Source organism: Telopea speciosissima, chromosome 6 (assembly GCF_018873765.1).
Source record: "Telopea speciosissima isolate NSW1024214 ecotype Mountain lineage chromosome 6, Tspe_v1, whole genome shotgun sequence".
NCBI classification, from domain to species: domain Eukaryota; kingdom Viridiplantae; phylum Streptophyta; class Magnoliopsida; order Proteales; family Proteaceae; genus Telopea; species Telopea speciosissima.
In genome coordinates, this window is record NC_057921.1 from 47,626,679 (window position 1) to 47,698,767 (window position 72,089).

General features: G+C 39.3%; 5 protein-coding genes across 6 annotated transcripts; 4 read left to right on the plus strand and 1 right to left on the minus strand.

The window, feature by feature from the left end:
• The first annotated feature begins 1,238 nt into the window (after positions 1 to 1,238).
• LOC122663752 (pentatricopeptide repeat-containing protein At1g50270) lies at positions 1,239 to 3,121 on the plus strand. Its single transcript, XM_043859394.1, has one exon. The coding sequence runs from the start codon at positions 1,274 to 1,276 to the stop codon at positions 3,095 to 3,097; it is 1,824 nt and encodes a 607-aa protein (XP_043715329.1). The 5' UTR covers positions 1,239 to 1,273; the 3' UTR covers positions 3,098 to 3,121.
• A 2,048-nt stretch (positions 3,122 to 5,169) lies between these two features.
• Positions 5,170 to 5,908, plus strand: LOC122665853 (ubiquitin-like protein 5). The gene is made up of 2 exons (XM_043861987.1): positions 5,170 to 5,222; positions 5,515 to 5,908. The coding sequence occupies exons 1-2, from the start codon at positions 5,170 to 5,172 to the stop codon at positions 5,756 to 5,758; spliced, it is 297 nt and encodes a 98-aa protein (XP_043717922.1). The 3' UTR covers positions 5,759 to 5,908.
• Positions 5,909 to 14,106: 8,198 nt separating this feature from the next.
• On the plus strand, positions 14,107 to 32,254 carry LOC122666181 (V-type proton ATPase subunit C). The gene is made up of 11 exons (XM_043862321.1): positions 14,107 to 14,280; positions 14,374 to 14,442; positions 14,541 to 14,668; positions 14,767 to 14,866; positions 15,327 to 15,394; positions 15,574 to 15,715; positions 15,962 to 16,078; positions 16,293 to 16,418; positions 23,644 to 23,727; positions 23,822 to 23,901; positions 32,008 to 32,254. The coding sequence occupies exons 1-11, from the start codon at positions 14,167 to 14,169 to the stop codon at positions 32,105 to 32,107; spliced, it is 1,128 nt and encodes a 375-aa protein (XP_043718256.1). The 5' UTR covers positions 14,107 to 14,166; the 3' UTR covers positions 32,108 to 32,254.
• Positions 32,255 to 34,677: 2,423 nt separating this feature from the next.
• LOC122665854 lies at positions 34,678 to 35,649 on the plus strand (the record flags this gene model as incomplete). The annotated part of the gene is made up of 1 exon (XM_043861988.1): positions 34,678 to 35,649. A coding segment is annotated over one exon (735 nt), but the record flags the coding sequence as incomplete, so codon positions are not given.
• Positions 35,650 to 54,084: 18,435 nt separating this feature from the next.
• LOC122663678 (type I inositol polyphosphate 5-phosphatase 12-like) lies at positions 54,085 to 71,773 on the minus strand. 2 transcript variants are annotated; one of them, XM_043859296.1, is made up of 11 exons: positions 70,773 to 71,772; positions 67,853 to 68,105; positions 66,035 to 66,842; positions 60,431 to 60,555; positions 60,132 to 60,216; positions 59,404 to 59,557; positions 59,261 to 59,301; positions 58,885 to 59,152; positions 58,545 to 58,668; positions 58,110 to 58,467; positions 54,085 to 54,661 (listed from the first exon to the last, which is right to left on the minus strand). In XM_043859296.1, the coding sequence occupies exons 1-11, from the start codon at positions 71,590 to 71,592 to the stop codon at positions 54,305 to 54,307; spliced, it is 3,393 nt and encodes a 1,130-aa protein (XP_043715231.1). In that variant the 5' UTR covers positions 71,593 to 71,772; the 3' UTR covers positions 54,085 to 54,304. The 2 variants fall into 2 exon arrangements, with proteins under 2 accessions (XP_043715231.1, XP_043715230.1); XM_043859295.1 differs by having other exon boundaries at positions 59,261 to 59,557; positions 70,773 to 71,773.
• Between the last annotated feature and the right edge of the window lie 316 nt (positions 71,774 to 72,089).

Genomic DNA, 72,089 nt, shown 5'->3' on the forward strand with positions numbered 1-72,089 from the left:
GGGGTCCATAGTCATGTTCCTGCGAAACAAATTCCTCTTCACAGCCAAAATGTTAGAGCAAGCACGCCACAAGAAGTGACGAAGTTTAGGCAGAAGAGGTAGTGACCATAAACAGGACCAAAATTTATCAAAAGGAGAACAAGAGGCTATAGCACAACCAGAAGCAATAGATCGAGCTAAAAAGTAAGTAGTTTTAACTGTGAAGATACCATTTTTTGACGAAGTCCAAAACCAGGAATCCCCCCTAGATAGATTAGAAATTGAGAGGATAAAAATCCATTATGAATCGTAAGACCCAATCCAATTTTTCAAAAAGAAAATTAAAAAAACGGAGAGAAAACGCCACCCGATCGTGTGTTTGGGTGTGTACCTGCACGGCTGCACCCATACGCGACTGGGCATGAAATGATCGCTCCACCCCCATGGAAAGGCGAGGGTGTGCTAGTCAATCAGGTATTCTTGATTGACCCACCATTTGCGGGGAGCTGATCTGATATCGAACATTGATTACTGAATCACGATGTAGAAGTTCACACATGTGAGAAAATCTATAAGAAAATTTATAAAAAGGGTGCAGAGAAGGGGAAGGGGAGGACGATTGGATTAACAAATGTAATTAAGTATGGGTCGGATCGAAAAACTTTCTATAAATTTGCACTCAACCCGAATGGCGACAGTTGGAATCTTATTATTTAAAAGAAAATTTTCCTTCACCGCATGGTGAAGATTCACCACACTATTCTAGGGTTCAACAACCTCTATAGGATTTTAGTACAGAGAAAATGTTTCGTACAACACCAGTTCAAAAATGAAATTGCACACCCTCTCACATATTATTGTTCATGTGAGGATTTTATCCTCCCAAGTGTGGAGCATTGCTCAGTGCTCCACACTTGAGAATCCAACAATAAAAACATGGGCAGTGGCATCTTTTTATCTTCTCAAGTATTGGGTGACCGATTGAATTCTCAAGTGTACCATTCTCAAGTGTGGTGCATTGGCCGCACTTGAAAAGATATATATCCTTCATGAGAGGGGGTTATATGTCATTAATGCCCCTGCTCGTTTTGCCAGATTCCAATGGAGGTTCTTTTATTGCCTACAAGGCTACAACTTCACTCAGGCAGTGTAGGGAACCGTCTTCCGTAAACATATTTCTCAAAATACCCTCTCCAAACTCTCCTGCGCGCATCCGAAGCTTTCCATTAACCGTGGGAAGGAAAACTCGGTCTATTTATAACCAGTGCCTCGTTCTCCATGCATTCCCAGCTAAATGCTTCCAACTGCAGCCAGCAGGCTCACCGTCTTACTATCAAATTGTCAAACCGTAGAGCATCTCAAGCAGATTCACTCTCTCTTCATTACCAAAGGCCTCTCACAAGACAACTTCTTCAGAAGCAAGCTCCTCCATTTTATTGCAACCTCTCTATCAGGTTCAGGCGACCATCTCGTCTCCTACGCTCTTTCCCTGTTCAATCAAATCGAAGCCCGCAATACCTTCCTATGGAATACCATGATCAGAGGGTTCTCTGCAAGTTCCAAACCCGAAATGTCGTCCGTTTTCTTCGTTAAAATGCGAGGAGAAGGTGTACTTCCGGACAGACACACATACCCTCTACTTCTCAAAGCCTTTTCTAAGTCAAAAATCGGAAACCAAAATCAGATTCATGGTCAAGTTGTGAAATTTGGATTGGACTGTGATCGTTTTGTGCAGAATTCACTGATTTCTTGTTATGCAAATGGTGGGTTCTTGGATTTGGCATGCCAGATTTTTGGTGAAGTTCCTGAGAGAGATTCGATTGCTTGGACGGCAATGATTGACGGGTTTGTTAAGAACAATCGAGCTAAGGAAGGGATTGAATTTTTCATGAAGATGAGATCTGAGGGTGTAAGGGTTGATGAGGTGACTATTGTTAGCGTTCTCTGTGCTGTTAGAATGGTGGGAGATGTTTGGCTTGGGAGATGGATTCATGGGTTTTACGTAGAATCCGGGAGAGTGAATTGGGATGTTTATGTTGGTAGTGCACTCGTAGATATGTATGCGAAATGTGGTTGTTGCGATGATGCCCGCAAAGTGTTTGATGAGATGCCTAGGAAAAATGTGGTTTCTTGGAGTTCTCTGATTGCCGGTTATGTGCAATGCAATAGATTTAAGGATGCTCTGTTTGCCTTTCAAGATATGCTTCTAGAGCATGTTGAGCCTAACCAAGCTACACTTCCGAGTGTTCTCACCGCTTGCGCACAATTGGGAGCATTGGATCAAGGCAGATGGGTCCATTCATATATTGATAAGAATAAGATTGAAATGAATATTAACCTGGGGACATCACTAGTAGACATGTATTCAAAGTGTGGATGTATAGATGAGGCATTTGTCATTTTTGAGAAGCTACCTCATAAGGATGTGTACCCTTGGACTGCTATGATTAATGGGTTGGCAATGCATGGGCATGCCTTGAGCTCCTTGAATCTGTTCTCTCGTATGTTAATGGATGGTGTTCAACCCAATGCTGTCACCTTTATAGGCATCCTCTGTGCATGTTCTCATGGAGGTCTTGTAGATGAAGGCCATAGGCACTTCCGTTCGATGAGTCGAGTTTATGGTATTGAGCCTAATGTCGATCACTATGGTTGTATGGTTGATCTCTTGGGTCGTGCAGGCCATTTGGAAGAAGCATTGAAATTTATTAATAACATGCCAATGCAACCAAGCCCTGGTGTATGGGGAGCTCTCTTTGGTGCCTGTATGATCCATAAGGGTTACGATCTTGGTGAATGCATAGGAAAACATCTAATTGAGCTGCAGCCTGATCGTTCTGGTAGGTATGCACTTCTAGCTAACTTATACTCCATATGTCACAAGTGGGATGAAGCAGCTTATGTTAGGATGCTAATGAAAGGGAAAGGAGTGGAGAAGAAACCCGGATGTAGTTGGATTGAAGTGAATGGTGAAATACATGAGTTCATAGCATTTGACAAGTTGCATTCTCGGTCTAAGGATTTATACGGGATGTTAGATGAGATCACTATACAAATGAAACTTGTAGGATATGTGCCGAATGCTGCATTGTTGATACTTGAAGCCATTATAGATTGAAATAAATCACTATATGCTTCCTCACTCTTTCCTTAGAGTTTGATTTGGGTCTTTAAATTCTTATCAAGTTTGCAGGCTAACCTACTTTGCTTCTCCCATATGTTTATATCTCATTCCATGGGCAAGTAAATTGCCCTCCTAGTTCTTGTAAGATGGATCAATTTTCCTTCTAGTTTTACCTTTTTTATGGGATGATGATCAAACATTCTTAATTTCTCAGTGCCAACCTTAATTCCTTTCTAGAGAGATAATCTAAGCCATTGCCTAGGCTTAATTATAACCAATTTCCCATCTTTTGTGAGTGTTACTCAACTGACCTCAATACATTTTGTCTTGGGGTAACCAGCCCACAATCATTGCAAGGTCTTAATTATGAGACAATTGGTTCGATGGGAAAAATATTTTCAAAAGGGTTTTCTTCCCATCACAATGCATAGTGAAGTATAATGCTTCACTATTTGTCACATGGCAGTACATGGGTTAGTCCAAGAGGACCAAGCATGCATCATATTGGTACAATTTCAGTTTAAAACGAGTATAGGAAGTAGTTAAAATAAGATATTATTTTTTATTTTATATTCATCTCCATTTGATGGCATTTTGGTAATTTACTAAAACTTTGAATCAGAGTTTGAGCAGCTTTCCTTGCTTACATTGGACTAAAAATTGGCCATTAAGATGCATGTGGGGGTTCTCTATCACATGGACTAACCTATGTACGGCCAAGTGGCAAATGAAGAAGAGTTAACTTTACTAGGCAATATGTCAAATTTTAAAAGGAGATTGAGATAGATTTTCATTTGTTTCGATCTTGTACTTTTACTAAACATCTCTATGGATGCACGATAGGCGTTGTTATTTCATAACTCTAGTTTTCTTGGTATCGTAGGATTCACACTGGAATCATAGGCAAGGGGTCTCTATCAAGGACTACAAAACACCAAAGAGCAAGAATGGAAAAAAGTAGAAGTTTGGTCTCACTATGATAGTTTTATTTCTTGGTTTGAGGAGGGAGAGCAATTAGCCCCTTGGTATATTTTTACTACTGTGAGTGCCCAATGGCTGGGCTGCCTGGGCGCGTTGATTGGGCACATTCCGGGATGTGTGCGCGAAAGTCCAACTGTTGGATGCCTCATTGGGTAGGATGCTCATTGGAGAGGATTTTGATCCAGTCATTTTAGTGGCTGATAGGTTAGTCAAGACCGCTAGAACTGAAAAATGTTGTACGTTTTAAAACTTTACATTAGTTAATATTTTTTTTCTTTGCTTCCTAGAAAAAAAAAGACCGAGTTTCCCTCCACCCACGGATCCCATTCATTACAGATCAGGAGAGGGCAGGAAAGGGTATCAGGAGGATATTTTTGAATATACTAAAACTCTAATAGGGGTTTGTGAACCCTAGGATAGTGAGTGAACTGTCCTTTGTAGGTGGGGGCAAACTTAGTCCAAAAAAAATAATATCTAAGCTCTCTTAATAAACAAGAACATTTTACAAACAGAATCACTCAGAATCAATCATAATGATCACAAGATTCACAGCCAATTCTGATTCAAATAGACTGATTCACCCATAGTTTAAGTGTACGGTATAATTTTAGGTATTGGTCATTTTCAAACCCGATACAATACCAATACAAATCAGCCTATATCGAACAAGTTTACCCATGGTTTTCTTAAAAGTTTTTGATTATTTTACCCTTGGTCCGTTTTAATTTCAACATAATATTAAAATTACTGGCAAGCGATAGTGCGAGATTGATGCAGACCGATACCTCCAAGGATCTCACTCGTTTCCAACGCACTTGTGCGCCGCACAGCATTTAGCTCACATCGTGCGACTGGGGAGCTAACACACATCCCGATGTGCTTGCGTGTGGATCAAGACCTCCCGGGAGGAGCCCAATCCTACTTCAAACCATTCACTGATCTGATTCCCGATTCTTGCAATCATGTAAAATACGAGGCGGGATTCCATTCTCGTACGAGAATGGGTGTGAGCCGCCCAAATGGCATCCATCATGTGGTCCCACATGGTGGATGCCATCTGGGCGGCTCACACCCAACGTACGAGAATGGGATCCAAGGTCGTAACTCGTAAAACACTGGCAACATTTGCTGCTTCAAGGTGGAGGCCTACTTGTTTACCAAATTAAAAAGGGAAAATTTCTTAGATCTACGATCTTAAAAAAAGAATTACAAGATAAGTATATTTTAAATTTGTTTAACATCCATAAATTTATATTTTAAAAAGATTTACTTAATCCCCAAATTAGTTAGTTTTCGTCTGGCCCAACAAAAAAATATAACTAAACTTCCTAATATACCCTTTGACTCATTTTTTCCCCTAAAAAAAAGCTAAAGATAATGTTTGAAGTCTTTTGGTCTGAGTGAGTAATTCTCGATTGCTTGCTTCCCAGGGTGAAGGAAGAGCAGGGAAAGACGATTGAAGTGGTGTTGAATGATCGTCTGGGAAAGAAAGTTAGAGTGAAGTGTGAAGATGTTGACACCATCGGAGACTTGAAGAAGCTCGTTGCCGCTCAGATGGGAACGAGAGCTGAGAAGATCAAGACTCAGAAGTGGTACAACATCTATAAGGATCACATCACCCTAAAAGACTATGAGATTCATGGCGGCATGGGCCTCGAACTCTACTACAACTAAATTGTCTGTCCAATAAAGAAAACAGGTATGATGGTTAGGTGTGCTTGTTGGAAATTGTCTCTCGGTCCAGAGGAGAGGAAATACATGGTCTGAACTGAAAAGCAATGTCTACTTCTTTGAGTCTATGATATGTAATGTAATCCAGACATTGACACTTCTTACTTCCGAGTAGGAAAAGGAAAACTTAAAATGATTGCTAGATTGGTGAGACTTGTATTGTAATTTAGAATTTTTAAGACTCTTATCTGGAGTTCAAACAAAAAAAAAAAACAAATTCCAAAGAGAAACTCAGGAAATCCAGAAAGATAAACATAACCCTAAAGGAAATGCCACATTAGAGGCCATCTCAGACGTATCTCCAGAGGATCATCCACCTCCCTCTTCCCACTCATCTACAGCTACACATGGTCCCCATATTCTAGAAGGATCACTTAACAGAGAGCACTAGCACTCTGCCTCATTCTTTTGTAACTGATTTTATTCTTTATTCTTTATTGCTCTTCAATCTGTATAGATATATAAATAGTGAAATATGCCCTAGCTTTACTCACTTGAGAAAGCTAACCAATTCATCGTCTCCTCTGGTTTCCATTTAGTCTTTATGGTAGTAGAGCAGACCAAGGGAGAAAGCTCTCACGTCAAGGTAGCCATGGCCTATCCATACCCTTCAACCTTGAACGTTACTCCGTTCACCTCGCTCAAACTCACACCTTCGAATTTCCTTCTCTGGGAAACCCAGATCGTGTCTCTTCTTGAAAGCCAAGACTTATATGGCTTCATCACCGGTGAAACCAAATCACTTGAACCAGAAATCACTACTGCTGATGGGAAGAAAGCCGTGAATCCAGACTATATGTCATGGGTTCGAACTGACAGACTGGTTAAGGCTTGGATCACAACAACCCTCTTTGAAGAAGTCCTGGTTCATGCCGTTGGGATGAAGACCTCTTATGATCTCTGGTGTGCTCTGGTTGCAGCCTTTTCCCAAACATCTAAAGCACGAGAGTTTGAGCTTCTCTCCAAGTTGCAGTTCCTTAAGAGAGAAAACTCTTCATCACTCATTGATTATCTAAATTAGTTCAAATCTCTTTGCGATCAACTCAGTGCTATTGGGAAACCTATCCCCGATCAACGCAAGGTCTTCTCTCGTTAACCAACCTTGGCCCCGACTATGAGGCCTTTGCAACTACTATGTTGAAGCCTCCGTGCCTTCATACTCTAAAATCATTCCATACGCTCAGCCATGAGCTTCGCAACAAGGGAAATCAGCCTTCCCAGGAATCCAGCAATCCACACTTGGCCTTCTATGGTGCTCACACATCGGCGAACTCTGCTAATCATCGATTCTCAAAGCCAAAGAGCAGCGAAAGTGGCAATTTCACCTCTAAGGGTAGGGGATTTACCCAAACAACCAACAAAAGTCTTTCCTCTTCCCAAAATTCACCCAGATCTGACAAACGAAGCACTCAGAATCAAGGCAACTCATCTGGAGGAACTGGAGGATCTGCTCGATCTAATTACAACAACCGTGATAGACGAGGTCCTAGCCGCATCTCATGCCAAATCTGTGGACAGATGGGCCATCGAGCGTTGAAATGCTGGGAATGCTTCAATCACACTTATCAAGCAGAAGAGATCCCACGAGCTCTCGCTGTAGTTCACCTCTCTGATTCACAGGATCTTCGCTTAGTATCCGGATCTCGGAGTGAATGCTCACATCCGACAACACAGGTAATCTTCACGACTTCACTCCTTATAGTGGATCGATAGAGTAATGGTTGGGAATGGTTCTCTTCGCCCATCACTCACAAAGTGGAGAGAGTAGTATTGGGATCGGTTCCTCCTCCATTCCACGAGAAATGTGCTAGTAGTACCTTCTATTAAGAAAAATCTTCTTTCCATTTCCAAGTTGACATCTGATTATCCCTGCTCTGCCGAGTTTAATAATACTGGGTTTATGATCAAGGATCTGTCGACCAAGAAAGTCCTGGCATCGGGGAGTAAGCAAGATGATGGTTTATATGTCCTTGATGGGTGTTCATTTGCAGCAAACTTCTCCAATAGATGTGGCACTGCTACTGCCGATCTTTGGCATCACAGGTTGGGACATCCACAAGGAAGAATCTCTGATTTTTTTAGTTCTACAGGGACCATTTCAGTTTCTAATAAACGCAGACATTTCTGCTCTAGTTGTCAAATGAGTAAGAGCTCTAAATTGCCCTTTGTAAGTTCCTTTACTTGCAGTACAACACCACTTCAATGCATACATTGTGATCTCTGGGGACCAGCACCCATTACTTCAATACAGAAATTTCGTTTTTACATACTGTTTGTGGATGATTACTCTCGCTACTCTTGGATTTATCCTATCAAGCGCAAATCTGATTTTCTACTGACATTTTATTATTTTTCACAAGATGGTTGAAAAGCAATTTAATCGGCCTATTCAAATCTTTCAATCTGATGGAGGGGGTGAATTTGTGGATCACAAGTTCTTAGCTCATCTACAATCTCATGGTATTGTTCATCATATGTCATGCCCTGGAACACCCGAACAGAACAGCGTCGCAGAGCGCAAGCACCGTCACTTGGTCGAATTGGGGTTGGCTATGCTCTTTCATGCCTCTCTCCCACGATGCTACTAGGTTGAGGCCTTTGCCACTGCTGTTTTTCTCATAAATAGGCTTCCCTCCAGGATTCTCCTCATGGATACACCTCTGCATGCAATCTATGGAAAGCGTCCTGATTACTCCATGCTGAGAGCTTTTGGTTCTCAATGCTTTCCCTACATCAGGCACACCACTTCTCACAAATTGGAGCCAGGGTCATTGCCCTGTATATTCCTGGGCTACAACGATCATCATAAAGGGGTATCGTTGCTTGCATAGGCCCACTGGCCCTGTCTACATATCGCGCCACGTGGTCTTTAATGAAGAAGACTTCCCATTAAGCACAGCAGGTTCCACTCATCCCACTTCACCTTGCTTTAAAGGTGAACTTAGCACCTTTTCTGAATGGTTGGCACCACAGGACAGCTCACTGCAAGGCCCACCTTCACCGGCCCACTCAACAATTCCTACTCAACCCACTACTGCCCATTATGATTCTCCTCAGGCAGCTCCACCAACCGATGCTCCATCAAGCCCACTTCTTGAGCCCATGCCTAACCCACTACCTGCACCCATTGCAGATCCACCTGAACCACAACCTGATATTATTATTGACCCACCTGGCCCACTACTTGAAACTTTCACTGATTCTCATAGTGGTCCATCTTCTCCTGCACCACTTTCTAGCCCATCTTCTCTTAACACTTCCCAACCACAACCCACTTCACCTGCTTCTCCAACCGTGGCTTCCCCACCATCCAGCATCACTACCCGCAGTAAACATGGGATTTTTAAACCAAATCCTAAATATGCACTCATGGCACTAGCTGTTCCCATGGAACCCAAATCAATGAAGTCTGCACTTTCCCACCCAGGGTGGAAGCGTGCTATGGAGGAAGAGCTTTCTGCTCTATATTCGAACCATACTTGGGACTTGGTTCCTTCCCTCCTTGATCACAATCTGGTGGGTTGCCAATGGGTTTTTAAGACCAAAATTAAATCCGATGGTTCGTTGGAACACCTCAAGGCTTGGCTCGTTGCCAAAGGATATCACCAACAGCCCGGTCTGGATTTCTTGGAGACATACAACCCTGTCATTAAGCCAGGGTCCATTCGGTTGGTGCTCACTATTGCAACTATTAAGGGTTGGCCGCTCTGTCAATTAGACGTCAAGAACGCCTTTCTTCATGGCACTCTTAGCAGCCCTGTCTATATGGAGCAGCCCCCCGGGTTCGTCGATGCTTCTCGGCCTCACCATGTTTGTCTCCTTCGCAAAGCCCTTTACGGCCTTAAGCAGGCCCCTTGGGCCTGGTTCGATAAATTAAGCCATTTCTTGCTGGAGTTTGGTTTTCTCTGCAGCACCTACGACTCCTCCCTCTTTGTTTATCACCATAATGGCCACACCTTGGTCCTTCTCCTTTACGTGGACGACATCGTCCTCACCGGCAGCGACTCTACTATGCTACAGCTTCTTATTTCTCAGTTACATAGTTCTTTTTCTATGACTGACTTGGGGTCTCTTCACTACTTCTTGGGTATTGAGGTTTCCCACACCTCTCATGGTCTCCTCCTTACTCAATCCAAGTATGCGCGTGACCTGCTGGCCAAATGCCACATCACCGAGATCAAACCCTTGTCCACTCCTTTACCTGTTAAAGCCACTTCAGCTCCGGATGACTCGGATCCCTTTCCTGATTTCTCTTTGTTTCATGGTATCGTGGGCACCCTCCAATATCTCACTCTCACTCGCCCGGACCTTTCTTATTCTGTGAATTTGGTTTGTCAGCATATGCACTCTCCTACCCAGGCTCATTTTCGCATGGTTAAACGTATCCTTCGCTATGTTCGTGGCACTCTTGACCATAGCATTCATATCCTTTGTAATAGCAATCTCAATCTCTATGCCTTTGCTGACTCCGATTGGGCCCGTTGTCCTATCACTCGGCGATCCACCTCGGGCTTTTGCACCTTTTTGGGCTCCACTTGTATCTCTTGGAGTGCTAAGAAGCAGGCCACTGTTGCCCGTTCAAGTGCTGAGGCCGAATACCGGGCCATGGCCTCTGCCACAGTCGAACTAACTTGGCTCTCCTTCCTCCTTCGATACCTGGGCATTTCCCAACCTCATCCACCCACTCTCTTTTGTGATAACCTTAGTGCTCTATACCTTATCGTCAACCCGGTCTTCCATGCCAGAACCAAACACATTGAGTTAGATTACCATTTTGTACGTGAGAAGGTAGCCCTTGGTTTACTCATTACAAAATTTGTTCCCTCCTCGCGCCAAGTCGCAGACATTTTTACAAAGCCACTGCCTAAGTCTGCATTTCGCAGCCACTGTTCCAAACTGGGCCTGTACCCTCGGTCCCTGCTCAGTTTGAGGGGGAGTAAAGGAAATGCCACATCAGAGGCCATCTCAGACGTATCTCCAGAGGATCATCCACCTCCCTCTTCCCACTCATCTACAGCTACACATGGTCCCCATATTCTAGAAGGATCACTTAACAGAGAGCACTAGCACTCTGCCTCATTCTTTTGTAACCGATTTTATTCTTTATTCTTTATTACTCTTCAATCTGTACAGATATATAAATAGTGAAATATACCCTAGCTTTACTCACTTGAGAAAGCTAACCAATTCATCGTCTCCTCTGGTTTCCATTTAGTCTTTAAACCCACCACCAGACGTCTTTCAATTAACTAGTTCATAGACGCCCAATGCTAGCATTCCTCAAACCCATTGCTCAAACACAGAGGAACTAAAAAACTAAGCAAAAGAGCATCAACAAAGTGAAGCTTACATTAATATAATAGTATTCTCCTTTTGGCCAGGACCCATTTTTTATGATGAACAATGAAAGAAGAGGAATAAGAAAAGAAAACCAGGGATTGGCTTGAGATTGAAAGAGGATGAAACAACAAACACCTTCCCCCCTTCAACCAATTATACCACCAATAAAAACTTGATTCAACACACCACTCGCAACTCTAAACAGAGCCAGTCAAAATGGTAAAAAAAAAAAAGAAGCTACAATTGGCGTAGAGAAAGAGAGCCAATACTTACCGAGTTTGCATGTGATAACCTCCAGAGGATTAAAATAGGGAGTGAAAGAGGGATAACGAGAAGAGGGAAGCACCTAGCGAGCACCACTTTTGCTAGTTTTTATAAGTTTCCTGCCAAATAGAAATAAGAGATAACTCAATGAGTTGTGCGAAGTGCAAACTGTTATACTATTAAAGCATCATCTTTAGCTTTTTTTTTTTAAATTTTTTTTTGAGTCAAAGGGTATTTTAGAAAGTTTAGTTATATCTTTTCGTTGGGCGGGACGGACACTAACTAATTTAGGGATGAGATAAATCTTTTCAACATGTAAATTTATGGATGTCAAACAAATTTAAAATATACTTATTTTGTAATTCTGTTTTTAATCTAGTAGATCTAAGAAAATTTTCCAATTAAAAAAAGGTGGGTCCTACCTTATGACGTGTCGAAAGGTGAAAGGAATTACAGCGCTGTGCAGCCTGTGCCTCTCTCTGCTCCCTCTCCTTCCGCGCATATTGCAAGCGTTATTGAGTCTGAGTTAGATTCCAGTAACGAGTTAACGAGTAACGAGGGTGATCACAGCCCTTAGATCCGCCGGATAATCGAGAAAACAATCGTATCTTCGTTCCTCCGGCAGGTAAGATTCATTTCTTCGTTCTTCTTTCTCCACCACATCAAATTTCAAATCCCAATTTTCGTTTAAACCAACTAATCCACGGACCTTTCTACTCTACAACAAATCCGTCGGGCTCTAGAACCGATCTCACTAGATCCTCTCTGCATTCTGCATATCAAGCCACAGGCATTTCGACTGTCATCTTCTCTCTCTTTCTCTGAGTTTTTGTTTTCTGCTGAAATTATTTCTATAATGTCATGGTTTTTGTGGTTGAGTTTTTAGATTGGCCATTATTTTACTGACTCCAATTGGGATCGGATCTGTTATGCTGTGAGTATTGCTAACTTCTGGTTGTGTTATGCATGTTTTATGAAATATATGTTGATTTTCATTGTTGGAATCTCTGTTATAGAATAGTTGAAAGTTTCTGATTTGTAATTCTATAAGCGATCTGTAGGTGTTTATACGTTGTTTATACGTTGGACTTGAGATGCCTGAGTCTTTGTCATATCATACTTTCGCATGGTATCCATTAAATTTCAAATGTGTGCTCTCGGTCAAAAGTTAGTACTAGTGTGATTCTTCTCTGATGCAAAAAAGCTTAGCATTTGATTATCAACTATTTAGTTTCTCGAGTTTATTATCTTATTAATTTCATAAGATTAAACCCTTAAAGTACATAGATATATAGAGCTATTCCTCTTCTTTACACCAAATAAATACTAAATATTATCAGTGAAGCAAGGTGAAATTGAGTTTTCATTAGTTTTGCAGTATAATCTTATAAATATTAGACTATCTATGGGCTATGTAGGGAAGAGCATTCCAACTCCTAGACATTGCTCAACTCTGTTTTTTGTTTAGCTGTCTTTTTTTATTAGTCCATCATTTGCAGGAGTTCTATCTTAATTGAAGGCCTGGTCTATGGGGTGAACATCTGAGCCGAAGCATTCTGGGTTCACTTTGGATGAACTTAATTGACAAAGATTATCAAAAAAAAAAAAAAAAAGAGACAAAGTCTGACTTAGTTTGACCATGATGGTTGACTCCTGTGTGCCATTTCATGGAGATTTCTTCCTATACAGTCAATATCTTGAGCTTTTGCATAGTATACATGCTGGAATGACTATTCTTTTGCTATTAGTTATTTCAAAATCAAAATTTATTCTCATAGATATTATAAGTACAGTTAAGTTGAGTTCGATATTGAAGGCCAATTTTGTCCAACCTCGAATCCTAACAACATCTTCTATCCCAGTCTAGGTTGGGGTTTTCTTCCCCCCACTTATCTTTTTCCTTTTATTTTTTGTTTTCACCCTTTGGGTGGATGCTGAGTTCTTGTATTTCTCTATGCATTATTTGTTTTGTTATTTCCAAAGTGTATAAGGAATATTGGGAAGATTTTTAAGAAAAATTATAATATTTATTAGTTTTTTTTTCTTTGTTTTGGTGATTTGAAGAATCAAAGTTATTGAAATATCCTTTCTTTGGTTCATAACCCTGAATTTTAGCTACATCTTTCTGTAGTGTGTCTCATCGACTCATCAAGTGAATAATCGCATATTGGAAAACTTAAGGGACTTGGATGCCTTCATATACTACTTGGGTCTCTCCATCTAATACCTTAAGTTTAGAGCCATTAGGCCCACTAACTTAATAATACATTTGTGTACAATCACTCAGAAGAGGAGCCTCACATTCCAGTGTAGTACCACCCAAAAGATGGGCAATACGTGAGGGGGAGTGTTTGGAATTATCCCACATTGGGAAACTTTGGGACCTCAGATGCCTTCATTTACCAGTTGGGCCTCTCCACCTAAAGTTGCTTTTGGGTTGGACAATTGAACAAAATAACAGGAGCCAGCTCAAGAAAACATGAATAAAACAAATCTATATTTAGATTTTAGTATGAATATTTATTACCATTTTGAAACTGCTAGGTTCTGTATTAGTTGTCTTACATTGGTTTTTTCCCTCTGCAGTATTATTTGTGATTTTTTCCTTTATTCCTTTGTTGAAGTGCTAGAAAACGGACCTCTTTTTATTTTTTCTTCTGGTAGCAGTTTTTCACATGTTTTCTATTCTGTTTGTATTTTCTTTCTCATCCTTTAAACCACAAAAGCTGTTCTCGACATCCAAGGCAATGGCATCAAGGTATTGGGCGGTTTCTCTTCCTGTTCAGATGTCCGGTTCGTCTCTATGGAACCGTTTGCAAGAAGCAATCTCCAAGCACTCTTTTGATACTCCACTATACAGGGTAAACAAAACAGAGTTTCTACTGGGTTTTATTTTTAATCACTTGTACTAAACTTGATGTTTGGTTAATAATTATCTGTCATCCATACTACAGTTCAATATACCTAATCTGCGTGTTGGAACTCTAGATTCTCTTCTATCACTCAGTGATGATCTTTTGAAGGTATTATTTTCTCTATTTCCATGTCGGTTAAGTGATTAAATTTCGTTTCTTTCTTATACATTGAGATTTTGCTCTCTTTTGATCTGTGGAGCATGCAGTCTAATAGCTTTGTTGAAGGAGTGTCTCATAAGATAAGGCGCCAGATTGAGGAATTGGAGAGGGTTACTGGAACAGAAAATGGTGCTTTAACGGTGGATGGAGTTCCTGTTGATTCTTACCTAACAAGGTAGTGACTGTTGAGTAAATATGGTTTGACGTTGGATTAGTTACTGATCTTTTGTGGGTTTCCTGTTATTGAAACTGAACATGGTTTTATAATGGAAGATTTGTGTGGGATGAAGCAAAGTACCCCACAATGTCTCCTCTCAGGGAAATTGTGGATGGCATCCATCATCAAGTTGCCAAAATTGAGGATGACCTCAAGGTACGTGTTCTTTTGTGCATATGTGATTTTGATTGATATTTACATCCATTACCGTGTTTGATCAATACAATTTTTTTCCATAATCTGGACATTAAGAATCAATTTCTGACTACCATTGTATCTTCTTTTTGTCCGTGAAAGTATATTTTAATAGGAACTGCCAAAATAGTACAGCCTTATGCTGATTCTTATGATCAAGTCATGAATTTGGCACATTTACTCGTCTGTGTTAGAATGCATAAGTCCCTGAATTCTCCATTGACTGCTATTGGGTTGTGGAGTGCCAGATTTGTACTATTCATTTGCATCCTCATCCTTAAATTTTAGAATATAAGCATTGTATCTAGCTTTATATTTCAGCGGCTCTGTGCCTTTGGATTGAATGCATTTAAGACTCTTCAGTCATCCAGTGAACCCTAATATTTGGAATTTGTCTTTTAATCTACTTGATTTGTAACAGGTTCGTGTTGCTGAGTATAGTAATGTGCGGAGTCAGCTTAACGCAATAAATAGGAAGCAGAGTGGGAGGTATGAGTGCTAGGGTTTTCCAAATTTAAGCCCAATAATAATCTTTTTTTTTTTTGGTATGACAATACTTGGAAGTTTTAATGCAGTTGTCTCATTTGGGTTTGTAATATGGAATTTTGCATGTTTCGTTCTTGTGAAGATTTCATAACTGCTATATTTCTCTCTTCTTCTCTTGGCAGTTTAGCTGTCCGTGATCTTTCCAATTTGGTGAAGCCTGAGGATGTTATTACATCAGAGCATTTGGTGACACTTCTTGCAATTGTTCCCAAGTTTTCACAGAAGGACTGGTTGTCAAGCTATGAAACACTTGCTAACTATGTGGTAAGATTTGGCTATACTTTCTTTGGTGAGTGATATTTTGGTGGATCCCCCAAATAGGAGGCTTGTGGTTTTTTGCTGCTGATCAACGAGTATGATGTACCTCATTCCTATAAATTTTTTTTTTTTTTTGAGGGAAGGATGTTAGTGCATATGTGAATAGTTTACTGGCTATAAGGTTTTATATGTTTTTTTTTTTTTGATGTTCTATTATCATTTCTGCATAGTTATTAAGTCAGATTCTTTTAGGTTCCCAGGTCTTCCAAGAAGTTACATGAGGACAATGAATATGCCCTTTACACTGTAACCCTATTTAGACGGGTTGCTGATAATTTCAGAACAAGTGCACGGGAAAAAGGATTTCAGGTATGTTATTAGCTCTTGGGGTGTACATTAATTTCACAAAATAACAATTGTACCTCATGGATAGCACCCTTTAAAGCTCTACTTATTTTCTGGATGGAATATTTGCTAGTGTAGGTAACTGGGAATTATTTAGGAACACGTTAAATATGACACTGATTTTGATGCATGGTTTCTTCTTAATCAGAATTTGTATGGTTTTTTTCTTGTGATTCAGATTCGAGATTTTGAATATAGCCCAGAGGCACAAGAAGGTCGAAAGAAAGAGTTGGAAAAATTGATGCAAGATCAGGAAACTTTGAGAGGCTCTCTTCTGCGGTGGTGTTATACCAGTTATGGAGAGGTACATTGCTGTTTCACTGTTTCTGTTGTTTGACCCTAAGTGTCTTTTATAGTTTCTAAAAATCATAGTGTCTTCTTTCAAAGAGGTACTTGGTATCTAGATATGAAACAAGTGAAGGATATGCTTCACAGTGGGTGAATCTCTAAGGATTTGTAAGAACATATGATAGATTTTGGGATTTAATGCAAACAGTTTCAAGTATGATGGGCTTATCAGTGTCTTCATACAGAGCAAAGATTGACCAGAAGAATTGCAGCTGTTCATGATACCTAATTAGCTCCACTTTCCTTTGATATAGAAATTTTTATGACACATTCTGAAAAATTGATAATATCAGTGAAAATGTAAGGAAAGCGTTTTACTCTACTTGCAGTGACAAAGTTTCTGTCATGGGTGGCTATTTCTGTCACGTGGACAGAAGGGCCATTCTGGCCATTGGATGGATAGGGTATTTAGCTGGTAAGTTTAAAGCCCATTTCCAAAATTTCTGGATGACCATCCTAGGATTGAGATCAGTGTCATTCTGGAAGCCTTTGGGATTTAACTACAGGCGCTGGGGGTCTCTCTCCCTGTTTGAGCCTTTGAGTGGGCTTGCTTCTCGGCTGTCAAAATCACTTTCAACCCACCCTAGTAAGTAAGAATGAAACCCGCCTATATGCTGGCTGGCCCCTCCTATGGGAAAAGGGAGTGCTTTTCTTTGGATGGGCCACATATCAACTTCTTTGGTCCATCAGTATTGTATGGCGTATTATGTGTTGGAATCCCTATGAATTTTAATCAGTCCTTTTTTGTGGTTGGATCAGCAGAATTGATTTGGAATTCCATGGTTTGGAATTCACTGATTTGGAATCCACAGATTTGGTACTACTTGGGTTGTTGAAGTGTTCAAACTCCAGAACTAAACTCAAGTCATTGTTGACCCGTGAAGAGATCCAGACGAACCTTCCAACAAGCAGAATAGAAGTTGACTAAGGTGCCATCTCTGTGGGAGGCTGCTACCTATTGTGTCCCTACCCATGACGAACTACAAATTTGAATTTCTTTATTTTTGCCAGCCTAAAAGCTTAAGCTTTTGGGCGGCGAGGTCCAGCTGGTATTCGAAATCTTCCAAGGTTCCAGAGTTTTCTAATGTGGGATTATCCCCAACATTCCTCTCATGTTGCCCCTCTCTAGGTGGCATACTTATGGCATGTGTGGCCGTACATGGAATCATTAATCTTGGGCCTTGTGACTCTGATACCATGTTGAAGTGTCCAACCTCCAAAAGCTTAAGCTATTAGGTGTTGAGGTGCAATTGGTGTATGAGATCATCCAAGGTCCCAGAGTTTTCCAATGTGGGGTTTTTCCTAGTAGGGGTGTCAACCAGTAGGTTCTGGTCTGTTTTGGTCAGGCATTACTTGTTCTATACCACTTAAAGCCCCAAGATTGTGACCAAATCATAATCGGTTGGTCGATTATCGGTCCTATCATCAGTCTAATGCCAATCAGGCTATATCAGTCTAATTAATTTGGTTCATATTTGGGCCTTAGCAATATCTGCCTGCGTATGAGATGGAAATGAGGTATGATGATCGGAACTAACAAACAAGAGAGAAATTTTGTTTTACATCTCAGTTTTCATTGATGTTTTAGTCGGTCAGTATGGAGTTAGACCGTGAACTGATCGATTAATTTAAAAAAAAAAAAAACATAAGATAAAACCATGATCGGACCGTTTAGTAAACAGTTGGTCTGATTTCAGGCTTGTTGGGTCGGTCTCGGTCAGTTTAATCAGTGCAGAAGGGGGAAAAAAATCATTTGCGGGCTTCCATACTAAGTGGCTCCAATTGAATTGCTTCAATTCCATTGTTGCTCTTGCAAAGGTCATCCAAGCAGTGGAACTCGATGAATTCCTTCTGCACTACCCAATTCCAATGATCCAAATGAACCCTAATAGTAGGTGATGGGAAAAAATGTCCACAAACTTTGAGAGCCACCCGTGTAGGAACCTCTTCTAAATATTGATTAATACATCAATTGCTTGCATGAGGATTGTTGAAATCATACTTGTTACAGCACCTAGTTGACCAAAGGCATTGTAGGGGGCCTGGACACAAGGCAATACCAACAGGGTGACCAAGGCGCCCGCCTAGGTGACGCCTTGACAACTATGGTTTAAAACTTGGTTATCCTGGCCAGAATTTTTCTTTTGATTTAGCGATGAGGACTCTGGATGCTTGAATCTGTGGCCATTTAAGTATTCATTATTATCTTCTAAGCTTTCACTGACAGGATGAGATAATTATTAGATTGTATGATTGGGACAGTCTAATTGCTTGTAGGAGTTATTTTAGGTTGGATCATTTTTATGGTGATTAGTGATTACAACTGTTTCCGTATGCATTTTTGAAGTCCTCGATGAGGAGGATATGTCCCCACAATGTGTGCTTTCATTCATAATCTATGATTAGGGATCACCCCAAAAAAAATTATTGTGGAGAAATTGTGAAATATGGCTTGTGTCTAATTGATCACAACCCCTATTTATTTATAATGAATGAGAGAACATTCTAGAATAGGACAAGGACATAAATACCCCTAAGACATAAATACCCTTAAAGCCATTTTACAATAATTATAATAACAAAATCCACCATTGTCAACTTTCTTAGCTTATTATTGAGTCAAATTATGTTCTTAACTTACCAGGCTGTGATAATATTATACCAATGATACATCACATTGCCATAAGATCCCTGATCCTAATTTTGGAACCCATATATTATTGTATCTTTATTCTTTCCTAGGTAAATATGTATTGGCCTATTTTACCTTTACTGTTAACTTTTGTTACTTGTTTACTATTGGCATTGTTGTTCACAAACATCATTTTTATGGTTTTCTGATAATGAACTACATATATTTCATACCTTGTGTGGATGATTTTGTTAGCTTTTAGGGTGGAAGAAGGAGACGGTTTTGGTTTGGTGTGTTATGTCTCAAAACAAAAGACTAACATGTTTATATTGAAAAGAATAAGTAATTACACATAGGCCCTTGGCCTCATACAAATGACAAAAAGAATACACAACAGAGGGGTTATGTACATATATACCCCTGATACAACTATTCACTATTCTTAATACTCCCCCTCAAGCTGGGTGGTATATGTCATACATACCCAGCTTGTCTAACATAAAACTAAAGTGATTAGAGCCAAGTCCTTTGGTGAAATTAACTGCCACTTGTTCATTTGTCTTCACAAAAGGAGTACAAATAGCCTTAGAGTCTATCTTCTCCTTGATAAAGTGTCTGTCAACCTCAACATGCTTTGTCCTGTCATGTTGAACTGGGTTGTGAGCAATACTAATGGCTGCCTTGTTATCGCAATATAGACTCATAGGTTCAGTCGTCTCAAATCCTAATTCTTGGACAAGTTTCTTCAACCACAAAATTTCACACACACCATGAGCCATGGCTCTAAACTCTGTTTCAGCACTTGACCTAGCTACCACAGGTTGCTTCTTACTTCTCCAGGTGACTAAATTTCCCCCGACAAAGGTACAGTATCCAGAGGTGGATCTTCTATCAGAAATAGACCCGGCCCAATCAGCATCTGTATATATTTCAATTCTCAAGTGACCATTCCTAGAGAAGAGAAGACCTTTTCCAGGGCATGACTTCAAATACCTGAGGATCCTGTAAACTACATCAAGATATCCCATCTTGGGTGCATGGATAAACTGACTCACCACTCCAACAGCATAGGTGATGTCAGGCCGGGTGAGTGAGAGGTAGATTAGCTTACCTACTAACCTCTGATACTTTTCAGCATCCACAAGAGGTTCACCACAATCTTCCCCTAGTTTGTGGTTCTGCTCAATAGGGGAGGAGATTGGTTTGCATCCTAAGTAGCCTGTCTCTGTAAGTATATCAAGAACAAACTTCCTTTGTCAAACATTAATCCCTTGCTTGGATCGTGAAACCTCAATCCCCAAAAAATACTTCAATAGACCGAAATCTTTGATCTCAAACTGCCGAGCCAAATAAAGCTTAAGCTTTGAGATCTCAGCTTCACTGTTTCCTGTGACCACAATGTCATCAACATAAACAATGAGAGCAGTAATGGTGCTGTCCTTCCTTTGTATAAACAATGTGCGATTAGCTTGACTTTGAGTATATCCATTTTACAGGATAGCTTGTCTGAACCTCTCAAACCAAGCCTTAGGAGACTGTTTGAGTCCATAGAGAGCCTTAGGATCCAATTTAGTGGGGGCAGATTTGCTAATATATATATAGCAAATACACCCAAACACCTTTGGAGGGAGAGAAAAAGAAGAAGACCTTGAGGGGAGGACATCAAGAGGAACCTTGAAGTTCAAGGCACTAGAGGGCATGTGATTAATAAGAAAGACAACAGTGAGTAGGGCATCTGACCAAAAAGTTTTTGGAACATGCATGGTAAACCAAAGGGATCTAGCCACTTCAAGGAGATGGCGATTTTTCCTTTCAACCACCCCATTTTGTTGGGGGGGGGGGTATCAACACAGGCCACCTGATGAATAATGCCATGGTTAGAAAAAAAGGTTTCCAAACCACTATACATATACTCCCCACCTTTGTCAGAATGGACAATTTGGATCCGAGTGTAAAATTGGGTAGACACTAACTCATAAAACTGTTGAAATGCGACATAGACATCACTCTTATATTTCAAAAGGTAAAACCAAGTAACCTTTGAAAAATCATCAATGAAAGAAACAAAGTAGCGGAAGCCACGCAAAGAAGTAACAGGAAAAGGCCCCCAAACATCACTATGGATAAGATGAAAAGGTGAAGTAGATCTATTACCATTAGATGCATAAACTGTTTTACAACTTTTGGCAAATAGACAAGGTTCACAATGAAAAACATGAGTGACAGGAAAAGAAGTAAATAAATGTGGCAACAGTTTCCTCATAACAGAAAAGGAAGGGTGCCCCAAACGACGATGCCAGAGGAAAATATCCTCCTGAGTACGTCCACCTTCTTGCCCACAAACATAAGACTGAGCTTGCACAACAGAGGAAGCACCAGTCTCCAAAACATACAAGCCATTAGCTTCACGACCACTGCCAATCACCCTCCTCGTCACCAAATCCTGAAAAAGACAATGGGTAGGAAAGAAGGTGACAAAACAGTTCAAAGATTTAGTCAATTGGCTAACTGAAAGAAGATTAGTGGCAAAGTTGGGAACATGAAAAACAGACTTCAAAGGTAAAAGTGGGGGGACCTGGATATCTCCCTTACCAGCAATAGAAGAGAAGGAACCATCAACAATTTTTACCTTATCTTTCCCAGAACAAACAAAATATGAATTATATAGCTGAGACCTACCAGTCATATGATCCGTGGCACCTGAGTCAATGACCCAAGGTGTGGTACCGGAGGAGGAGGCCTGCAGTGCAGTGGAAGGAGGAGTAGCAGAGGAACCATCCAGATGAGCCACAATCCGGCGAAATGCAGCAATGTCTTCTTTGGAAAGAGAGGATTCATCAGATTCAACGACTCCAACATAAGCCTTAGGCCCCTTCTTCCGCTGCCCTCTTGGTCCTCCAGATGAACCAGCAGGGGGCTTCCCATGGAGATCCCAGCAAAAGTTCTTCGTATGCCCAGTCTTGCCACAATGGTCACATAAGAATCGGCCCTTCACAGCTCCTTTAGCAGCCCCCTTATCAGCTCCCTTAGTGGAGTCCTGAGGGGTGGAAGAAACAAGAGCAGAGTGCTCAACAACAGTGGGAGCCGTCCCCATGGCACCCCTACGGGTCTCCTCACTCTGTAGATATCCACACACCTCCTCCAGTGAGGGAAGACTTGGGCAGCCAAGGATTTGCACCCTAAGAGGCTCAAAGTCAGAATTAAGGCCTCCAAAGAGAAATAAGACCCTTTCTTTCTCAAACAACCGGTGCACTTTGACCTCATCATTAGGGCATAACTGAAGGTCTCTATAGTGATCATACTCCTCCCACAGACCCACAACAAGACTATAGTACTCAGAGATGCTTCTATCCCCCTGGCGCAGGCTAACAATCTGTTGGAGAAGTTGATTCACCTTTGTAGAGTCCCCAACTCGATCAAAAATACGAGCCACACTATCCCAAATGTCCTTGGCAGTTTCCTTGCCCATAAATCTTCTTCCAATCTCAGACTTCATGGAGAAAAGAAGCCAGGCCATCACAAGAGAGTTCTCAGTGTCCCATTTGGAGTATCCTTGCTCGGTAGGGAGGGGGGCCTTGATGCTACCATTGATGTAGCCCATCTTCCCCCTACACCGAAGAATCAATTTCATGGAGTGGGACCAATCCAAATAGTTTTGGCTCTCAAGTTTGGCAATAGGAAGTTGGATATGGGGCTCTCGAAGGAAGAGGAGTGAGGTGGAGCTGTTTCCATAAGGGGTAAGGATGTTTCAACATTTTTCTCACCCATAGTGAAGCTGAAATCAATCACTTAGGCTAGGGTAACAGCAGTACTTCAAGCAAACAGATATTGCGCAAAACAGTAGGCCCAAACAGGGCAGAAAAATGGCCAAAAACAGCTTAAAACACTTATAGATCTTCAGAAATTGTTCAAACAGTAGCGGAGTAAGGATGAGTATTGTTCCTTACCAAAAAACGATGCAAATAGACCATAAACAATGGTCAAACAAAGACCTATTGAAGACCACAGAGCCAAACCAGACTCTAGCTGGTGGAAATTCTGGGCAGAACAGCAACCACGAAATCTTTGTGGATTGAATGGAAGCTTGCAAACAGCTTAAGAGAAGTAAAGGGAATCAAAGAGGACTCCCAAACGAAACTAGAGCACTAAGAAGCACTCCATTTGGATTCCAAGCCAAAGAGAAACAGCTTGGAGAAGATAACCTAACCTGACCTTGGAACAGCAGCAGCAACTAAGTGAAAGAGGACCTTCTTCACACTCCAATCTTCCTTCAAACACTTGCAAACAGCAGAATCAGCTTTGATACCATGTTAGCTTTTAGGGTGGAAGAAGGAGAAGAGAAGAAAGAGATAGAGAGCGCTCCACGGTTTTGGTTTGGTGTGTTATGTCTCAAAACAAGAGACTAACATGTTTATATTGAAAAGAATAAGTAATTACACATAGGCGCTTGGCCTCATACAAATGACAAAAAGAATACACAACAGAGGGGTTATGTACATATATACCCTTGATACAACTATTCACTATTCTTAACAGATTTTCCTTGCAGGTTTTCAGTTCCTGGATGCACTTCTGTGCTGTCCGTGTTTTCACAGAGAGCATTCTGCGATATGGCTTGCCACCATCTTTCTTGGTACCCCCCGTCTCACTTCTTTTTAAGTTGTTTTTTGATCTTGAATCATGGATTGGCTTTTTGACAATGCATTGATATATTGAATTGATTTCAGGCAGCAGTTTTAGCTCCATCAGTGAAAAGTGAGAAGAAAGTGCGTTCTATAATTGAAGGGTTGTGTGACAGCACAAACAGGTCTGACTATTTGATTTGATAGGTTTATTTTATATTATTTCATTTAGCTGTTGTGTAACTTTTATGCGATAAATAGTCTAAGGGTCACAATTCAATCAGCACAGCATTATATTGATGTCATAAAGGGAACTCTCTTTGAAATAATCCTTGGAGGTGCTGAGCCATGATAACTAGAGGGAATATGAAAATTATTTAGACAGTAAGAAAGAAGTGCATCATGCTTGTGCACACTGGGAGGGTGTAACGTCCACTACCTGAAAAATAGATTCAACTGAAGGGCCTTAAACATATCTGTTACTTTTTTCCTTTTTAGTGTTGTTGATTATCTTTTCACATAATTTGTATGATTGCTTTACTTCACAGATTTACACGTGCTATGTGACCACATTTTATTCTATGGATGACAATTTTCTTAGAGAAGGTAGATACAGTCAAACAGTAGAGAAGGTTCAAATTAACTATGAATACCAAGCACGGAACAAGAACTCGCCGAGATCTCGATAATATCTCTGTTTTTTTGCAAAACCAAGACGAGACGCTAGGAGAAATAGAAGGCATGCATTATCTCGGCCGAGATCTCGGTCATCTTGGTGGGAAACCTTGGTATATAGACACTTATTTATGCCAGAAATCAAGATAGACACTCATGCTAGAAACCAGGACATACACTTATTTATGTCTAATATCATTTAAGTAAATGTTCATTTACTTGAGATATTATTCATAAATAAGCAAATACCCCCCTATTTGAATCCAATAAAACTAATTAAAAAATAAAGTTCCAAAAGGATAAAAAGTCAACCCCCCCAATTCAAGTACAAAAATTGGATTTTTGGCGAGAGGTGCAATTTTCAACTTTTAAATGCTGGGGTTTTTCTCAAATCTAAAAATTCCATAAATCTTAATATGGTAAAACATTGCTAAAACAAAGTACGGTAAAATATTCATTTGTTTTGATATCTGAAAGAATATTTTCATTCAGAGCGATTTTGACAGCATTCGCGCCAAATAAGGTTTGACCGAAACATAACTCCTTCAATATAAATCAGATCTAAGCAATATTGGATAAGGCTTTGATAGAAAAAACATCCCTCTCTCAGCCCTTTTGAAGGTGAACATTCTAAGATGGTTGGAGAACTCGGTTTCGGTACTAGTTTCGCCCAGCCAATAAGCGAGTTGGTGCTTCTTATTTTTTGAACTCGGTTGATGGTTTCAGTCGGTTTTTTACCTAGTTTGGTCATGAAATTTAGCATACAGTCTATTTTGGGCACTATAAGATTGTCCAAAATCAAAGTCCAAATAGGAGTTTGACTTTGGACCCTAATTTAGTAGGCTACTACGTACTAATAGACCCTATTCTACACATAATTTAGTAATAGAAAGCAATCAAAGCATACAATTAATGTAAAACAACTTAAATAAGCATTAGAAATGTAAAAGTGTAAAATACATTAATCTTAACATATATGATATACCTCTATCATTCCAAGCCATGTTTCCGAAGCTAGTAAGGCTCAGATTGTGCCACATAGGATTCCCATGTTATAGTGCTGCTGAAGAAATGCGTGTAGTCTACTACCCAAGTCATGTAAGTGTTGTCATCAGCTATCTGAAGGTAACCTATCCTAGGGTATAGAAGAGCTGTTTACGATGGGATCGATCCACTGCTACTGCCATCAGGCTGTTGAACTACCATTGGCATGTATGGATATGGCTGGGTTGGGACTATGAATATGTCCACAAAACCTGACCCAATGCTTTGATTGTCGAACTCATGTCCAGAGTGTACTAATTGTGGCTGCCCAAACTAACCATAGGCACTATATTCGGAACCAGCGCTCTCATGGCCATAATCATAGTCATACTGAGGCCGAGATGCATGCCACAACTAATGCTCACTAGTAGTATCTATACTCATGCATCCGAAACTTTCAATCATGGTCTTCATACTCATGTCCTCATCCTGAGCTTGTGACTATTTGCGATGCGGGCGTCTCTTGTATGTAGTGGGGGCACCATGGTCCTGATCTTGTGTGGCATGAGTAAACTGACTCTTACCTGTGTAACTCACAGGCTCCACCTCCATCCCTAGCCTGTACTGGTTCTGCTCACACATCCCCTCATGATGATCATCATAATAACCACCACTCGCCATGCCACCGCCACCACCATCACCATCACCATCACCATCACCACCACCACCACCATTGCTCCCATCACCATCAGATGGTGACCCATCTGACTCGTGTGCTCATCAACCTGGCTAGCCGGATTTTGAAAAGGTTGAGGCGACTCTGAATGCACACACCCCTTTTTGTCCTCTCACTACCTTGCACTGGCTCTGTTGTAGCTGAGCCAGATCCACCAGCTCCTCTCGCCTGCTCATATCCTCATATTTTCAAAATGCAAAGATTGTCGACTAGTTGCCACAGTTTGCTAGTACTATCTTCACTTACCCTTTGACTGGAAATCCCCTGGAGGCCTATAATCACTGTCAGAGTCATCTGCATTGACCTCTACTGCTACTCTCTCTAACACTGCTTCATCAAACTCTCGCTGTTGTCGTTCCCTTTCAACCTCTTTTAATCTTCCTCCTCTTAAGTGCTTTGGTATGGCCTGCTGCACCTCACAAGGAACTGATGTGCATTTTGCCACATTCGTATATCCGCTAGACAAATGCTGCTTCAATCTAGTGGCTCCTCTAGAATTAAGCAACTTCCCACAATATCGACACTTGGATTTCTTTATAACTGTCAACACTGGGTCTACATGTTGCCATGCTATCTTACCACAGTCCCCATTGCATGATTAAATCCCTTACTTTTTCACTGTTATATTAAAAAGTAATGTATTAAAGACTTAAACTAATGTATTAGTAACTATTAAACAGGCAATCAAGCTACTAAAACAATCAAATAGCTAAATCATATTTATCCCCTAATTCTAGTATTTATTTCTTACTTAAAAATAAAATTTATACTTTTGATTAAAAATAATTATACCTTAAAGTATAAAGCATTATAATGGAAAGATGCATTTGGCACCATTTTATTTTGGGAAAACTTCACGTACCTCTTCTGAGGTATGACTTATGTACACTTTCACCCGTTAGGTTTAGAAAATTTCACGTACCTCCTCTGCTTTCCAAACTAAGTAACAAAAACACCCAATCCGTTAATTGTAGACGTTAAACGTTAAAATTGTGTTTTAATTGACCAAAATGCCCTCGTCTTCCCCAAATCATTTAGGGTTTGAAAAAAAAAATTCAAATGGTTGGATGATAAAGCTTGAGTTTTTATCAATGGCAGAACAGGGAAGAGCACTTGCTTCTTCAATCTCCTTAAGCATCTTCTTCATTTCCTCCAGGTCCTGTAAACACATATAAGAGAATTATTTACCAAGCCTTGTCTCGTTCTATCCGTCATTAGAGAAACCAGAAAGTGAGAAACTAGGTCAAGAAATGGGAGAAAGAAACTAGAACAGAAAACATAAATCAGAGTTGCGAATTACGATATCAGAGAGAGAGAGAGAGAGAGAGAGAGGGAGAGACCTCTTTGGCATTTGGATCCTCTTCGTTGTCGGCACCGGACATGTCGACATCAGCTTCCATCTCTCCTTCGTCAGGTATTTCTCCACCGTAGACCTTATGCTCATGTTCTACTCGTTGTGCTCCTGCTCTTGTCGTTGATATTGCTGCTCCATCTCCTCTTTGCCTCCCTCTTCCACTCTCTCAATCTCTGATGCTTTCCTATAGAGATTTTATACTCTGTTACTACTTTCTCTAATCCATCCATGATTTCGTTTTAGACTTGCAGGCAGTGGAGGGCTGAGGGTAGGCTCCATCTCTCCTTCGTCAGGTGCTCTATACCCGATGAGGTCGACGTCGTCGTCTCCAAGCATTGTGAGGCCGTAATCGGTGAGAAAGGCCTCGAAGTTAGGGCCGAGAAGGACGTTGGAGGACTTGAGGTTGCCGTGGACCAGCCTAGCTCGATGCCTGGTGTATGTATTCCAATCCCTGTGCCACATCCTTTGCTATCTTCAAGCACGACGTCTAGTGCAGCGGCTTTGCCCTCGTTGATCTCGATCTTGCTCGCATGAATCCATTTGAATTTTCTCTCCTGAATCTGTATCCATGGAAGTGGATTTGCAGGTTTTGGGGAAAAGATTTGGTGAAGATGAGTTGCAGATTTGGGGAAGTTGAGGGCATTTTGGTCAATTAAAACGCAATTTTAACGTTTAACATCTATAGTTAACGGGCTGGGTGTTTTTTTTACTTAGTTTGAAAAGCAGGGGAGGTACGTGAAATTTCCAAACCTCACAGGTGAAAGTGTACATAAGTCATACCTCAGGGGAGGTTACATGAAATTTTCCCTTTTATTTTTGACATATAATACATGTGTTGCAAATAATTTTCCAACTAAAACAGATATTTTTTGAAACTTTTTTGTCATATTTTATATTTTCTGAACAATAAAATAAAATTATTTGTGGGTGAAAAAAAAAAGTGACTTTGTGAGGCCGTAGAGCATCCAAAGTTGTCCAACATGCATAAAAATCACTTCCAACCAATCACTATTGACCCCATTTTTTCAATTGTTTTTGTAAGAAATTCATTTTTTTCCAGAAAATAAAAAAATAATAACAGAAAAATAATTTTGACTCCATGAAGTCATAGATCGGCCAAATATGTGTAGCATATATTAATCTGACACCCAACTATAGTTTAAAAACTCGTATTTCAGTCTTGTTTTGATCAGACTGAACCTATTGATTTCCGTGAGTTTTGCTTGGCTATTTGGGAGACAAACTTCCAAAATGATCGAAATTTTCAACTAAACACCCAACCACCGAGATTTGAACACATTTTTTGGAAAAGAAAAAAAAACTTTGTAGAAAAATGGTTCACCTTGGACTTGGAATGTTCAAATTTCCTTCAAAATCACATGGTTCTTGATGTAGATCAACGTTTCCATGCGATTGATGAAGTTATGCCGTGAATTTCCGTCAAAAATTGCGAAGAAAGATGGAATTTTGAGGAGATTTGGCACAACAGAGGTGAAATAGCACCGAGACAATCGAGAGAGTGGAGATCTCGATTGTCTCGGTCGAGTTGGTGAAATATATACAAGGGAGTTAGGTGAGATCTTGAACCGATCTCACCAAGATCTCGGCTGAGATTTTGTAATGTGTTTCGCACTATTTGTCGTCTCAACATCTCAAAAAAACCAGTTTTAAGCGAGATCTTGCCGAGTTCTGGTTCCATGCTTTTAACTCCTTATGTTGGGATTTCATAGTTAATATCATGAACAAAGTATTGTTTCCACCTATCTTCACCCACTGGGTACCACTATATTTCTTATTCCCAATGTTTTGTCCTTGTCAATGGGAGCCCAGCTGGCTACTTTTCCTCCTCTACTGGTATCCGCCATGGCTGCCCCCTCTCACCTTACCTCTTCATCCTTGCCCTTGAGGTCCTTTCCAAAAGTATACAATCACTAAACCAACCAGCACCTCATCTCCCCTATACCCAAGTGTAAAGCCCTAAAGCTTACCCACTTGGCTTTGCGACCTTATGCTTTTCTTCAAAGCTGACCCTCTATCTGTCCAGTCCACTACTATCTGCTTGAACCATTTTGAAGCTATGTCAGGCCTCCGTGTCAATCTTAAGTCCCTAATTTTCTTATCAGGTATCTCTGAGGACCTTAAAGCTACCCTCCTGCAGATCTCGGGCTTTTCTCTTGGTTCCCTTCCCGTAAAGTATCTGGGCCTCCCCTTGATCCCTTCTCAGCTAACTGCTCACCATTGCACCCCGATGCTAGATTTTATGCGCAAGAGGCTCCAACTATGGGAAGGCAAACTCCTTTCCTATGTTGGACGCCTCGAACTGATTAGATCAGTCATCCAGGTCTCGTATCTTTATTGGTCAAGTATATTTGGTATCCCACAATCGGTAATTTCCAAGTTGGAAGCTCTCATGTGTTCCTTTCTTTGGAAAGGCTTCGAAACTTCAAGATTTCTTCACCCTGCTCCCTGAGCCTCAGTTTGCCTCAGTTTTCCTTTTTTACTTCCTTTTACTCCTTTTTGCTTCTCTTATTTCCACTATTGTCATAGCCTCTATTGGATCCATGTAGCCAACTCCATTTAGCTGGGATAAGGTTATGGTTGTTGTTGTTGTTGTTCAATTAATTTTACTTTTATTTGCGTTTTTTCTTACTGAAATTATATTTTTTTGAATCTTCAATTCTCTGTTTTGTCTATAACCTCAGTGGAGATCAGTTTCCCAAATCCTAACCTAGGGTCAGGGTTTGATTTTTGCATTCTTTGGTATAATAGTGCTGAGACCCCAAGCCCTCACCCTTGATCAAATTATGGAATTTGATCTCCAATAAGTTTAGTAGAAATTTGAATGGAAAAAAAAAACACATCTGATTTTAATGGTTTGATTTTTGCCTTCTCAAATTATGGAAGCTTGATAATAAACATATCTGATTTTAATGGGGGGAAAAACCCAAACAATAGTAGAAATTTGATGCAACATTTAGACAGGAGAACTAGATTAAACACGTAGTGGAAACTTGAAGGAATGGATTTAGAATAGCCACAATGAACGGAGAATGGAAGGAAGCGAACTTAGGAATCCACCTAATCCTGGAAGAATCTACCACTTGCACACACAATGAATCCACACTGAAATTGAAATCAGAAGCATTGATTCTTAATCATAAGATGTTATCTGCTTACTATGTAAAAGTTGATCCCTATACATAGGCTTAGGGATCGGCTTGCTGACTTTCTAATAATAGACTTTCCAAAACTAGAAAATAGAAAACCCTTTGAATTCCTAATAACACAAAGACTAATGGGGAAAAAGGTTAGTAATTGGACTGTAAATAGAAATTCTTCTAGCAGTTCATCCATATTAAAATGGCTTCAACTGTGACCAATTGTGAAATTTGAAATGGCTACAAAAGCAACCAGAAAAGGCTTTCAGAATTAGTCTAACTAACAAAATAGAGATTGTTAATATATAATTCTGAAAAATGGAAACTAAACCCTAAACCAGATTTTGTTTTCTTACTTTCTACTTGTTGGGCACATTAGAAAAGCCTGTTACAAATAATACCTCAGTTTTTTTTGGGTAGAATAATAATAATACCACAGTTAACTACTTAATATATGTTCACTCATCTCGTTCTGGAATTTCAGTTTTACTTTTTGGTCCCTATGTTTAAAAAATATATTTATGTACAGGGCAATAGAAAACTTAAAAAGGGGACTATAATTGCAATCTGGGCCCAAAATCCCATGGCCCAATAGCTAATCTGGGTGGATTTCCATTTCGGCTGAAATTGAATTTCAGGAAAGCCCGAAATATGCCCAAATTCATTTTTCTGAAATGAAATTTAAAAAAAAAAAAATCATAACCTTTTTGGTCAGATGGCAAGAAGAAATTTTTGGCTGAAATTTCAGGAAATGAAGTGAAAGTAATAACCATGATTAAGACCCACTAGATCATGAGCCTAACTGTTTATAACCCAAACAACCCTTATTTTGACTTAAATAAGCCCATTTGTAATTTTCCTGCATTCTGGTCCTTTTGAATCCTCTGATCAGTCTTTCTGCTGCCTCCTCTCTTTGGCTTCAATCTTCCATCAATGTCCATGAAATCAGCTTCTTTAGTTATCCAATCAATCCAGTTGGATATAACGTAAATCAGACTTATCTCATCCTTCGTTTTATGATTCTGGATCTGCTCATCTGACCCTTGAAAAAGCTGCTGAAACCTCCCTCACCAGTAAAGTGTAGTGATTCCAAAGGCTCAGATATGGTACACAACTTATATATCTCAAGTTACAGACTTGTTTATTGAAGCAAATTATTAAATAATTGGAGAAAATTATACTAATTCTCAAGGGACTAAGTTGCAACACAGATGTTGCTTGATGAGCTATTAATGCATTATCAGATATCTATTGAGTGCAGACCATAATAATGGAGGATCAAAATCTCAACGTAACATGTTTACTTGTTAATATACTTGTATTTAGTTCTATGAATGTCTTTGTGGGTTTAAGCACCTCATGATGATTGAATGTATTGTTGCAGCACCTACTGGAAATCTGAAGAAGACTCCGGAGGGATGGCTGGTTTGGGTGGCGATGCTGACACTCATCCATACGTCTCCTTTACAATCAATCTCATTTGATCTGGTTGGTGTACAATCACCTACCCTTTTGAATCCTTAAGAAGAACATTTTTAACTCTGCAATAATATTGGATGGGGATTTTTATAATGTATATTAGCATAGATCGATTTAATTCTTTGGAAATTTAAAAGATATATTAAGGGGGGGGGGGGGGGGTGAATATTATTTATGTTTCCTGAGAATTCTGCACTTCTCCATGTTCTATTTTGTTAGCTGAGAGGTTCAATTGTCAATCATCAATAATTTCTTAAACAAGTAGAAAAATTCTAATTGGAATGTATACTCTATTCAACAGTGGTAGTGCAACTTCAAAGTTCAAACATAATTATATTTTATTTTTATTTAGTTTATATTTCACAAAATTCAAAGGTGAAAATTTTCCTTCGGACCTGGCTCCTGTCCAGCCGTGGTGGGAGCTGGACGGTCCAACCCTGCTAAAGGACAGCAAAAACAGGGGAATGACCACCCCACCCCTGTTTTTGCTGTCGTTTAACGGGGCTGGACCGTCCAGCTCCCGCCAAGGCTGGACAGAATCCTTTTCCTTTTCCTTCAATGTGGGTGAATCTACTGCCATGCAGCAGATCAAATATGCAAGTATAGATTAGGCAAACGTCTCTCGCTCTCCCTCTCTCAAATATGTAAGGGAGATTTGGCAGTTGTTACTTTAAAGTGAATTCCCAACAATAAGGGGACCCTTGCACTTCAATTCAGCTAAAAGAATGGGAAAAAGAATGCGTAGGGGTGTGTGAAATAGGCGCAGCTCTCCCATGGAAATTCCGAATTTCTGTTGGGGTGTGGCAGTTATTCCACGCACCCCTGTATTTGGTCACAAGAGCAGCGCATCGCATCGCACGTGCCCAAGTAGCATTCTCTTTTCCAAAAGGAATTTATGAGACTAAAAATGTTGGGAAAATGATACCTGCTTGGTGGTGTCACCTACGTCCTCTCACAAGATGTAGTAAAATGATGCCACTACCCCTTGGTGGATACCCAGAGTTGCTCCCTCATTGGCCCAAACGTTAGTATAGAGACCATGCGACCAAATAGTGAATACATACCCAAAAATTTTATAGTGAAATGAACTGGTTCATTAGGTCTAGTGACGCCTAAGATTACCAATGATATGATAGATTTTTTTTATGGTAAAAAAGTGTAATCGACTTAAGTTTAAGCTATTTTACGCACAAAGGACCTCAGGTGTCAATTTTAAAATGTGGATACTATCATGTTCTTAAACTGGTAGCCCAAAAGTTGCAACACCTTGAAAATGGTACAACATTGAGACTAGATTACAAAAATTTCTATTGTAATTATGAAAAGTTTCCATTTCTTTCCTCCCGATCATTATTTGCTCTATTTTTCTGTTCGGTCTATTTTCGTAAGTTTCTCTAATAGGAGGGGCAGAAATAACTATTCTACTCCTTACCTGAAAACACTGCCTTAGTGGAATCCACTCCTCTTATTAGAGGCACTTAAAAAAATGGACCGGACAGGAACTGGAGCAGATAATTTTCCCATATTATCGGCACCAGACTAAATCCCTAAACACAACCAGCAGAGGTCCCGTATTATGTTTCCATTCCAAGTGGGCTCTATATGTTTTTCTTGTGAAGAAGACCTCTTTGCTAATTTTGACTTTTTAGAGGGGTGAGGAATTGAGCTGCATTTTAAAGGTTATAAGTGGGTCCCACTCCAACATAGTGGAATTCCAGTTCCACTTTTGCTTTATTACCACTTGTTATAGTCGGCCCCCTTTTTTTTTTTTCAATGTAAACATAAGAATTTACCATTTATCTAAATCTTATCCAATCATGAGGTTGTCAGCTCGGCAGTGGAAAATGAATAACTGTTTTGTTTTAAGGGTTTTGGGACCATTTTGCCTTCTCTTATTCTGATACCAATACCAATACCAATACAGATCGCAGATACAATCTCGAGAGTTTGGATCCCCTCTAGTGTGCCAATGAATACAATATGCGTTGAACGATTCGAGATGTCCGACATATGCCCCAAGGGTCGGACTTAAAAGGGTCATAATATACGCAGTCTTATCCGTGCTGCTTTCGCTGAGAGACTATTTCCAAACTCGAACTCATGAAATCTTGATCACAATAAAACAACCTTTATCATTGCACGAAGACCTGCCCTTGCCAATCTCAATACCTGAACCCATAAAAACACACTAAACAATAGAGGCATCTAAACGGCAAAACACCCTTATACCTGTGTAGAGTATTTCAGTAATTTCATACCTACAAGATACCTTGACTTTTGGAATTCGCGAAGAGGCAGTGGCAATTTCGGTAAGTTCTGACAACTTCGGTAAGAATCTCGTCCTCTCTCTCTCTCTCTCTCTCTCACACACACACACACACACACACACACAGTCGTCTCTCTCGATACATATACCCACAAAACACTATTCAGCTTTTCTCGTTGGTTCCTTGCAGCCTCCGATCAAAAAAATACGTTTTAACCCAACTATCTGTGTTCTCGCCAGAAAATGTTTCTGACGGAGTCCGCTCGGCGCTTCCCCTCTCTCACCCCACGCTGCTTCGCCGGAAAATGATCCCCTCCGTTTCCAAAGAATCTCGACCTCGTCTCTCAATCCTTCAATGAGAACCTCCTCGATCGTCTCAAGACCCTAAATCCACCGTCGATCAATTTCTCTTGGCTCTCCCTGGCCATCAAGTTTCTCTGTTTCATACACACCGAAGCGGAAAAGTTGGTTTCAAATCTGAAACTCTCGGGCTCTGAGAACTCTCTCGCTTCTTATTTGGATGACAGTGTGAAGCTCTTGGATCTTTGTAACTCGATCGTTTTAGAAATCGAACGATTACGACAAGGTCGGCTTCTGATAGTCTCAGAGATCCAACGGTTTCGACGAGGTCAGACTCTGGCACCGAAGGAACTATGCCGTGTGAGGAATTCGATATCCGATTGGGGAAATCGCTCGTTTGTTCTCACAAATCGGAGATTATGGAGCCCAGGTGAGTTGATTCGAGATCTCGTGCGTGGACTCGAGAGTTCTCCAAGTGGCAAGATCAAGACCGTTGGTAATGTCGTCGAACGCATGATCCATACCGTCGGAGCGATGACTGTTCTCGTTGTGGGAGTCATGGTTTCGGTCCTCACTGAGTCAACCGAAACGATTCACGTCCGAGTCCCTGCCGAGTTCCCTTGGTCTGGCGCATTTAATGGTTTGGCTTCGGCGGTTTCTGTAGAGATCGAGAGGCGGTTCAAGGATGGGTCAGATCGCCGGCGGTTTGTGGAAGATGTGGATGACGTGGAGACGCGCGTGTGAAGCGTGTGTGACGTCATTGATGACATGGCAGCTGGTGGAGTAGGTATAGTTTGTGAGGGAAAGGAGGAGAGGTTAGAGAGTGCTTTCAAGGAGTTGGAGGCGATGACGGTAACGTTGACGGAGCGTTTGGATTGTTTGTCTGATGGGATTAATGGATTTTTTTGCACGGTATTGAGTACGAGAAATAGTCTTTTGGAAAATTTCAGGGTGGGTTCGGAAATGAATTTGGAACAAAAAGGGAAGAAGATATAGGGAAAAGGGATTAAAATCCTCTCCAATTCTTTGATTGCCGAGTGCAGTGCAGTTCAGGTTGAGAGGAGAGGTCGACATCTGGCAAGTGACATCCAATGGTCCAAGATGGATTGAGTTAGTTTTTTTCTTTCTTTTTAAGCTCGATACTGTGGAATGTCATGTCTGTCACTTGTCAAATTCTCAGTCCTGAACTGCACTGTACTGCTTTTTTGGGAATTAGAGAGAATTTTTTTTTTCAAAGAAAAGTGAAAATAACGAAAAAAAAAAGAGGAAAAAATCAAATCGTGGAGAGCGTTTGTATTGTAAAAAGGCAAATATACGGTTGGGAAGAAAATTGTTCAGTGAGGAAAAGGGTTAAGGTTGTAAATGGCTTGGGAATCTGAATGATTAATGAATTTACAAGTTTTTTTCTCTAGACTTTTTTAGCTAGTGAACTCTGCTTCAAAATGTTCTTTAGCTCTATGTGAAGTAAAACTAAGGATTAATCTTTCCTTCACCTACTTCACCAATGACTTGGGGGTATGAAAAAAACATCATTAAGCAAACAATCGTTAGTTCGGTTGGTTGGTGGTATTATCGGTTGAGTGCATGACTCTTAGGAATTTAAGGGATCAGTTCTCTTGGATTGCATCTTGTGCTAAAAAAGCACTTTTCTCCCCTTTCAAGCCCCTGGTTATAGATTCTTAACCTTCCCCCTTAGTTTGTTGTTGGCGTATGGGTCCTTCTTCATATTTCAACCGAAGAAGATATCACACCTACCCCAACCTATACTCCTTTGGGTTTTATTATACATTATCTTTTGAAGTCTTTTAATTCAGTTATCTTGCTAACAATCCTGCCGCACCTCCAACTCTGGTAATGTTTTTAGATAGGTTATCTAGTTTATGCTCTTTTTAATTTTCAATAATATTTTATTTTATTAATAAAAATATTTACGTTTCCTATTGATCCTTTTTCCAAAGGAAAAAAGAAGGCTGCTAGGTCGTGTGGCCTTACGTCAACACGAGGGCCAAGGCCAATGGGAGCTTGCACATAGGCATCCAACATGGAATAATTCACAAGGGCAGGGTGATCATTTCACCTTTCTTGTTGTGTCTGGGTACAAGGAACACGTGACCTCGCACCGATCCCTTGTCCTTATATTTAATCCATCAGATAATAAAATGAAAAGATCTCGTGGTCATCCTTGCTTCTTTTCCTGTGTTAACCAATCTATAATCTCCTTGCTTGTATCTTTATGTTGCTTGTAATCCCTATAGTAGTCTTTTGTTCTCTGTATCCTATGTACTCCCTGAAAATAAAGAAATCATAAAATTCACAAAGAATTGGAGTCAGATCAAGTAGATGAAGAGATTTTCTTCTCACCGTGGGTAGAGATAAATTGAGTCCGAAACCAAAGCATGTATGCACCTTTATAGCAGTTCCTTCAAGCTAGTTGTTTAGCTTCATTCCAGCTAGTAGGGTGCGTACATTTTGAAACTATTCATCAATTCCAATAACTGTAATGGAATTAGGAAATTTAAGGTTGTATTTGGCTAAATTTCTACTCTGCGGGGGTGTTTTCAGTCACGTTGAGAACATTTCTAGGAGTTTTTGTTCTAGGGAACGTTTTTGCAATATAATAGCGCGTTTGATAACCGATCATAGTAATTGTTTCCAAATCCACAAAAAAGTAGAAAAACATTTTGAACACATTATAAGAAAAGTATTTCTAAGGGTTCTACTATCAATTCGACTCCTCTACTTCCGCCTGCCCCTAATTCCGTGTGCGTGCTCGGGCAGGGGTAAGGCGGTATATTTTGCCTTGCTTGTGTGTGGGGGCGCACAGTATTACCGGGCAGGCAGAAGTAGAGGAGTCGGATCCATTCTACTACACCCTGCAAAAAAAAAAATTCATGAGAAAGATAAAACATCTAACTATTTTTTGTACGATAGTAGAATGGTCATTTCGCCCCTCTTGTTAGAGAATTGTAGGAACTGTACCGGACAAGGAACCATAGGCGATAAAGGTCCATACATATATAAAGAGACCTTTGTTATTATTGACAAGTCAATTCATTCACCCATTCTGTAAATCAACTAAACGCCATACAAAGCTCTTCTTTTGAAACTTGGCTGGAGGTTAATTACTGAGCCCTCTTCTTTGTGGGCTCGGGTTTTGAAAGCCAAGTATTTTCCTAAATGTAGTTTTTTTTACCCCAGTACTAGAGCAAAAAAGGGGTCTTGGACTTGGAGCAGTATTGCACAGATTATTCCTGATTTAGAAGGTTTGGTGTGCCGATGGATAGGCAACGGGTGTGACACTTCCTTTTGGTATGATAAATGGATCCCCTCACTATCGGGTAATCTCTCTCACATTGCTCTTGTACCCTTAAACCCTGATGCTAGGCTTTTGACTGTTAATCATTTTAAACATGATAATGATTGGAATCTTACTCTTCTTAACCAATGTCTTTCTCCTCGTGTTGTTCAACATGTTCAGAGAATTAGAACTTCAAATTCTGTTGATCTATGGTGGTGTTTTAAGACAAAATCTGGTCTTTTTTCCACTAAAATTGCTGCGAGATTTTTTCCCTCCACTACAGGAAACTCTGATAATTTTGTTAGTTGGTGGAATTTTTTTTGAAAACTTCAGATTCATCCTAAGTTTAAAATTTTCTTCTGCCGTTTCATCAATGCAGGACTCCCCACCAAGGATATTTTATCGAAATGGATCCAGATTGACTCTACCTGTGCTCTCTGTGGAAATGGTGTTGAATCTCTATGACATCTTTTCCTTTCTTGTGATTGGGTTAAACGCATTTGGGCTGCAGGACCACTGGGGCTAAGGCCTGATTCTCTGGGCTTTGATAATTTCGATCTTCTTTGTAGGTTTTTCTTTTTTCAGTTTCAGTCAGATAAAGTAATGTTGTCTTGATTTTTTGGTGTTTTTGTTATTACTTGCTATTACATTTGGTCGACTAGGAATAAGGTTGTAGTTGGGTCTGAGCAACCTAACCCATTACGGGTTTTACAGGTTGTTCAAAAATGGATTGTGGATTTAAATTTATGTCCCTCTTTGGATCTCTCACAGGATCGTGTGGCAACTGATTTACAACTGTCTTCGTATCGTGTGCATAGTTATGATTATCCTATCTTAATCTGTGTAGGTTTCAGTTCCCCTGGACTGACTGAGGCTGGCTGGGCCTACCTTTTTTTGGCAAATGAACAGTTTAAGTTTTTTGATGCAGGAACTTTACGGTTTACTGAGGAGTTAGTTGACTATATTTTTGCCATCCATCAGGGATTAGACCATGCTGCCTGCATTAGGTTGCGGATTAAAGAAATTTGGGCTGACAACATAAGGATCACTCAATCTCTTCCATCTCCAACCAAATGCCCATGACCGTGGACCTTGGTTAATAGTCTATTACATATTTCTGATCTAACTCAACATGTGCAGTTTAGGTTTATCACTAATACGTTTTGTATGCATGTTGCCAAAAACTTGGCAAGGAACGCTTGTAATATGACCTTAAGTGTATAATATATTTTTTCTTTCTTTTCATCCAAAAAAAAAAATAAAATTCCAAAGCATCCCAGACCCATGTCTGATTACCAGTCCATTTTGTTCCTTAATCAATCATATAACAACTTTAGTTGAGAAGGCTCCATTTGCAGAGAAAAGGCAGAACCAGAACCAGAACCATCCACCCTCCATTGGGTTAGGGCTTAAATTTTTAATTTTTAAGATTGCTTCAGCCACTGGCCTAGGAAAGATGCTTCGTACCAAATTAATATTTCAATTCATATTCACAATTAGATTTTGGACTTTGACAAAAGAAATAGTTAGCATACTTTGGCGAAGGAATCTAAACTCCACAAGAGTAGGAATCCATGGGGTCCTTCCATATGAGCAGACTAGCCATTTACCTTAGTAGAAGAATCATCTTTCAAATACTTTTCCATATCAAAGAGCCCATAATCTTATTAGGAAAATATTTCCCTTTTAAAATTTTTGCTCATAATTTTAACATAAAAGCTTTGTAATGGGTAGATAACATTCTAAACCCTAAACCCTAAACCCCCTAGAGATTTAGGCCAACATATAGATTTTCAAGTAATAGGACATCACAATTCTTCGACCAACCCCAACTCCTTTCCAAAAATTTAGATTTATTGAATTGAATTTAATACAGATCTTATTCGGGCGTAGGTAACACGACATCCAATACATAGGTATGTAACTCAATATTGATTTAGTGAAAATTATCATCCATGCTTTTGAGATAGCAAGAAAATCTTCCATACCCCCAGCTTCTTCTCTATCCAATTAATCAAACTCTACCACATAAAAAAACCTTGTCTTTTAAAAAACATATGAGTACCCAAATAAGTAGCACTATCATTAATAGGATTAATACCAAGATTACAACTCATCATATTTCTAATATGCTCACTAATACTCTTACTATACAAGACCCCACTTTTGTTGAAATTAATTGGTTACCCCGAAATAACTTTTAACAGATTTAAAATTACATGCAAAATGGAAATATCATTTTGATTGGCTCTATAAATTAGAGTTTTCCTTGCTATATAAGAAAATTGTGATATCATACAATGTAGATCAGTATAAAATATCTAATAACTACAAAAGTTACCACAAATAAACAATATCAACTTCTCAACTATATTATGGATTTGTCATTGGACATGCTAAACCCATAACTTATTTTATGAATATTATGTATATATTATGATGAATACAACCCTAACAACATATGAACTGCCTTGCATTGCACAACCTTCCTTGGATTTTCAATAATTTATAAGCGCTTAAAGTTTTTCACCATTTTCTTCTGTTTATTTTAATGGTAATATATAACAACAAAAGGATGGTTTGAGAGACTAGTACAATAGATGACTAATTTAAAATAGTTGAAACACTCACTGAAGAGATGAAAGTGAAGGCTCCTCTTCTTGACACCACTAAATTGGACAAGAACTTGACACTGCAGCACACTTCGAAGATATCAAAGTAATAATGGTGGGTTGAGTCTTGCCACTGGTCACTATTCTAAATATTGTAGTCACGTTGTATTTGTTGGAGAATTCTAACCCCACCTCCATAAGTGTTTTGATGATAACAAACATATAGACATGGTCGTGTGTATGTCTTTATGTCAACAGGCCAATAAGTCAGAGAACTAGAAAACACATAGTAAGAAGACATAAAGTAAAAGACATTCAAGAACAAACCATTGAAGTTCAAAACCTTAAAGATGTGATATAGCTTATCAAGTAAAGAAGATTTCAAAAGAGCTTTTGAAGATTGAAGAACGTCACGTGAAGCAAGAAAGACAAGATGATCGTGTGCACATTCTTAGAACACTCACACTACATGCTTGTATTGCATTTGCATAAATTAAATAAAATCACTTGCATCATTTAGGGACCTTAGAAGGTTATAACTAAATCCCCTATGACCTTAGAATATATTAAAAATGGTTGGAGAAAGTCTCGGGCCAATCCCCTTAGTCAAATTGTGGGAATCGTGCATTGACTTGGATCCGGTCTGAGAATCCGATCGATCGGATCTCAAGGTATGCATTGATCGGGAATCACAACAGCCTTACTGGTACGTTCCCAGAAATGATCCGGTCGACTGGATCAAGTGGGACGATGATCCAGTCGATCGGACATCGATCGGATGCCACTTATGCCTTCAAACGGCTAGTTTCTCCAACGGCTATGATCCGGTTAACCGGATCAATCTTTAGGTCGACCGGATTGATAAAAAATAGATCTGTTAGAGCACACTTTGCACATGTTCTAAAGGCCATTAATGAGCCTATAAATAAAGAACATGTCAGTCCTTTTCACCTATCCACTACAGTCCAAAATCCAACTTTTGAGAACGGTGAAAAGTGATTAATTGCTCTCATCATTGGAGTTTACTTGTCTACATATACATCAATCAAGATTGACCCCAAAGCTAAAAGGACATTCACTTGCACATACTCTAAGAAACAAGTCTTAAAGAAGGTCTGCATTGTGCAAATATTTCATTTGCATCATTTGACACTTGCAAGGAGTACACATCACACTCCTTGATTAGGTAATTCTACATTTATTCTCTTCTGTAATTAGTTTATGCTTTTAAGTTTATAAAGCATTGTTGCATTAGCCTAGATCGTACTTAGGCATTGCAAGAATTCTTTATCCTTAAAAGATTTCGGATACTCTTATCCTTACAAGATTGGGATCCTCTTATCCCGTAAAAAAAGATTATAAATGTATTTTTCCCACCTACTGTACTGAAAGGAAATAACTAGTGAATTCTCTCAAGGTTGAGAAGAGTGGACGTAGGCTAGGTTTAGCCGAACCACTGTAAACTTTGTGTCCTTTATTTATGCAATTTCTCTTTTTTTTAGCTTGTTTAAATTCAAAAAAATTTAAAAAAGACAAAAATTCACTAGTAATAACATATTCACCCCCTTTAGGTTATCCAACATTTGGTATCAGAGAGGGAGCTCATTTTACTTGAGATTTACAGATCTATGGGATCGCATTACACCAATCCTCTTGAGGGACTGAATGTCTCTAGATCTCCCTTGTTCAATGAAGATAATTTTTCATATTGAAATATTAGATTCAGAAACTTTACATATGCCCATAATCTTGAGGTTTGACATTTAATTGAACATGGATCTTATTCCTTTACAAAGATTATAAAAGGTGAAAGTGTTCCTAAAGAAACCTCTGAATTAACTCCTGCTGAAAAGAAAAAAATTCAATACAATTTCAAGACTATCACCTTCCTACAATATGCCTTGACTGATTCGAAATTTAATAAAATAGCCATGTGTGAAACGGTTAAAGAGATTTGGGATACACTTGTAGTTTCATATGAAGGAATTCACAAATGAAGGAATCAAAAATTGACAAATTAGTACATGAATATGAATTATTTAAGATTTTAGAAAATGAGAATATTTCGAATATGTTTTTACGTTTTACTAACATCACTAACAAGTTGAAGGACTTAGATAAAACATATACCAAGTTAAAAAATATAAGAAAAATTCTCAGGTCACTTCCCCCCAAGTGGAGACCGAAAGTAACGGCCATAAAGGAAGCAAAGGATCTCGACAAAGTGAGCCTGGACAAACTACTTGGATCTCTTCTTACTCACGAAGTCAAATTGAATGAAGATGAAAGATGGTCAGAAATAAAAGAATCCAAGAAGAAGACCATAGCTCTCAAGACCACTAATCCATCTGATGAAGAGAACAATGAAGAAGAGGACATCAATCTCTCAGAAAAAGAAATGTCTTTTATTACCAAGAAATTTCATAAATTCCTTAAAAAGAAAGGAGGAAAATATTTCAACAAGGGACAAGCAAGCAAAGGTATGAATCCTACTAAAGACAAACCTCTTCTTTTTAAGAAAGATATTGTTTGCTATGAGTGCAGAAAGCCCGGATACTTCAGAAATGAGTGCCCAAAAGGACAAGATAAGAAGAAAGCGTATGCTACGAAAATCTCATGGGATTCAAGTAAAGAAGAAGTAGTTGGAGATTCTGATGAAGAAGTTACAAATCTAGCTCTCATGGCAACAGAAGATGACATTGAGATAAGTCCAGCCTATCTTACTTCTAATTCTAAATATAGTGATTCAATTGAAGAAATAGATACAAATGACATTGATGAAAATGATATTGAAAAGGAATTTGAAGCCCTCTATGAGGCAAGTTGCAAACTTGAAGCTTCAAACTCCTTTTTAGAAAAAGAAGTGATATAATTGCATAATAAAATAGATGATTTACGTATCTACATTGCCCAACTTGAAAGAGAAAATGAGGAATTGACCTCGGCCTTGCTTATCTTCACCAAGGGACAAAAATCTCTAGACACTCTTCTTGGTACACCTCAAAAACCACCATAAGACAAAAAAGGACTAGGCTATAATAGGAGAATCCCATATCATGCCAAAGGTAAAGAGAAAGTAGTGTACATAGAAGAGGGAAGAACACATCAAGGTCAAACATCAATCTCTCATGCTCCCTTTTCAAGAAATCAGGGATACAAAAATCAAAGGTATAGAAATCAACGGTATCATGTATTTCAATACACTTCTCAAAGGGAATACATACCCCAAAGATCTCAAAGGCCCCAAAGACCTCAAAGATCCCACAGATAATTTGATAGACCATCAGTTCCATACAAAATGGAAAGAAGCTATAGACTTCAACCAGACCATAGGCCATATATGAAGTATAACTCATATAGACCTTATGACCATTAAAGATTCCAAAGAGGCAGGAGGACTCAAAACTCCTTTGATTGGCAAAGATCACAAAGGCAGAAAAGGGCACCATCTCCATTTGATATTTGTGACCCTAGGTACCAACGACCCAAGAACTATGTTCCCGACACAAGCTATGATTCAAACAAGAATCATAAATATAAGAAAGTTTGGGTACCTAAGGAATCTCTTAACTCTAACAACGATGGACCCATGAGATTATGGGGACCAATGCATGTATAAACTTTGTTTTGTAGGTATGCTTGAAGAGCAAAGGCCAAATAGAATGGTATATCGACAGTAGATGCTCCAAGCATATGACGTCTGTAGGCGCAACGGACGAAGATTGATCCGCGACCTCTTTCTGGAGTGGTGCACCAGAGTGTGGGAGCAGTGCGGGGATTGTAGCTGATGGAGTAGGGAGTCGCCACCTAGATCAGGGTCTAGGACCCACAAATGGTGCCCATCCTTCGGAGAAGGGCGCTAAATTAACTCCAATGACTCAATGGATGGTCTGCTCCAGATCTCTAGGTAAGCGTCAAGTTACGGGCTGGGAAGGTGTTAGGCACCCAGCAATCACCCGGCCGATGGCCGATCTTCCTAGATCAAACTCTATTGTATATCGTTGTGTTATACATATTATGCACCTAATTAAACTATTTTTTTTTTTGTGTTTTGATTATCTTTGTTGAAATTTATGGACTTAATTAGGCTAATTAAAATTAATGTTTTAATCCTAATTACTACCCCTAAGTTAGGTGATTATGTACATTATGCGCCCTAATTAATCTAGTTGATTTATTTTACCTAAGTTAGAAAATCTAACTCTATGATATAAAAAAAAAAACATGGTCAATTGTGCAAATTTATTAAGATCCTAGGGCAATGGTAATATCATGGATAAATTTGATAAACAAGATGGCTTAAGGATCAAAATGACCAAAATTACAAAAATGCCCCTAGAAGGCAAAATGCATGAAAGACTCATGAAAAAGAAAAATTATGCTCAAGACATGCTTATGAAAGTTAAAACATGCAAATAAGGTGATCGAAACCTTTTCAGGACCCTAAACATGATTTAGTCGTAAAATGACCAAAATACCCATAAGGGTAAAGTGGTAAAAATGCTAGAACAAGAACTTTTAAGTCATTTCAGGCATTTGATATGTCATTAAACATCCTGAAATCACTAAACATGTTGAGTAAGACTACTGGATGGCACAATGGGCTTGCATTTGGAAAATTACCAAAATGCCCCTGAGGGCAAGAATGACTTTTTGCACATGGTTATGATTCATGGTGGGCATGTATGCATGTGAAAACATTCTAAAACTTAAAACAGAATTTAATGCTTAGAAATACATATATTCTTTTTTATTTTCTTGGATTTTCACAACAGATAGAAAAATGACATCTACGTCCCTAAAAGGGGTAGGGAACACATATGAAAATGATTAAACATTCATGTTAGTGACTAATAATCCCATAAAATCAAGCCTGATGAAATACGTATGCCATAAATTTTTTATGAATTTTTATGCATTTATACTATTTTTAATATTTTCTGAAATGCTAAAAAGAAGGAAAAACAAAGAAAAATACAAAATCCCCATCACAGATTCGAATTGGATCAAACCAAAACCCACACCCACTAATGAAAACATGATATTTAACATGGTCAGAATGATTTTGTCAAAATACCCACCCACAGCTTCAGGTTTCAGAAAATTCTAAAATACTCATAGGGGCAAAAATATCACATAAGACATGATTTAGAGCTCTGGAAAATTAATGGACATCAAGCATAATGGTAAACATCATCCATGAAAATTTCATAATTTTATCACTCTTGTGTTATTTTTGAAGATTTTTGAACTGAAAATAGTCTCTTTTAACTGAAGAAAATCAAAAGAAATACATAAAAAATAAATAAAAATATATAAAAACTACCCTTGAAGCTTGGAAGTGTCTGGGATCAGTTTACATATCCTTGGATGTCTAGAATAATCGCTAGAAGGCACCGAAAGCCATTCCAAGTGTGTTTGCCCCGAATGGCAAGAGTGGTGAACAAGGGGTATTTGAGGAATTGTATATGTCTATGGAAGCATGATATGGGGATGTCTCTGCATGGATGGACAGAGGGGAGAACGAACTTCACAATGATAATTTTTTCATGAATTTCCTCGGTGTCTTACCTCTCCAAATGGCCTTCTATTTATAGGAGAAAATCCATTCGAGGAAATGTCTCAAAGACCCTTGGGCCTTAATGGCAGGGGACATGGTGGGTGGGCAACTGGGGCTGGCAGGCATGACTTTGGGGTGCCTTCGCCTGCTAGGCAGCCTAGGCCGGTGCAGCCAAGACTTTGGCTGGCACATGCAGGTGGGCATGGGGCCAAGCCCATGTGAGAGTGGTTGGTGGGCCTAGCGTGGCTCCCAAAGTGTTGGCCTTGGCTCAGCCAGGCTAGGTTGGCTCGGGTTGGTCTGGTTGGGTCAATCTGGTCTGACCTGGGTCGGTCAACATTTTTTTTTTCTTCTCTTTTTTTTCTTCAAAAGATTCCATTTTAAGGGTCCACATTCAAGCATTGATATCTCCCAATCCGTGTGGCCGATTTTGATGCACCATATATCACCGCGAAGGTATCAACATGTACTTTCCATCCGCGTGGCAGATATGGCCGGATTTTGCCTAAAATTGGCACAGATATCGAAGAAAGCACATAAATGGTGTTTCACATCGATCAAGGTCCAAATGATACCAAAATTACATGAAATTGTACGTATAAGCACAATATGACCAAATAAAGTTATCCAAATGGTTTCAGGTCACATCGGGTGGCTCGGGTACCAAGAACCATGCCAGGGGCAAAATGATCATTTTCATAAAAGTTATCCGATTTGGCCGAAACTTTTCGTGAAAGCTTAATATGATCAAATAAGGTCATCCAAAGTGTTTTGGGTCAAATCGGGCACTCAAGATACCGAGAATCAGGCCAGGGGTAAGACAGTCATTTTGACAAAAAGGTGTCAGATTGGAGTGAAATTTCACATGTGGGTTTAAAATGGTTAAACAAGGCTATCCTAGGGATTTGGACTCTACTTGGGACAGTTTGATTATAAAAAGTGGGATAAGGGTAAATTAGTAATTTTCTACCATTTGGTCACCACGCAAGCTAATCGAGCTTTAATCATCATCGTCGAGTCACACTTCTAAGGTGCCAAAATTCGGCGTCTACAACGGCAAATACGAAATTATTTACAAAGTTGAGAAAATATGATGGAGGATGGGTGACCTTTGGAGATAATGACAAAGGAAAGATAATTGGCATTGGAAACATCAATATAGGAGGCACTTCCATCTCAAACGTCTATCTGGTAAACAAACTTGCCTACAACCTACTAAGTGTAAGTCAACTATGTAGTGTAAGATATAAAGTAAGTTTTGATGTTTCACATTGCCTAGTTATGGATACAAAATAACAAAGTAGTATTGAAAGGAACTAGGAATAACAACATATATACTTGCATCATTGATGAAGCTAATTCTAACAATACCTGTTTAGTTTCCTATGAAGATTCAAGTGTTTGGCAAAGAAAACTTGGACATATAAATATCAAATTGATTCAATCAATAGCTTCCAAGGATCTTGTCCGAAACTTACCTAAACTAAAGTTTGACAAGAATCATTTTTGTGATGCATGCCAAAAAGGTAAACAAGTTAAAGTGTCTCACAAATCTAAGAACATTGTTTCAACTACTAGGCCACTTGAACTTCTCCATTTGGATCTTTTTGGTCCTATCCCTACTCCAAGCTTGAGTGAAAAAGTATACACTTTTGTCATTGTTGATGATTATTCTAGATATACTTGGACTTCTTTTCTTAGACGTAAAAATGAGGCTTTCAATGAATTTTCAAAACAGTGTAAGAAAATCCAAAACCAAAAGGTCTATTTGGTTACTACAATAAGAAGTGATCATGGTGGTGAGTTTGACAACTCAAATCAGTTTGAAAAATATTGTGATGATGAAGGCATCACTCATAATTTTTCTGTTCCTAGAACACCCCAATCCAATGGGGTTGTTGAAAGAAAAAATAGATCTCTTCAAGAGACTGCCCGGACTATGCTTAATGAATATTCTCTACCTAAATATTTTTGGACTGAAGCCGTAAATACTGTTTGTTATGTTTTAAATCGTGTTTTGATTCAAAATTTTTTATTTAAAACATCCTATGAGTTATATTTTGAAAAGAAACCCAAAGTTGATTATTTTCAAATATTTGGATGTAAATGTTTCATTTTGAATACTAAAGTCTCCAAAGGTAAATTTGATGAAAAATCAGATGAAGACATTTTTCTTGGGCACTCTAACAATAGCTGTGCCTATAGAGTATTCAACAAAAATACCTTAGTTGTAGAGGAATTTATGAACATTAGATTTGATATTTCTCCTCCAAAAGAAAAGTATAAACTTCTAGTTGATGAGGATGAGGATGAGGATGTCATTTCTGAAATCTCTAAAAGGGTAGAGACCACTTCCTTAAAAGAAGATGAAGATTCCCCTAAAGAAATATCAAAGGAAAACTCTTTGGAGCTTCCTAAAGAAGTTAGACCATTAAGAAATCATCCATTAGAACAAGTCATTGGTGACTTAGAATCAGGTGTTCAAACTAGATCTAAACTCCAAAACACTTATAATTTTGCTGCATTCCTATCTATGATAGAATCTAAGAACATAAAAGAAGTTCTATTGGATAGTGATTGGATTCTGGCCATGCAAGAAGAGCTCCATCAATTTGAAAAAAAAAGATGTTTGGGAGCTTGTGCCAAAACCCAAAAATAAATCCATAATTGGAACAAAATGGGTATTCAGAAATAAATTAGATGAGAATGGTATTGTAGTCAGAAATAAAGCTAGACTAGTGGCTCAAGGATATAATCAGCAAGAGGAAATCGATTTTGCTGAAACATATGTTCCTGTTGCTAGATTAGAAGCCATTAGAATGCTCCTAGCATTTGCATGTCACAAAAACTTTAAACTTTTTCAAATGGATGTGAAAGTACTTTCTTGATTGGTTTTATTGAAGAAGAAGTATATGTCTCTCAACCTCCAGGTTTTGAAAGCTCTTTTCACCCTGATTATGTCTTTAGATTAGAGAAAGCTTTGTATGGACTTAAACAGACACCAAGAGCATGGTATGACAGGTTAAAAACCTTTCTGATTAAAAATGCATACATCATTGGTAAGATAGACACTACATTGTTTGTTAAGCGTAAAAGCTCAAAATTAATTATAATACAAATATATGTAGATGATATTATCTTTGGTGCTATTGATGAATCCTTATGCATTGAATTTAGTGATTGTATGAAAAATGAATTTGAAATGAGTTTAATGGGTGAACTCAACTTCTTTTTAGGTCTTCAAATCAAACAAACTGAAAATAAAATCTTTATAAATCAATCAAAATATATTAAAGAATTGTTAAAGAAATTTAACATTAACTCCCAAAAGGCCTCTAACACTCCCATGAGTACCTCAATAACTCTCTCAAAAGATGAGAATGGAACCCCAGTTGATCCTATTCGTTATCGAGGTATGATTGGAAGCTTGTTATACTTAACTGCAAGCAGACCAGATATCATGTTTAGTGTTTGTGCATGTGCTAGATTTCAAGCTAGTCCTATGCAATCATATTTAAGTGCAGTTAAAAGAATTTTTAAATATTTAAAAGGAACCATTGATATAGGGTTGTGGTATCCAATGCACAATGATTTTGAATTACTTAGCTTTTTTTACGCTGACTTTGTTGGCTGTCATATTGATCGCAAGAGCACAAGTGGTACTTGCCACTTTCTTGGATCTTGCATCGTTTCTTGGTTCAGAAAGAAGCAAAACTGTGTGGCACTTTCAACTACCGAAGCTGAATACATTGCAGCCGGCAGGTGTTGTGCCCAAATCCTTTGGATGCATCAGACTCTTCAAGATTATGGACTTCAATTCAACCCCTCCAAAATTTTTTGTGATAGCACTAGCGCCATCAATCTGAATAAAAACCCTATTCTTCACTCAAGAGCAAAGCATATAGATGTTCGTGATCACTTTCTTAGAGACACTGTCCTAAAGGGTGAAGTAGCCCTCGAACATATTGAGACAGCGAAGCAAGTCGCTGACATTTTCACCAAACCACTGTCCAAAGAACAATTTTACGATCTTCGACGTGAATTAGGTATGTGTAATCCTTTTGATTGAGTGATATCCTCTGAACCTGCCCAAATAGACCTCTCGATCAATTTCTGAGCCGGACTGACTTAAATTTCAAGATTTAGGTCATTCCGTGGGTTATAATGCTCATTTCTTTTTCAATCAAACCCTTCTCCTTCCTCTCCAAAATTTTTCTTTTGAGTTCCTAGAGCAAAATCTAGCAATATCCTTACAGATTTTTGCACTTTTTGGTGATCCAAACTCATCTTTCCCATCAAATCTCTTAGTATTTCCTTCTTCTTTTTTAAAATCTCTTCAAAACCCTATTTCTCCAAAACCCTTGTTCTCAATGGCTTCCAAAGGAGAATCTTCAAAGAATAGAAAGACGGTTGCTTCAAAGAAGGATGCATATAATGGAACATTGTTCATCTCTAAGGAGGCTTCGATTTGATGGAAGCAATTTCAACTCAAGAAGCTTATTAGAGAAAGGCTTGTAAGTGTCACTGAACTCAACAACATTCTTCCTACTGAAATCAATACTTTCTTTGAGATGTCGGGTTGGGATTCCATCATTTATCCCCAAGAAAAAGCCTACCCAAGGCTTGTGCAACTGATTTATTACAATCTACAAGTGGTTGGTGTTGAAGGGGACTATACTATCACTTCTCTTGTTAAGGGAAAACACATCTCCTTTGACATTGTGGAACTTGCCCAAATTATTGGAGTTGATGACTCTGGAGATCGCAAGTATCTCCGTACTAAGATTTCTCCAGAAGGATTCATGAATGTTGATGAGATGTATGGTTCAATTTTCAATAATTATTTGGGTGAAACTAAGGGGCTTACAGCTATTCACCTTGGGGATATTCCTAGAGTAGTCAATCTAATTTTAACTTACAATATCCTCCCTCTTGGTGGGCATAGAGATGCTGTTACCCGCTTTCAAGCTTATCTTATTTGGTGTATTGCCAATACCCATCAAATCTGTCTTCCCTATGTGATTATGAAAACTATGGAATTGGCTACTGAGATGGACTCCAAGGCAAGCCTTCCCTATAGTCGTTTCTTGATGGTTATCTTCAAGCATTTTGAAGTTGATCTCTCTGATAAAATTCCAACTTCAAATCCTACTTCAATTGATACTTCTACCTTGAAGAAGATAACTATTCCTACTAGTGCCTCTGATGCTCCTCCTCCTCCTCCTGGCCGTCAAGCTAAGCGCAAGCAATCCTCTTCATCATTTGTTGATAGTGATGCTTCTGATGATGATGATAGTGAGGATGAAGAATTTGTGACCAGGGCTGAATTTGCTGCTTACCAAGAGAAGCTTGACTCTCGCTTCAAGGGCTTTGATGATCAGTTCGCAGCACTTCGTGGAGACAACAAGAAGATTATGGCTCAGCTTCGGATGATCACTCAGCATTTCCACATTTCTACCCCTCCTGTAGATGATTAATGTTTTTTTTACCTATATTTGTTTTTAAAAGACAATTTCGAGCTGTAATATTTTAAACTACTGCATTTACATTTGGGATGTCTTTTAACTGCTACACTTCTCTAGGGGGAGAGTGCTTTTGATTTGGACTACATGGATGACTTGTTTTGAACTTTTACACATATGTAGATGTTTTACTATTAGTTGCCATACTTTATTTATTATATAATTTCTGCATATGACTCTATATTGCAAGGGGAGCCTTCTCTACTCCTTTTTGTTGTTGACAAAAGGGGAGAAGATATAATGATTTGGAATGTGATAGATTTGTAATGAGATTTGAACTTATATTTATGACTATGATGTGACGGATATGATTATGATGCATGTTTTTGGTTATTTTAAAACTGTTATGCTATGCTATATATTGCTACCAAATCATATGTTTGTCATCATAAAAAAGGGAGAGATTGTTGGAGAATTCTAACCTCACCTCCATAAGTGTTTTGATGATAACAAACATATAGGCATGGTCTTGTGTATGTCTTTATGTCAACAGGCCAATTAGTCACAGAACTAGAAAGCACAAAGTAAGAATACATTAAGTAAAAGACATTCAAGAACAAATCATTGAAGTTTAAGACCTTGAAGACGAGATATAACTTGTCAAGTAAAGAAGATTTCAAAAGAGCTTTTGAAGATTGAAGAACGTCACGTGAAGCAAGAAAGACAAGATGATCGTGTGCACATTCTTAGAATACTCACACTGCATATTTGTATTGCATTTGCATAAATTAAATAAAATCACTTGCATCATTTAGGGACCTGAGGAGGTTATAACTAAACCCCCTATGACCTTAAAATATGTTAAAAATAGTTGGAGAAAGTCCCGGGCCAATCCCCTCAGTCAAATTGTCGGAATCATGCATTGACTGGGATCTGATTTGAGAATCCGGTCGATCGGATCTCAGGGTATACATCGATCGGGAATCACAGCAGCCTCACTGGTACGTTCCCAAAAATGATCCGATCGACCGGATCAAGTGGGACGATGATCCGGTCGATCGGACATTGATCGGATCAAGTGGGACGATGATCCGGTCGACCAGACATCGACCGGATGCCATTTATGCCTTCAAACGGCTAATTTTTAACAGCTAATTTCTCCAACGGCTATGATCCGATCGACTGGATCAATCTTCAGATCGACCGGATTGGTAAAAAATAGATCCGTTAGAGCACATTTTGCACATGTTCTAAAGGCCATTAATGAGCCTATAAATAGAGAGCATGTCAGTCATTTTCACCTATCCACTACAGTCCAAAATCCAACTTTTGAGAAAGGTGAAAAGTGATTAATTGCTCTCATCATTGGAGTTTACTTGTCTACATCTACATCAATCAAGATTGACTCCAAAGCTAAAAAGATTTTTACTTGCACATACTCTAAGAAACAAGTCTTAAAGAATGTTTGCATTGTGCAAGTATTTCATTTGCATCATTCGACACTTGCAATGAGTACATATCACACTCATTGCCTAAGTAATTCTACATTTATTCTCTTTTGTAATTAGTTTATGCTTTTAAATTTATAAAGCATTGTTGCATTAGCCTAGACTGTACTTAGGATTTGCAAGGATCCTCTTATCCTGTAGAAAAAGATTGTAAAGGTGTTCTTCCCACCTACTGTACTGAAAGGAAGTAACTAGTGAATTCTCTCAAGATTAAGATGAGTGGACGTAGACTAAATTTAACCAAACCACTGTAAACTGTGTTCTTCATTTGTATAATTTCTCTCTTTCTATCTTATTTAAATTTAAGAAAATTTAAAAAAGACAAAAATTCACTAGTAATAACCTATTCACCCCCCTCTAGGTTATCCAATAGTATTCACCCTTATGGTGCAAGAGGGTTCTTATGAATCAATCCCCAAGATTAAACAGCCCCTTTGGTTCTCCAGAAGATGTTGCAATCACATATTGTGTTACCTCGAAACACTCTCAAGTTGTGCTCAATCAACCGAAGTAATGGAACAAGGTATCATGCTCATCCATAGGATTCTTTTATATATTGTAATGCAGGATTGAACACTTCTTGACAAAGCAAAACAAATGTGATAGTTTTTGTTTCAGAAGGAATGCACGTAAACGAAAATTTGGTATCAAATGGAAAAAAACAGGGAAGAAAGAGAGAGAAAAAAAAAAAAGCAGCTGTATAATTCAAAAAATTGTACCCAGAGGAATTTTTCTTGAAAGCCAAAATAGATAATGTCATACAACACTCCATGTTCCCTCTCTCTTAACTTCTGATGGACAACAATTTATTCAGAAAATCTCTGCTAAGAAAAACTAAAATCAACCACTACTGCTGCCTGCTGTATTTCTTTTTACACAAATATGAATCATTCATCAGATAATAATACAATGTATTGGAATCAAAAAAACCAACGGGGAAGGGACTTGGGAGTCAAAGAATTGATTCTGCTTCACAGAATTGAGCTGAAATAATGGATAAAATTGCTATCAAACAAAATGAACCTACTCCATGATGCATAAAAATCATGATCAGGCCTCAGGTATTTACATCAAGATGCATGTATGGATGCAGTCTCGAGAAAGGATGCCTTTGGCATCAGGTTGAAGGTTGCCTTAATGCCTTGGTCATTCCCCCGACTGAAGAGTGGGTTTCTTTTCCAATTTCACTCTTTGGATCATTACGGACTCTGCAAAGACCGCAAGTCATTAGCCACATCACAGGAACTGTTGAGCTGTCGGAAGTCAGCTCTATGAAGAACATTTCCCTGGAATCTCCTAGAGTCACTGGATTTTGAATCAATACGTAAAGTCTTAGATGGGAAGCAATGGCGCACACGAATCCGGTGGCATTTTCTGTAAATGGTGTAACTGCCTCGTACATTCACGACTAGTATCACTTCCTTGTCTCTTGTGTCTTCGCACCACCAATTTTGTGGAACACCATCAACGAACTCTTCGAGGGCATGGAACTCCTCATGATGCACTGATACTTCGGAAATTTGGCCAGGTTTTATTATGCCAGCCGCTGGAGTTACCTGAACCACAAAAGTTGTAAATAAACAGGATAGGGGGGAGGGGAAGGAGAGATATGCTACACTGTACAGCTCAAGAAGAGAGCAAAAAAACTATGAGTTGAGGATATTTAGAGATAATCATAATGAAAGGTGACGCTGACAATATGCATATCATAATTTGCAAAATAACAGCAAGAGTTCATAACGTCCAACAATGTAGAAAGTCCTAAGATGACCAATGATCAATTCATTATGCATACTGTTTTAACCTCTGTTCTCTCATTTAATACAAAGGAGACTTTGAAATGAGTACACCATGTAAGTCAGGTTTACATTTTTTAATTTTTTCTGGAAAACACACTGAAGGAAAATTTTAGAGGTAGTACACCACATAATTCAGGTTTATTATTTTAACTTATTAATAGGAAAAAACATACTCTAAAGTGGGTAGAAAATCAGCTACGCAAACCCAGATTTGCAGTTCCATTCTCTATTTCCTGACTCGAACCCGTTGCACCAAGGTCCACCCTCAGGTTTCAGGGACTCTAGGAGTATCCATCAAATTTATTTTAAATAATTTAAGATTTACTTTTATATCATATATAACTATAATAATTTCAGAATTGTAACTGTAATGTATTTTATTATCTTTAATTACAGGTAGTCCAGATTTATTTTCATAACATACAAAACATTATACAAGTATCATAAAAGAGATCAATTTAGGGAAAGTTTCTATCCCTCCCTATACTTACCCTATATTTACTCAAACTCCCCTACTCAAAGTTTCTTATTTGATACCCCCAAAAACGCAAACTTCCACCTCTTTATCCCTTGCTAATTCTAAATCCCTAAAGTAGCCCTGCTCCCCTCCCATCTCACAACCCCCTCCATTGGTATCCCACTACCGCAGCCTTTCTGCGGCATCTTCCCCCACCCTCTGCCCCGCCACCACCTCTTACTCCACCTTCCCCTCTATTGAGTTCACCAAATGTGAATGCTGTGGATTAACAGAGGAATGCATGCCTTCTTACATAGCCAGAGTTTGCAATAGGTACCGAAGGTTGATGGATCTGCAGGATTTGCGCTGAAGCTGTCAAGGACGAACTTTTCAGAACAGATAGGCTCATCAGCGTCGAAGAAGTCTTGCATCAGCACATGAACTTCGGGAAGAAGTTCAGATCTTCAAGTCCTCCGACGAGCCCCAAGCATCTGATATCCGCCATGAAGCAATTGTTCCGGAGAAGATTGGATTCTCCAAGAGTCTTGAGATCAACTCCATGTAGTCCTCTCAGAAAGGAAGAGAAGAACCGTCATCCATCCCTATCTCGATCCGGAAGCTGCCACCCAACTTGGCTCGTTGAAACATAGTATTAAAGAATTAGTAAGAAACGCATGTTTCGCCTTTTTAATCTGCTCTGCTATTGCCTGGTGACAGTGTGGTTATTATCATCCTGTCAGGGAAGGCATGTGATTCTAACGTCATTACTGTACTGCCCAGACAACATCACAAGACTGTCTTGGGTTGCGACCTCTGCAGTTCAATACTAGTCTTTGGGTTGAATATTGTAAGAGGCAAGGGGAATGAGTAGAAAGAACTAAGAAGAGAACACCAAAAGATTGTTGCTTCTTCTTTTTCTGTTCTTTCCTAAGCATTTCTTTTCTAAATTTTCGATTGTTAATTGTCTGATGCAAGGCTGCTTAATTTTTTCATTTAGCTTTGTGGTCAAGATGATTCATCAGATGGGAAGTGGTGCTACATTGTAATCTGGGTCGTCAGAAAACCCAAAGGAGACTGGTGGAGGCAACCCCTACATGTAGTTCTGCTTCGGTAATTCAGAAAATCGTAGCATGCAGTAGCAGAAACGTAGTTCAGGCATAGTTAGGGTTTCTCTCTTGGTTGAGACTTCTTAGGGTTGCCAATCTTCTCTTTCCCTTGGTGCTGATTTCTGTTTGGAAAGAATCTTCCTTTTACATGACTTTCATCGATATTGTCTGGTATGTTCTAATCATCCAATGTACTTTAGTTTCTTTCATTGGCTTTTCTTTTTTTTCTTTCCATTCTGCCATATGCGTCTCAACTCTCAGCTAATGTCTATTGGTGGCTCACAGTAGAGTGGAAGGCGGGGGTGTGACCGTGTGAGGAGGTGGTGGTGTAGAGGTGATGGAGATGCAGGAGAGAGGCTGAGTACTGGGGTGACACTGGAGGGGGGCTATAGAGGGGAGGGGAGTACGGGTAATTTAGGGATTCAGAATTTGCAAGGAGAAAGAGAGGTAAAAGTTTGCTTTTCGGGGAGGGGGGGGGGATAGAAATGAAACTTTTGACTCTTTGAGTAAATATAGGACAAGTACAGGGGAGTGCTAACCCGTTTGTCCTGCTGGTATAGCCTCTTGCTTGTCACAGCATAGAACTGGGATCAAGTCCCTCCTTCACTTCTCTCCAAAATCCGATCCCGCTTCTCAAAAAAAAGGGAGGATTTAAGTAAGTTACTTGTATTGCCTTTACATAATTTATCAAGTCTAAGGGTGATATGAATAATTATATAAATAGTAATTACCTTCGGTGTGTAGCACTAGTAGCAGCAGTAGAAATGCCTGTGCCTTGTGTGTGGAGATGAGTTTGTTTATGTAATAGTCATGATGGTGGAGGTGGAATTTTGTGTCCACATGCGTCGGGCACAGGTTCAGCTTGCACATTGAAGTGTATCTAAAAAACATAGGATCCTTCTAAGGACTGGAAGAATGAAAAAGTCTAGATCTCAACAAAGAGCCAAAGATAATATTGCTTTATCCTTTCCAGACACCTTCCCTAGCTTGGCATGCTCATCTAACATTTTCTGGGTTTTCCCCAGTACTTTTCTGTGGAAGTAGTTTGTAGATATTTTCCTATCCAACTTAAATGAATCAAAGCCTGTCTTTTCTATTCTCTCTCCCAAAAACCTATCTAGGTGAGTTTGTCTATGGATCATTGTTCTGCTGTAGCTACTGTTCTGTTGTGCGAGGAAAACACAATCAGAAGAGCAAAACTCAGTTGAATTGGTGATATGTTCAATGGCTGACAACTCTGATGGTACAAGACACATGCAAATCATTACAGTTACATCATTAAAAACTACATTAGTTGTATCTGTGAAGCTGATTTAAACCACTCAGAAAGTTTCGACATTTTTCATACCTTCTCCTAAAATTGATACAATTTCTATCTTTACTAACTACAAAATGAAACGCAGAAACAAAATTAGAGCAAAAAACACCACTACAACAATAAACTGAGAGATGTGAATAAAAAACACAAGAGGCCAAGCTTTGCAACAGACAAAAAATTGGTCCTCCCCATCCAAAATTATCAAGAATCTTAACACACTCAACAAAATACATAGCAACTTAATAATATGCATCCCACGAACAAAGTGCAGATGAAGTAAGCATAAAATGCATTGGTATTTATATTGAAAGAAATGGAAGTTACCTCTAACCAGCGGGGAAAACCAAAGGAACCTCTAGGAACATGTTCGGATGCTTGCCCATCCTCCTTGACCGTTGACTGTCCTACACAAATGACTTCAAACATAGCTTCTTTCGTGCTTTTGTTGGTGATTCGCAGTATGGATGTGTCCTGGTTTTGTAAAATTATGTTGTTGGTGCTAACAATTGTTTCTGGAACATCATTTAATTCTTCAAGCATGGACCTGATTCTCTCATTAGATCTCATGATTTCCCCAAACTCCTGTCGCTTTATTGACTCATCTACATGAGCAATATCAACACAATATATGCACCTTACAGGCTTGTGGTCACTGTCGGTAACATCCATGCAAGCCTCATACCTGGTAAATGAAAGAGGTCCAAAGTCATGCTGGGCGTACAAGAGCTTAACAAGAAACGACAATACCAAGAAACATACTGGAAAATTGAAGAGACTACAGGGCATTCCAAACTGCACTCAGATACCGAAGCTGATCGGCTGTCACGGTACAAAATTCTGTCACACCAGGCTGGAATGCGTTTCTTCTCACTGGAATCATACCCTACAAATGGATGGATAGCACAAAATTACAATTCAACACTTTTAGGAATGACACAATAAACATAATCCAAGTGTGATAGGCATGCACACAGGATCCTTAGTTCATCTGGTTCATAAAATGCACAACAAAAAGAAATACCAGAGGACTATAACCCTAATTATAAATCAGTGTAACAGGAAAGACAACACAAAACTCATACTTCATGTTATCAAATACCTCCTAAACCAGCTTGGTGCCGTTCAAACTTGTATGTGGGAGGAAATCTAATGATTCCTTCACGCATCCCTTGAAAGACTTTCCCAGCTTTCATCTCTGCTCGAAGCTGGTCCCTTTCTCTGAGCCAATCAAAGCATCTTTGTGAAACAAAGTCTCTTGCCTCATCATAAGAAATGCCATGAAGCCGATAATTGAAATCACCAAGAAATACAACCATGTCTGCTTCAGATAACTCAGGCCTCCCGTCTTCGGAATGGGCACTCACAGGCTGTAAAATCAGAAATTCTTTATAATTCTAACTTGGAGATTGAAGCACTCAACAGAATAAGACTTGAAGATTCAAATTTCCAAAAGTCCAATTAAAAATACTACATACATTTGTAGCACGAAGCAACTGAGTGGCAGATGAGACAGCAACTGCAAGAGAGAGGACCAGCGGCAAGCCAGAAGAATAAAGCAGCCAAAATAAATATGTGCAGCAGGCAAGAGAGGAACACAAAAACAGGAACATCACCATACCAGCTGCAGTATTTGTCCGAGTGAATATCATTGTTCGATATATATGATCAAAGTCAGCATTGCGGCGATTAACTGCATCCAAATGTGCCGCTAAGTGACAGTTAACGAAGCACATTATCCGATCATGAACTCTCATCCTCAAACCTACAGCCCCCTGTGCTCAAACAACCTTTTATCACGTAAATGTATGGGAAAGAAAGTGTGGCAAAAATATAACAGAAAACTTATGCTATGAATCACCAGAAAATGTTCGCTAGGTATGTGTTATGTATTGGTGTTTAGAGCATAGTTGTCAAGGTGTCTCTTAGGCATCCAGGCACCTTGGTCGCCTAGGTGGGCACCTTGTTGGTGTCACCTTGCATCGAGGCTCCCCTCCAATGCCTTGGGTCACCTAGACGCCATGACAACTACGGCTTAGAGGGAGAGAGAGAGAGAGAGATTTTGACATACTATTCCATTGTTCCCAATTCATATTTTGAGTGTTAGCAACTCAAAATCAACATACTAACATGGTTCAAAATTTTGCCGAAATTACCAAAATATTACAGCTTTGCAAGAAATCGAAACAAAATGACTATCAGAATTACAACCGAAATATTTCGGTTTCGGTAGAGGTTGAACTGGAGGCGAAATCCAAAAATTTGAACCTTCCGTACCAAGAATTGGCCCATCTACTTGAGTTCGGCTAGAAAAATCCAAATCCACTAGAATTCTGCAGAAAGATATACCTTATTACCAATAGCACGTCCAAAACCACAAGGAACCGCTGCAGCATCGACATCCCCAACATATGGTGTAAGACTGTTTCTGACCCTGCAAAATTTTTTTTTGTAAATTCATAGGCAAACCACTAACAAGAATTGTAGGGTAAATTAGATCCCACAGTAGAGATTGAAAGGAGGCAACTAAATTCACTTATACTTATTAACAAGCTGAAATTCCAAAAATAGATCAAACACAAACGAATTCCTATTAATAAGAAAGTAAAAGATATATTTCTTGTGTTTTCCCTATAATAAAGATTTACCACACAGCTATGAGCAAGCCTGCCAACTGCCTTGAACCAACACGTTCGAAAGTTGATCCCTCATCTAAGGTCTTTCCTATTGTATCAAGCCACCACTGACCAATCGAACTCCCCTCTAGCCCTACCTACAATCACCATAAAATTGGTAAATGGATAAAATATAGAAAATCAAAGAAGGCCCAATATCCACAGAGGAAAAGAATATAAAAATATGTAACCCTTCAATTTTTTTTTTCAAAATTTTGATGTATCAGTAATACTTCTGTTCAATAAAAACATACATATAGTTTTCATAAAAGGTGTAGTTTGAGACACCCATATCCATGTTGAAAACCAACAAACCATGCCTGTTTCTTTGTTACCTAGAGAAAAGCTAAAACGGTCACAATCATATGATTTGAATGCAACAATGATAATGACAATGAAACTGCCGGGGAAAAAAAAGTTTCAGCCCTTAAAATTTAATAACACTTGACATACATTTCACTATTTAAATGTATTTAGCTAATTGACTATTAGACTAGCATATTTTACCAAACATAAGCTTCCTACCCAAGGAACTAGAAGAAAATTTGAACTAGCTCTCAATGTAAATAGTATAATGAGTAAAATGATAATGTCTTCTTCGAATAGAGAGATAGGTCTTGTTGGTCAACAGTCTGATTTTCCTCTTCTTTTTTTTCTTTTTGTTTTGGATAGATGAGAACAGATTGATCCTTCCCCTTCTTTTTTTCCCCCTGATAGGTGACAACAGACTGATCATGCAACTTCATGCAAGGGTTTCGGTTAAAAGTGTTTACACAAAATTTTAGGTAATCTTGTTATTTTGTGTGTTGCTCACTTGATTTATGAGAAATTAATAGTATTTTTAGGGCAGGGTGCAGTTTTCATATAATATGAGTGCATTTTATTGTAATTCATCTCACTTATTGAGTGCAGTTCACCAAAGGCTCACATCTGCCTCTCTCCTCCTCCCTGCGTCTTTCTTCTTTTTCTATATTGGAGGCTAACTGATTTATATTTAACTTTATATCAAAGAATAAGATATGGCAGACTTCGAATTTTTTCAATTTTGAAGAACTAAGGAGGAGCTTGCTGATGTCTTCTGGTTGTACGGCTGGTGTCAGTAGTCTATGGCCACAATGCTTAAAATGGATGTTTGAAAAATCATGTGGAAGGCCTCCAATCTATGGTTTTTACAAAGTAGATAACAGAAAATTGTGGAGCAGTTTGACCATCTCTCACTCACTCCAACAAACACTATATATGTAAATCACTGTAGCAAATTAGTTCATGCATGCCCCCAAAGATTTCTCGTTTGGAGGCAGCTGACTAGATTCTCAAGTACATAAATCGTGAATGGGAAAGGCCTTTGTTCAATCGCCAGAACCACATGAAGGTGAGGCAGATACAAATGCGAATTGGGCTGGTTCTGCGAGTGGCATGAGATCTACATCATGGTAATCAAAATTGGTAATCTAGAGGAATAAAAAGCAAGTAGAAGTGGATCAACGGTCTAGGGCAGAAGTTGAAATTAGAGGGGTGTGTGTGTGTGTGTGTGTGTGCATGCATGTGAGACAGAGCTATTATGGTCAAGGTATTAAGTATTGATATGCAAGATTCAAGGTTTCGGTTTTGAGCCTGGTTTTGACCAGGCTCGAAACCGAAATATTCTGCAAATCCAAAATATTTCGCAAAACCGCAAAATTTCGGTTCCAGGTTTCGAGACCCAAATGGCCAAATTATTTCCCAAAACTTCTAGGAAACCCTATTTTAGACCCCTTTAAACATAGTGGGACCCTTAGATTGTAAAAAAAAAATTGGTAGTTTGGCTTGTAACCCTAGATTGGTAGTGTACGCGGTACGGTGTACGATGTTGCATACACAAAATTTAGTACTAGAACACACATAATTCAATTACAATTTACAACAACTAAAATATGCTTTAAGAATGAATAAACATAAAATTAGAAACCATTTCATAATTATCAAATATTATTCATGGTTCATTACAAAGATATGGGAGTGATTTGGCCAAAAATCACAAAAACTGAGGTTTTCTACGAAGTTTCCCTCTTTGGAGTCGAAACTTGCAAAACGATACTGAAACTCAAAACATGGTCAAAAGTTCATCGAAACTGAGAAATTTCAATCGAAACCATGCATTTTATACAAAGAGTTTGACCAAACGATACCGAAATCCAAAACATTCTCGAGATTTCTCTGAAACAGCGAAATTTCAGGGGAAACATTGCAATTCCTCAGTATCACAGGCTGTTCCGTTTCCACAGCCTGCCAAACCAAAATATTTCGGTTGGCTTTGAGAAATTTCATCGAAACTTGGACCATTTTCGAGATGTTTAGGTCCGTATATATCGAATTTTGGCTTATGGAGATGATATCAATGCAAATTAAAGGGGGGTGTGGATGAATAAATAATTTCATTACCAAAAGGAAAGAAAGGGGGAGGGGGAAGGGAACAGCGAACCAATTACAAAGACCTGCCAAACGGCAAGGGCTAGCAAAGAAAAAGGGCAAGAACCCAAAAAAGAACTATGCACAAAGCGGCGCAAACAAAAGGACTACAAAAGCCAACCAAAGGCAGCCACGACGAATCAAAAACCTAACCCAGATCCACAGCCTCACGGCCCAAAAAATGATCTTTGATAGCCAAACTCAGGGGCAAAATCTTCTCCTCGCAGGGAAGGGAGTAGGCAATGTAGGGGTGGATCTTAGGGAAAGGAGGGGAGTTGGGGTTACGGCGGCGAAAGAATTGTAAAGGCGGAGGAGCATTAGGCTGGGGCACAAAGGAGGGAGCCACAATAGAAGGTTTAAGGCCCAAACAAGGGTGGGCCAGGATTGGACGGCTAGAGAAAAGGGACGGTAAGCAAGAAGCAACTGGATCAATAGGCCCAGAAGGAACGAGAGAGGAGGGGGAGATGGGCCGGGGAATGGAAGTAGAGGAAAGAGAAGAAGGGACCACCATGGGGCCCACCAGAAGGGGATCACTCAAGGAAGTCAAAAAAGACTTTTTGGCCTTTGAGAAAGGCAGAAATCCCTAACTAAGCTAAAAGGGGGGAGATTGGGAGGGATAAACGAAGGGTTGTCTGGAGAATGAGAAGCCAGGGCAACAAAGAGAAAGCGACTCGATGACAGGGGAAGAAAGAGACTCGATGACAGAGGAAGGGGAAGCGCCAAGGTCGCAGAAGGAGAGGTCAGAGAGGCACGAGCATTAGAGGAGTCAGGCAGAGATTCCAAGGGGAGGAATCGGTTGGGACCAGCAGTCCAAAGGCCACAGGAGACCACCAAACAAGAGGGAGGAGCTAAGGAATGGTCACGAGGGGAAGAAAAAGCAGAGCCATGACGGCGAACTGTTTTACGAGTTCGACGCCGGCAACGACCCCGAGAGGGAGAGGGAGAGGGAGAGGGGGCACCAACACCAACAATGGGGGAGGCGGTTGGAGGAAGGGCGGACATGACAAGAGTGAGAGAAGGAGGGGCAGAGAGGGCGCGGGGCTCAAGAGGGGGATGTGAGAGGATTCTAGAAAATGCAGCAATGGAAGGGGGAGAAGTCCGCTAGCAGTTACCTTGAAGGTGACCAAACACTCGACAAGAAGCACAGAGGGGGGGGAGACCATTCGAAGCCAACAGGTTGTTGGAAGGAAAACCCTTCAGTATCAGTGACTGTGATAGAGGACGGAAGGAGGGCATCGGCGGCAACTTCCACGCAAATTCTGGCAAAGGCCAATCTATCTTTTATCTTGGTTCTTCCATCTGAGAAGAGAGGCTTCCCAAGAACAAAGCCCACCACATTGAGGCCATCCTCACACCAAAAATGAAGCGGAAGCCCTGGCAAAGAAACCCATAGAGGGATTGAGCTGAGGTCAATCCATAAAGGGGGGAGTTTGAAATGGCCTAAATATCAAACTGTCTCAACCCATACCTGTCAATACAACACGAGACTGCTTGATACAGCTCGGTACACATGGCTGTGTATCGAGCCACCTTCCTGTTTATTGTATTTGTGCAAAACTGAGTAGCAGGCTACCCTATTCCCTTCAAATCACTCTAACTGCAGGGCAAGGCCAATTCAGCTGGGTAGCTAGGTTAGGCTGTCCTTTCTTTCTCCATGTGCTTCCTCCTCTAGGCCCCATGTGAACTATTAGAATTATACTCTAAAAAAATAGAAACAGCAAATGAGCCATAGCACAGACAGTATATTGAGAAATGGAAGCAAAGAGAGTATCGTAAACCTCTGTGAAAGATAAGCATTAACGAGGGATGTTGCATGAGATCTGCCACTGGAAGACGCAGACACCCATTGTTGCTTGTAAGATAGCAACTTGGACCATTGGTTTCTGAGATTTCGCTGCGCAGCAGGTCTCCATAGTTGTGTTACAGAAGGGGAAAGAGAAAGAAAAGCAGTGTTAGAGTTAGGGTTGCGGTCACTGCTTTGAACGTTTGATTCCTTTATCCCCGAAGAAGAAGAAGAAGAAGAAGTAATGGAAGCAAGGGCTTCCGTAATAGCCAATTAGCCATTTCAGTGCATGCCTTTTTGTGGCCTTCTTTCTGGTTGCAGCCAAACCGCAGAGAATAGAAGTTGACTTGAGAGTTGAAAAGCTCGCAAATGTGGTGTCATTTTACAATTTTACCCTCCCTCTTTGCCAAGAATACCCTTTGGACTTTGGAGTTGGTTTCAAATTATTATACATCATCAATAAGTAAGTTCAAATCCCCAAACCGTTGGAACTGCAGAAAGATGGAAGGGAATGCTCTTTCCAAACATGAGAAACTTGAGGAGTACTTATGATTTATTTACCCCCATCTCTGACCTAATATATTTGGGTTCCCATGTTCTCTTGGTTTCGTCATATGGTTTAGTTCCCATTGTTCTCTTGGTTTCCTCATATGATTTAGTTCCCATTGTTCTTTTGGTTCCCCCATATCATTTCTTGTTTATTGGAGTGTTTTCCCTGACCTAATATTTTTTCATGGTTTTAAACCCTAAACTGAACCTATCCTTTGGTAAAGATCCTGTTTTGGTTACTAGTTTGAGCAATTCAAATCTAGGACTACATTATAGAGAGAGAGAGTGCAGGGGTGGGGACAACAGTAAATGGATATTTTCCAACAACGGCAGTGACACAAAAAAAAAAGAGAAAATTTTAATGGCTTTTCTATCGTTTTTCTACTGCAGAAATAATATTAGCAATAACCAAACAAAATTTTCTACCAGAAAGCAATAGAAAACATCAAAGTACAGAAGAACAATTTGAGCAGCATCATAAGCCAAGATACGCAAACATACATCAAGCAAAACAGTATTAACACAACAGATCATACAAACAGAGTTTAAGGTTCAGCTAACATTTAGCATTTTTTTTACAAATTATCAGACTTCCAAATCTTTGGCATCAGCCATCAGCAGCTCAGTTCTGGAGACATGCGACTAAGCATTTCATAAAAGACACACAAACGCATGACATTAACAGCTGAGTTATATCTACAATTCTGTTCATGAACAACATAACTGCAGCAAGGTTCCTTGAAAATGATAGCATCAAACTTAAAAATAGTATAGAAAGAAAGCCTAAGAAATCTCACAGTTTCTTTTGCGGCAGACATCGCAAGGAAACCAGCACCCATTTCAACTTCCTGCAACCCAACAACAACAATGCCAATATCTGTTGCTGCAGAACCTAGCCAAGATATAAGTGAGTCATGAGAGGCTCTTCCTTGTCCAACATTCCAAGTACCGGTCAGTATTTTCACATTTTCTAGCCTTCTATATTGCAGTTCTTTGCTTGCCAATTCTGATCGCACTAAATTGTCAAGTGGACTAGGAGATTTAATGCTCCACCCACGAATACCACCATGGTTAGCCAAAGAAAAGACATAACCAGCCCCAACAGCCATTTTTATAACAGGACTGTTGTGAGCAACCCATCCTCCAAGCAACTTGCCCTCAAGATCAAACACTTGAATAGTGCCACTGACATAGCCTACCCATAAACTCGCTCCAAAAGTACAGAAGCACTGAACAGAAGAAAAATGGTGATGAAAATCTTGTAACCTATTTCCATTTCCATCCCACTGCACAATTAAGCCATTTGAACAACCGGTCCAAATCATTCCATCTATTGTCAGAACTAGGGCTTCAGTTCTCTTTTCTTCTCCAAAAGACCCTTTCGCTGCAACTCGACGAACAGCATCAGCTGCCCCCATTAAAGCATTACGTGAACGCTGTAAGAAGCTAATGGAACTTTGTGATTTCTCTTTCTTTGACGTGGAAACAAACTTAATCTTCATCTCATCTTCGACAGATGAATCCTGCCATGGTGACGAATCAACGCGATTCTCAATTTGACCATCTACATTAAATACTTTCAGCAGTTCTCGTGTACGAGCATCCCTGGTGAGCAAAACCACATTCTAGATTTTCTTAGGATGGTACATCAATTTTGTTCCTGTACAACTTAGAATCATAAAGATGTTTGTGGTGGAAAAAAAATAACAGGTAGTTAAGTCTTTGCTTTGTGGGGACTGGGGAGGAGTGGTAACAATAATAATAATGGACAATCTAACCTCCACCATGCAGGCGAAATTGCTTATCCTTCACAGGGGGTGATTGCCTAACTACTTAATGCAATACCTACCCATATGCCAGATGAGATCATCCCTCCCATATAATAATATTTTGGAAAATAAAGTTCAAGGCAGTTTCCTTTGTTAGGAGATATAATGAGAAAGTACCATACAGCCGAAACATATACAAGTAGTTACATAACTAGTCAAGAACTTCTCACTAAAACACACACATTAGGACCCTAATGATATTCATAGTAGGCCATTACCCAGTGCTGGTCCTGCCTATGCGGGGTCTTGGGAGGGGGAGGGGTGAGCTCGTAGACAGCCCTAACCTCGGCATTTTTTTGCGCAAAGTGGCTGCTCTCAAGACTCAAACCCGGGTATTTTCCCCAGCAGCCCAAACCTTTTATTTGAAGTAGAGAATGCATAAGTGCATAACTAATGCCAAGGATTTAAAACATAGCCTAGCAAGATTCCCTTTTAATCATGCCGCAAAATAGATAAGACACTTACAAACTAGTAGGTTTATTATTAACCTTTTTATTTCCAAAATTATTACAAATAATCTAACAAAAGTGAGAATCACAAGATGTAGTTCAGAATCTTGAGAAACAATATGAAACTTCATTTTCTTTATCATAAAAGATGAGAAATGCAACAAAGACGAAGGTTCAAATGTTCCAGCAATAACATCCAGCAAATATGAATTTTTAAGATTTTTTATTTTTATTTTTGCAAGATTCTTCCAGGGAAAAATTAAAAAACACAAAGCTAAAAAATTCGACTTAAACAAATTGTGCGTAACTTGAGACAAATTTTTCAGGTGAGACATACCACAAAGCAAAGGACAGTTGCCCAGCACTCCAAACTTTCGCTCTAGTATTATCCAATAACAAATACTTCACATCTGAACCAGATATGGAGCAAACACCATTAACCGTGACTTGACTCTTTAAGTCAATATATGACCTCTCAACTAATAAAGCAGCCATGTGTCTTTCCTCCAATGTTAAAGAAAGAGATTTTTCTATGGATTCCCAAGGCCATATCTTAATAACACCGCCCTCTCCACCTGTCCATAGATCACCTGATTCCAAAGTAACACAAGTCAACAAGGTGAGTATAAATTACTTGAGAAACAATAACTTTCACAAGAGTTCTCTGCATTATACATCAATCATAACAACAAGAAAAGCCTTCATGCCATGGATAAGAATTGATGCAAAAGCTAAGGAATGAGACAAAGAGTTGCAATTCATGCTAATGAATATGGAACTTTCGGACAGGTGCAATTTTTCCTTCTTTTTTTTCTCCCACATTCTTTTCTTAAACCTGTAGCAACAGTATATACTCAGAAAAATTTTGAGTAACATCGAAAATTATGAAGTACAAACTAACACAGCCCAAATACCAAAACAGCTGGAACAAGTGGGTATTAAGTGTAAGGAAAGAAAATGCTTGGTTTGTCTTGAGGCTCACCGAATGACTGGACACTGATTATTAAAATTAAACATTCATATTTTCTTCAACAACAAACATATCCCATGGCATAAAGATGAATATACTTTTAAGGTGTTCATACAGATTTTTATTTTTTATTTTTAATAACCTGAATATTCTCTGGGACCTGGGCCAGCCCCTAGAATTTTATTAAAATCAATTCAAATAATGAGAATAAACACAAAGGGGGGGACATGCCCGCCCAACCCCAAACCCAAGATTAGGTGTTCATACACATTATAACATTAAATATTGAAATTTTCTCTAATGGCTTCATATATTGAAGGTTAGCCTTTCCATTTGCCTAATGAAATGCAGAATAAACCTTTCTAAATTCCTACAATTTCCCTCTATCGCAGGTCATTGAAACAAGAACTATGAAATAAACAGGATTTCTCTAGTGACTCAACTAAACCCTACTCATACTAGTACTTGACTTGAGTTGATTATCACATACAACGCAACTCAACTCAACTCAGCCTTATCTTAAGTAAATAGAATCGGCCACATGGATCCTCTTCTGCTAATCAACTATTCAAATTAATACTTGTTACCAGTCCTAAGCTATGCAAGTCTTTTCTTACCACTTATCCTAGAGTCGTTTTAGGCTTCCCCCGGGCTTGTTTAGCACCTCCGATCTGAATCATTTCACTCTTTCTTCCTAGTGAATTCAAAGGTCTCCATTGCACTTGTCCATGCCACCTCAAATGGATTCCTCTCAACTTATTATATATTGGAGTTACTTCTAAGTCCTAATTAGGTCTAATTTGTTCATTTCTTAATTTACCGTTTCTAGTTTTACCACTCATCCATCTCAAGTCTCAACATCCTCATTTCAGCTACATTAAGTTTGCCGACTATCACATAACTACTTACTTAGAGCCTACTGACTTCTCATTTGATTCTTCATAGAATTAAGGAATCATAAAAATTAAAAACTATAAATTCCAAGTTTTCAACTGATTGGAAGATCACCAAGTAATCCATAAAGTTCAACTCTTTAACTAAATCAAAGGACCACCACATAATCCATATAACCAGACTCTTTAACCCCATGAGAATAATAAAATAGTAATATGATTCTTCCCCAAGACAGACAGAAATCATAAGCTAAACAGCATCCTCTACTCATGGTAAATATCATCCTAAAATCACTCTATCATATAGAAAATTTTTAAATTTTGACAACTGAAAGTACAAAGGGAAAAGTTTGATTATTGGTGGGCCATACAATTTCAGCATGTGACAAATCTAGAAACTGGACTGACTCGCTCTCTAGAAACAACAACAACTCAGCAATAACCCACCTAAATGGGATCAGCTACCTGGATCGTAGCCCTCCAATCAGCTCTATTAATGGCCATACTTGAGACAAGGCCCAAACTATGCATTTCTTTCCTCACTACTCTCTAGAAACAGTAACTGGCAAATTTTACCTGTCCCTATTTAAATGTAGATAGATCCTTAAACAAATGACGAAAAGAACAATACGTCCTTCAAATGAAACTCCAAGTGTGAGCTTCTTACAAGTTTCTAAGACCCCATCATTTCTTGGTTGAATCTGAATCCTAAGTTATTAGTTAGTTTTTTCAATAGTAATAGATGGAGCATCAAAAACTTCTTACTTTGGTATGCAAAGTTTCTGACTCAAACAGGGTAGCAAACAAATAAAGTATGTGATTCACATGGAAGAGTAGAAATTACACTACTTAACTCTAAGGTATGAAGGGCCCTCCCCAGCTAGAAGCTGTATTCAACTTTTCAAGCTTTCGATTTGGCATTTCAGTCAATTGAACAATTTACATTAAATTCTATTCTTCAACTTTTTTTGTTCAGAGGAGATAAGTATGGATATGATTGCGTGCATTAATGCCTCAACAGAATTTCAGTCCATATTAATAATTTCATAGAAACATTTTCATGGAACTAATTAGCAAGTACAAGAATCTGCAAACTGGAAATTAGGGAGACATCCATTGCAGACTGCAAAAGTAAACCACCACACCACACTGACAAACAGGATGGCAGAAGCTTTGGCGTTTCTTGCTATCTAATTCAATTGCCATAGTGAATTCAGACTTTAAATAATCTTATATACAGATTTTCTCTGTTTCTTAACGTTTAAACTTCTCCCAGTATCATATTTCCAAGGATTGGCTTCCAATCAAGCATGAATTCAACAAACCCAAGAGAAGTTCCAATAAATTGATTCCATAAAACACAACTAAAATAGAATATATAGAAAACCACTGACCGTAAGAAGACATGACCATAGATAAAACAGGCCCACGATGAGCATGCCAAGAGAGACCTTCCCTGAAAGGATTCCCATCCAAAGGCTGATCCATTTTCCATGATCTAACCTTCCCATCCTTATGCCCTGTCCAAATCAACCTATTCCCAGCATCCACCACCAAACAGGTAGTGGGCACTGTTGGAGCGGATTCATAGAACGGTGCTGCCTCCTCATCCCCTCTTCTTGCCTTACCCCCAACACCACACCCCGGGGCATAAATATCTGTAAAGTTCCAAAACCTCACCCCAGATTCCTGTCCAGCCCATAATTGCGTCTCAGTACATGCAATAGTCCTCAGAAACCCACCCACCTGCGTCTCCCTAAACGGGTGCGGCCTCAATTCCAAGCCCGGCGGCTGGCCCGGATGAATGGTAGAACGAATTGGAACTTTGAAGATCCCCTTTCCGCCACCACTGGCGATAAACTCCGGCAACGACGTTCTCCGGATTTCCCCTGAAGAATCCGAAGAATGCCCTTCCAAGAAATCACCCAACTGCTCTGTCCGTTCCCCCGTGCTGCCAACTGGGTTAATGCGACCGGAAAAACCACCAAAGTTGCCATATGGGTACAAATCTTCGTCGGAGGAGTCGTCATAGAATCGATCGATGTTCTTCGGAATCCCACCTTCATCAAGGCTGTGTTTTCTCCCCGTGTTTGGCCTCTGTATTGGTGGAATACCTAGTTGTTGACTGTATGATTGGGTCTTACGGTGTGGTGTGTTATTGGTTACTGTCATCATGAGGTCTCCAACGTGGTCGTCTTCGATTCGTTCATCCATGAAAACTCTCTGAAGCTCCAATTCTGCAACACAGAGAGAGAGAGAGAGAAAGAGAGAGAAATGTCTGATTTGGGATCAGAAAGGAGGAGTTGAGTTGGGGTTCCGGAGACTCAGGCGAAGCTTATTGAAAGGTAGCGGACGGGAATGTCTTCTTGGCTCTTGCCGCCTCAATTTACAGCCCTTAATTATGAAATTTGCTTTTTATTGCTTTTGCAGGGAGTTTTTATTTGATGTGGTTAAGCTACAATCATACTCAATGTATCCTCACCTTTTTCTTTAGTACACGTGTATGTTCTACACACCTTTGTAACTTTCCAGGTTGGTTGGATACGGATCTTAATCTGATCCATTTTTCGGGCACATGGCAAATTCCCAATCGCATAAGAAAATTTTGGAGATTAATCTTAAGTAATGATTACTGCTTGCTTACTACACTTAATTTAAGATTAACTAAATTTTATTAATTAAGTTTGGTTTAGAACTTACGAGAGGTTATG

Coding starts and splice junctions, on each gene's coding strand:
- LOC122663678 (XM_043859295.1), bottom strand. CDS start 71,592: ATGGATGAACGAATCGAAGACGACCACGTTGGAGACCTCATGATGACA. Junction 60,556..66,034: donor TGTCTGCCGCAAAAGAAACT/GTGAGATTTCTT, acceptor TGGTGATTGTAG/GTAGGGCTAGAGGGGAGTTC. Junction 54,662..58,109: donor GTTTTCCCCGCTGGTTAGAG/GTAACTTCCATT, acceptor TTTGTGGTTCAG/GTAACTCCAGCGGCTGGCAT.
- LOC122663752 (XM_043859394.1), top strand. CDS start 1,274: ATGCTTCCAACTGCAGCCAGCAGGCTCACCGTCTTACTATCAAATTGT.
- LOC122665853 (XM_043861987.1), top strand. CDS start 5,170: ATGGGATCCAAGGTCGTAACTCGTAAAACACTGGCAACATTTGCTGCT. Junction 5,223..5,514: donor GCAACATTTGCTGCTTCAAG/GTGGAGGCCTAC, acceptor CTTGCTTCCCAG/GGTGAAGGAAGAGCAGGGAA.
- LOC122666181 (XM_043862321.1), top strand. CDS start 14,167: ATGGCATCAAGGTATTGGGCGGTTTCTCTTCCTGTTCAGATGTCCGGT. Junction 14,443..14,540: donor TCAGTGATGATCTTTTGAAG/GTATTATTTTCT, acceptor TGGAGCATGCAG/TCTAATAGCTTTGTTGAAGG. Junction 15,395..15,573: donor AATAGGAAGCAGAGTGGGAG/GTATGAGTGCTA, acceptor TTCTCTTGGCAG/TTTAGCTGTCCGTGATCTTT.